The 60,948-nt window shown below is 41.1% G+C and overlaps 1 protein-coding gene across 1 annotated transcript; it reads left to right on the forward strand.

Annotated features, from left to right (window-relative positions):
• The first annotated feature begins 5,030 nt into the window (after nt 1-5,030).
• Nucleotides 5,031-60,267, forward strand: LOC132820131 (sestrin-3-like). Its single transcript, XM_060832070.1, has 10 exons — nt 5,031-5,191; nt 42,928-42,993; nt 44,852-45,052; nt 48,612-48,794; nt 49,578-49,811; nt 51,855-51,999; nt 54,185-54,303; nt 56,126-56,316; nt 57,729-57,873; nt 59,652-60,267. The coding sequence occupies exons 1-10, from the start codon at nt 5,099-5,101 to the stop codon at nt 59,739-59,741; spliced, it is 1,467 nt and encodes a 488-aa protein (XP_060688053.1). The 5' UTR covers nt 5,031-5,098; the 3' UTR covers nt 59,742-60,267.
• The last annotated feature ends 681 nt before the right edge of the window (nt 60,268-60,948 follow it).

Genomic DNA, 60,948 nt, shown 5'->3' on the forward strand with positions numbered 1-60,948 from the left:
GTTAGGAAAACAACTTGCCTCATTTTGTACAGCTGCTAGCCCTGGCTCAGAAGATATGGTTTTAAGTCCACTCCAGACAGGACTTAAGCATGTAATCAAGGTTGACACCTCAGTGCAGCACTCAGGGAGTTTTTCAGTGTGGGAGTTTGTTTTCTTTACATGAAATGACAATCCTAATTCTGGTTGTGCCAATAGTTAATGCAGATGTGAAAGATCTCACCATCATCATTATGTTACAAGCAGAAGTTCTCCTGCTGAGGCATTTTCCCCTTGACCAATCACAAATGAATTAGTCCTTCATTTCATTGCAGTTTATGGCATCTTTTTGAGAGCAAGGTGATTGTCATATTTGTCTGCCAAATGAGAAACACAATATTTCAAATGATTTAATTGCATCCAAAGTTAGTTTATGTGTTTCTTTATAAGATTGACTTTCAGCAGCTGAGGAATTAGTTTATGCCTTAATGAAATTGCATAAAATAATATCATAAAGGTAATCTTGACTTCAGACAAGAGCATAAAATGCAAGCTGCTGGCTTAGCCACATTTAAAAATCTCTGCTGACTTTCACTTACACTGTAGTTTTTACCAAGGTAATTTTTTGTTGTTACTTTCTCAATCTTTTTGCTGTTCCTTTTCAATTCTTCTGAAGCCGTTGACTTCTTACAATCCAGAGTTCGTGCCCAGCTTGCTTTGACCATTTCTCATGATCTATCCCAGTTAAGTGTATAATATTCATCTATAAAAGCACAGTTAACCCATTCCTATTCTAAACTAATAGCTCCACAGGGAGCAAGGGGGCCATGTTCATGCCCTGAGTCAGAAAGTTGTGCATTTAAGTTTCACTCAGGAGACTTACACTTTTATCTATGCTGATGCCTCAGTGCAGCGCAGAAGGACTGTCTTTCACTTTTTCAGGAAGATATGATTGATCCCATGACCATCAATCTGGCTTGTTTGAGATAGACTTCAGTAAAGCCTTTGACAAGGTCTTACATGGCACTCTAGTTGCATAGCTCATGGAATTTGGAACAATTTGGCAAACTCCATCCAGAATTGGCTTAATGGTGGGAAGCAGAGGTGATGGTCAAATGGTGTTTTTGTAACTGGAAGCCTGTGTCCAATACTTTTGGTGACCACAGTATTTGGTATTGGATCCCAAGCTGTTTGTTGTTACATTAATGATCTAGACATGAACGTGGAAGATGTAAGACAATGAGACATAACAGCAGAGTAGACCTTTCAACAATCAAATCTGCTCTGCCATTCAATGAGATCAATTCTACTCTCCTGCCTTTTTTCCATAACCCTTGATTCTCTTATTGATTAAAAATTTGTCTGTATCAGCCTTGAATGTATTTAATGACCCAACCTTGACAGTCCTCTGCGATTAAATATTCCACAGATTCAGATGTTCCTCCTCATCTCTGCATTGAATGTGCAATCCCTTATACTGAAATTGCGCTCTCTGATCCTCGCCTCTCCCACATGAGGAAACAAGCTCTTTGCATCTACCCTGTCAAGTCCCTCAATATCTTGTGTGTTTCAATTAAGTCTCCTCCCCATGTGCCAAATTCTAATGAGTACAGGTTCAATCTACTCAATCTCTCCTCAAAGGCAGTCCCTCCATAACTGGTAAGAGCTTTTCTCTGGACTGCCTCCAATGCTAATATGTCTTTCCTTACTTAATGATTCTAAAACTATTCACAGTATAGTATGAACAAGGCCTTGCTACCTTTATACTCAATTCCCTTCAAAATAAAGTCCATTTCCACTCCTTATTACCCAATGAACTTGGATGCTTGCTTTCTGCATGAGGATTCCTAAATCCCTGTTCTGTAGCTTTCTGCAGTCTTTCTCAATTTAAGTCATATTCAGCTCCTATATTCTTCCTGCCAAAGCTCATAGCCTCACATTTTCCCACATTATATTCTTTCTGCCAAGTTTTTGCCTACTTGCTTAAACTGTCTATATCTCTCTGATGACTCTTTGTATCATCCTCACCATTGCCTTAACACCTACTTTTCATGTCACCTACAAACTAGGCTATTGTTCAATCGCATTCCTTATCCAAGTCATTAATATTAATATAAATAATTTTGACCGCAGCACTGATCCTGTGACACTCTCCTAAATACGTTGGCATCTTGAAACTGTACCCCATATCCCAACTCCCTCTGACAGTCAGTAAATTTGCAGATGACACAAAAATTGGTGGTGAAGTAAATATCAAGAAGGAAAGATTTGTACAACATAATGATATAGATAGGCTGGTCAAATGGTTTGAAAGATGGCAAAGTTAATTTAATCTTGAAAAATGTGAGGTGATACATTTTAGGAGGATTAACAAGGCAAGGAGAGTACACGACTGGTAGATTCTAGGATGTACAGAGGATCAGGGGACATTAGTGGTGCATATCTTTATATATCCTTGAAGACAGCAGGACAGGTAGCTAGGATAGTTAAGAATGCATATGGGATACTTGCCTTTATTAGTCAAGGCATTGAATACAAGAGCAAGGAGGTTATGATGAAATTGTGTGTAACTTTAGTTAGGTTATATATGGAGGGCTGTTTGCAGTTCTGGTCTCCACACTATAGATGTGATTGCACTAGACAGAATTCAGAGGAGCTTCACCAGGAGGTTGCTTGTACTGGAGAAATTCAGTTATGAAGAGACACTAGATAGGCTGGGGTTGTTTTTCACAGAGCAGAGAATTTTGAGGTGGGACCCAATCAAGTTGCACAGAGTTATGTGGTGCATAGATAGAGTAGATAGGGAGAAATGTTTCCCCTTTAAGATTCTGACTTTATGTCAGAGAAAGTGGATCAAAAGTTGTGGGGAGAAAGCAGGGCAATGGGGTTGAGAAACATATCAGACATGAACGAATGGCAAAGTGGACTTGATGAGCTAAAAAGCCTAATTCTGCTCCAATATCTTGTGGTTTATGGTCTATAGTCTTTGGAGGCATAGATTTATGATAAAGAGCAAGACATTTAGCAAGGATTTGAGGATTTTTTTTCACTAAGTGGGTGATGAGTATCTGAAACTCACTACCTAAAAGAGTAGTAGAGGCGGGAACTTTCAAGATACTTAAGTATTTAGTTGAGCACTTGAAATGCCCCAGCAAATGAGGCATATGCCAAGTGCTGGAAAATGTTATTAGGAAAGAAGATACTAGATGTACCAAATGATTGGAAAACTGCAATCATTGAGCCTTCATTAGTTCTGGAGAAAAGTTCTGTTTAGTCAAAATGTTAACTCTGCTTTTTCTCCACCAATGCTGCCAAATCCTTTGAGTTTCCCATCAATTTCTGGTTCTGAGTGGAGATAAGGGATTCTTTTTCAAGTTGGCAATCTGTGACCAGTAGGGTTTGAATAGGATCTGTTTACAACTGTTTGCAATATACGTTCATAACTTGAAGGAAGGTAAGGAATTCTATAGACAAATTTGAAGATGACGCAAAACTAGGTGGAAAGACAGATTGTGAGATGGATGCAAACAGGTTAGAGAGAGAAATCAATGGGTTAAGTAAGTGAGCAGAAAGCTGGCAAATGGAGTTGGATAATGTGGAAAAATGAGAAGTTGTTCGTTTTGGAAGATGGAACTAAAGAAAATATTGGGGCATGGGGGTACTTGTGCACAAAACACTGAAAGCTAGCACACGAGTGCAGCCGGTAATTAGGAAAGCCACGGAGTGTTGGCTCTCATTTCAAGATGAATTGTGTACAGGAGTAGCAAAATCTTGCTGCAACTGTAGAAAGTGCTGGTGAGATTACATTCTGGAGCAGTTTTAGTCCCCTTATTTAACAAAATATATTATTTAATGGGAGGCAGTTCAGAGAATATTCACTAGGATGATCCTTGGTATGAAGGTATTGTTGTATGGGAATAAGTTAGGCATGTTGGAACTCATTGGAATTTAGCAGAATGTGTGGTAAATCTCATTAAAACATAATGAAAGGATTCTCAAGGGGTTTGACAAGATAAATGTGATTTTTTTTCTCTCTCATTGGAGAGTCTAGGATTAGAGAGAATAGTCTGAGAATAAAGGGGTGTCAATGTAAGAAGATGTGGAGGAATTTCTTCTCCAGGAGGGTTATGAATCTTTGCCACATGGAGTGGTGGGGCAGAGATCTGTATATTTAAGGTTATGATAGATTATTCATCGGTAGGGAAATCTAGGGGTACGGGAAAGGGCAGTAAAGTGAACGTGAAGAGAGTTAGATCAGACATGATCCTATTGAATGGGCGAGCAGGCTCGTAGGGCTGAGTATCCTGCGGCTGCTACTATTTCTTATACTTGATGACCCTTGTGGACATGATCAGTCGAAGGATCTCTTATGCTGCTGTTATGACTTCATGACATCGTGAAAGATGCTCTGCAAATGCAAGTCTTTCTCTCAAACCTGCACTTCAAAATTGCTGGGATGCTTTAAACACCAATTTATTTTTTTGCAGCAGTTCTTTGTTGCATCATATAGTCACACATCGGCGAACAAGTAAGCTTTGCAAACTATGCTTTTATAGCAGGTACTGCCTCTTCCAGCAGCTTGGCGTATCGAGAGGTACCAGAGCAAGGCTCTTCTCCCCACCATGATAAATATGTTTTTTCTCTCTCTTTTCCCCCTCGATCCTGCTGCAACTTGATCACAGCCATTCGATTCTCATGAAACCCTCATCGCTGATTGGGCCGCCGGTCTCCAGCTGCCTGCGCCCCCATTGGACGGCCGTCCGCCTTCCTCTTGGATACAGAGGCGACCCCGCTGATTGGCTGTCGGTGACGCGCGCGGAGCCGGGCGTGCTCTGATTGGTCGCGGTGGGCGGGGCCGGGCGACGCAGGCCACACCCGCGAGGGGTGGGAGCGGGCGGTGATTGGCTCGCGGCCGCTTTGAGTGACAGCTCGGTGCCTCCACCCCCCCAAGGAGATTGTGTCCTGACTTGTTGGGGAGGAAGAGACCGGCTTTGCGGGACAAAGCCCAGTCTGCAGCCAGAGGGAGGGAGGGAGGGAGAGAGAGAGAGGCGGGGGGGAAAGGAAGGAGAGGGAAACAGAGTGAGGAGGTCAGCAACATCGGGAAAAGCTCAATGCAAAGAAAATGATCATCAGCATCAGTGAAGAAAACGACAGGAACCCAGAGAACATGGCAGCGGGGGAATATTTAAACCGCTGTCAGAGGATCTCCAGACAGGTAACCGTGCAAAAAAGACCCCTGTATAGATGTGAACAAAAGGAATAGAGGAGACAGAGAGAGAAATGACTCACTGTACATTTAAATAACCCAATATCTTTCAGATTAGGGTCAGTGACAGGCTGGCGACTAGCCACCTCTCACATTCCAGTCTGATCTATTTTATTACATTTTTTAAAATAAAAAATCTCGACTGTTCTTGCAGATCTTTCATTTGCACTGTCGAGTCCGGCGACTTGCAGATAGGGTTCATTGAAACTTATTTTGTCCAGTTGCATTGGCGTTAGTTTTCGTTTTTCCTCTTTTCTTGCTCCTTAATTCCCAAGTTAGACATTTGTCTTCCTCGTAATGCAGTGTTTCTTATTACCGACCTTCCTCCCCCTCCCCTTTCTCTAAAAGAAATCGTGTTTGTGAATCTCAGTCGTACCGATACAATGAAAAAATGTTGCAATTTCCTCTGAGTCGGTAATTCCATTGAATTATGAGATGAAGGTTTGTTGCAGGAAATTGAAAACTTTGCAAGAAAATGATTTTCTTAACAAGGTATTGTAACTGTTTTTTTCTCTTACCTCTTCCAACTCTCCCCCCACCCCCCCCAACACACACACCTTCTAGTCGGCATTGTTACAAATTTGCAAAATCTTTCCTCGATTGCACTTCTCCAATTAAAGGTGTGATTGCAAAACGTAAAAATAGTAATTCTAAAATTACAGCACTGCAAATTCCACTGCATCGAAGTGTTAACTACTCCTCCGAGATAGCAAACATGTCTAATGTGTTGCTTATTTTAAATGTTCCAATTCCATTTTAGTTCATGGATACGATCCCTGTTGTATTGCAGTCGTCCTATATGAATCGATTAAAAGACAATCTGTTTGCATCATCTTTCCGTTTTTTTCCTCTCCTTTTACATCTTTTTTGTCTTGCTGTAAAGAAAGCATTTGGCCAACATCGATGCCAATCAAAGTTGTTTTTCTCTTTCAGCCTTGCCCGCAGTATGCGTTCATCCAGGGCAGGGGGAGCTCTGAGAGAGATTTGCTTGTTTACATCATTGCTGGAATTATTCCAGACCCTTTTGTGATTTCATTTAAAGCTGCAGATCTCCCCTTTCAACCTGCCAAATTCTGCAGTTCACCCACTAACATGCTTGTGCATTCAGATTGATGTGTTAAGACAGACAAATAGATTTATTGTTGCAATACAATTGCATTTTTTTTTGCAAAAGAGGAAAAATTCCTGGAATGAAATTTAGGCTGGAGAGCAGTGACATCAGTGAGACAAAGCCTTTTTTTTCTCTCAATTTGTAATCAGACTGGGGAGAAAACAAAATCACCAGTGGCAATTTAACTTAAATGCATTGGTGTCTGTAGTGTTTTATCAATATTTGGCATTCTGCAATTGCTTCTCCATATTTCTTGTTCAATTTCTCATCCTTTGTGTTCTCTTTGATTTATCCGTAATTTTTCCTGTCCATTGAATCCAGAGTTTAAGAAATACATTGGACTGGTTTCTTATTGAGTTAAACCTCTGACATTTGGTATTGAATCCATTACATTTTTTTGAGTTACTGTTTCTGTGTTTTAATTAAAGGCCTGGTGCAGAAATATTAGGAATTTGGGCTGGAACAAAGCTGTTGTAGAGTGCTGAAGTCTTGTGCCTGTTTACCAACTGATGCTGATTACGATTGCCACCAGCCTTGCTTTAGTCTTGACAGTTCAGTTTATGAGCTGACTAGTCCAATTTCTAAACTGGAAACAGGATGTCTAAAAATCTGTCCTTGTAAAAACATCAATTTCCCACTTACTTATTTTTCTTCGAACTTGGGAGTATTAATTATTAAGGTCACCAAAGTTTCCAAGGAAGTTTCATCATAATAGCCACCATTCTACTATCTCTCAATCAGTTCTGGACTGCAAGCTTTTCATAATCATAGTCGTGCTTTCAGGTTTCTAGATTTTGATAATTTCAAAACGATGAAAAAACCAGAGGGGAAATCAGATTCTATAATGATGGGTGGGCATTACAGACCTGGACCCATTGCAATAAGTCTGGGGTTTGAACAGTGTTGATTCTGTTTGGAGATCAGGTTGTGAAATCGATAGGAATATGACTTTCTCTGGATGAACTGTTGTAATTAATGGAAGCAGCTTATGCACGCCTTAGCCATCAACAGAACAGCATCACTCTTGTTTTTGACTGTCCTTTCAGAAAATCTTCATCATTCTCCACTGACCTATACCAGTAAGTATCTTTTAGGGAACAAATTCAGTGCCCGGTTTTCTTTTAAAGGTGCTGACTCATTCTGGCCTATGTTTCATGGGCTCTTGAACTATCCAGTACCTCATGCAAATGAGTATTCTTCGTGTGTGAGTTTTGATACTACTAACAGGGTTTTTACATGATGGATCTCCTCATAAGCAATCCCAGTTTAGTCCTTGTCCTGCATTCACATACTCTGTGTAAACATTCCAGCAGCATACCTGTGAATGTGAATGGGGAGCATGAAATCCGGATAATTTCTCACTGTGCCTAGCTTAATGGCACTTCCTGAGAACTGTTACAGCCATGCCAACTGAGATCCTCTAACTCAATACAAGAAGAGAACCAAATCTTGGAATTCACAGACGTATGTGGCTTAGCTGTACAATTGGCACATCATTTGTACACCAAGCTATTGTGAGGCCTTTGGCACCAGCATCATCATCATCATCATCACTATGACCATGATCTGAGGGATTACATCACAGAACCCTTTTGTATTCCAGGCTATGCCTACAGTCAATATGATTCTCAAATCTAAATAATTTAATTATGCATTATTATTTGTCAAATGAGAATATGAATAGGTTTTCTAAATGTTTTGGTTGGGCTCTTCCAGGTCTTCTGGCATTAATCTTGCCAAAGTAGTAAGGAAATACTGATCAAATATAGCTAATACCAAACTGTTAGCGTGGAGCAACACATTACTTAATCATAATTACCACTTATGTTCAAGGCAATGCATTAGAAATGTACAAAGTGGAGGCTAGATTCTGTACTGAGAGATTTAGAGGACTGTAGTGTCAAAAGTTAGTGGGATGAATGGCTTATTCTTATTCAATACTTTTCTTACTTGTTCTAGTATAAAACATGCATTTGACAGTTATTAAAATAATGTAAACAACTCGATGACTAGGAGTGACCCATGAAAGTCAGAAATTGATCCCCATCGAAGGTGTGCTATGGAAACTGCTATGAGAAAGCAAATGTGCAGCCATGTTGTGTGGGAGAGAAGCGACTGTGTATGAGTAATGGAATAAAAAGGGAAAAACAGCTTCTTTTAAAACAATACCCAGTCAAAGTAGATCAAATCAAATTAATTCAAATCAGGATGTATAAATACAAAGTCATCTCAATGACCTTCAAAACAAGCCTTTATGAAAAATGGTGGAAATACTTCATGAGTGCTTGAGTGGAGTGTTGGGAAGAACTGATTCTGGTGAAGAAAGATGAGGCAGTGATGGGCAAGAGAACACCACTTAACCAGTACAGCTTCCAATTCTGGTAAGTTTTCTTATAAATTATTCTACCATGTAGTTCACTATCCAAAATATGCAATTATGTGTAGTTCAGGTTACCATGATTTGAGAAATAGTCAGGATAGGATGGAAATATATTTATAATAGTTGTCAACATTTGTCTCTCTTTCATGGCACTTGATTATGTAAAAAAGAGAGGTGTGCAAGATTTCAAACTTTTTAAAAAATTAACTTGACTCTTAAATCCCAGTCAGATTGCATATTCATTAGTCATAAGTTCGTATCAACAGAGATCATCTACATTACAGAACTCATTCACTCAGAGTACTGTGAACGTTTTGACTGTTGTGTGGAGTCTGTGCTAACCCCATTGCTGCATTACCTAATTACATTACTTTATAAATGCTTGCAAATTGGCAAGGAGACAACTAGCTGAACAGAACAAGCTTTGGATGGTCTCTTGACAGCGCCAGCCTGCATTAGGTGGCCTAATTTGTCCAGCTGACAAACACCATCATTCAGAACCCCTTGAAGTCCACTGATGGTCAGTGTGCCTGGACTGTAGAGGAACTTCTGAATTCAAGTTTGGATGATGTACAACTCCATGTAAGCCATCTTTGTATTCACATCCCTCCTTCCAGTGGTGTTTATCGTGTAATTTACAACAATGATTACTCATGACAAAGTTGGCCACCAACTTCTTAATGTTACATAAAGTATTCTGTTCTAACTGATTTATATTGTTCATTGAAGTCATTAAATAAATTATTGTCACTGGTAGGTTTGGCCTACTTAGTTAGAAAACAGTATATCAAACCAAACTGGAAATGCACTGTTGGGATGAAGGATGCAAAGCAGAAAATAAGTACTCTAGGGATATCCTTTCAGCTATATTATCTGTTGGAAAAGATTATTAATTCTCTCTTTTCCAGCTCCCTCAAAAGCATAACAGATAAATGCATTTCTAGGTGGAGTTGTCAGTAACTTAGCTCAGAGTCGAAAAGTGTGGCACTGGAAAAGCACAGCAGGTCAGGCAGCATCCGAGGAGCAGGAGAATCGACGTTTCAGGCATATGTCCAAAACATAGAATCTCCTGCTCCTTGGATGCTGCTTGACCTGCTGTGCTTTTCCAACACCACACTTTTTGACTCTGAGTCTCCAGCATCTGCAGCCCTCACTTTCTCCTAGTGACATAGCTCAGCAAGTCCCAGGCCAAGTTCTCAGTCTCTGTTCATGATAGGCACAGAAATGATCCTCCATACCTCAGTGTTGGTGAAGAAAATAGATGTTATTCATTGGCCCCTGATGAGTTGTGACTGCAACATCCTCCAATAATCTGACAGCGTCCTAATGTTGAATCTAAACTCAGGAATGAAGAATTGCCATTTTGGGTGATAGCCAAGAAGGCAGTTAAAAGAATTAGCACCTTCAGGACAGTGGAGAAGGGGTGCAGATGCCAGGGAAGGAATCTTTCTCCAGCAAGGAAGTCCTTGTATTGTAACTGACCAAAAGAAAACATGTACAAAGTAATTGTTGAAAAGAGAGCCATATTACAAAAGGAGAAATCAGTATGCTCCATCAGTACAAATTCAATAATGTCAAATTTCGTAACAATCACAGTGATATATACGACAGGAGAAAAAGGGGTGTTGAAATGCCTCCTGTTAGATATTCTTTTGTGATTTGGCTGTATTTACTGAATAACCCTGAGTGTGCTAATCATTATACTGACAACTAATTTAAGATAATCAGTTGAGCCCATTGTGTCACTTATTTACACTTGCTAGAAGCAACATAGTGTAATCTACTGAGTCTGATTCTTTATGATTAAAAGGAATATATTCAAACACTGCACCTTTTTGGAATTACATGGAAATGCGGAGAGCTTGTATTTCCCTGTTGGTTTCTTCTTGACTTGCCAACCGATCAGTAAAGCTTTTTCTCCTGCAGTATAGTCCATTGGGATTGTTTGAAATTTGCCATTTTTACATTTGTCCTCGCGATTGCAAGGGGAAATGGTTGAGCAATATATATTTATTTTCAGCAATGTGCGGAGTATTATTTGGTTGATTATCCCAAATCCTTTGGCTGATTTTGAGAAAAGTCTGTATTGCCATGTTCCTGTCTCCTTTATGTTGGTGTTAAAACACAAGTCTAATTGGGACTGTTTTTCAGCTGGTTATTGAGGGTGTATCTGGATTAGGAAGAATGGCCGTTTTGTCAATATCACCCCAGTTGGGTAGTCATTGGTCAAACTGCTCATCAAATTACATAAAAGATTTTGAATCCAGATGGACATCTTCGGGGTCATTACAAGTATTTTTTCCCCTACCTTGCCTTGCTTAGTCTCGTCAAAGTCACGACTTTTTAAAAGAAAAATCTATGATTTATGAAGTTCTGATTTTGGTTTCTGAAGTGTTTTCACTAATGTGTTGTGTCTTTGACGTGGTTGTTCGTTTCCTGACTATACATCGAAGTTGTCTCACTGGAATAGTGAGTTTATATGGGAAAACTGAGCAATCTGGCAGCATTTGTGTAGAGAAAATATTTTGGGTCCAATGACCCTTCTTCAGACCCATTCTGAAGAAAGCTCACTGGACCCGAAACACTAGCTATGCTTTCTCTCCACTGGTGCTTCCAGATCTGGTGAGTTCTGTCAGCAATTTTTTTTTGTTTTGGATTTCCAGTATCTGCAATTCTTTAGTTTATTTTTGATTAGTTTAAATGTTTGGCCATGTACAGTGCACATCTAAATTATATAGTATTTCATAAAGCCCTATGATGACCCTTCCACAATAGTTTTTGAAATGTTTATCTCTATTCTACTTTCAAATAGCTTTTATAGTTGTATTATTGTTTGTCAGTGAATCCAAATCATTTTGTAAATCTCAGCCATTTTATAGACATTGAACATATTTTAAGTCTGGTTTATCTAATGTTGGTCTAACGAGGGGAATATTACATCCAATCGTTGCCTGATGTGCTGAGTACTTCCAGTTCCACTTCTGCCTGTTAACGCATGGGGTTAAAAAAAACTGCAAAAAGAAATGGCAGTTTGCCTTATCTTGAGTAAAATCTGCTGCTTAATCACTGACCTAGCCACTGTTCAGGAATCTGTTAACTGCTTAATTCAGTGCATGCTGTAAGTAGTGTGCACCAAAATAGCAGTATTGGCACTGAAGCAAATTGAATGCATTGTTAGGGTTTTGAAACACTGTAATTAATCCGTGTTTCCGAATTCTCAGAAATTGGTTAGTGGAAATAATTTGATGTAGTGACAAATTTTCACTCCCAAGATGCCTTTTGTAAATGGGGTCTATTACAGTCTCCCACTTTAAGTCTACCAAGAGACTTGGTTAGCGGAGACCCCCAGTAGTTCAGAACAGGTACTTCCCTGACTACCTTCTCTGACTATTTGTCATGCTATAAATGCAGATCTATTGCTCCTCGGATGCTGCCTGACCTGCTGTGCTTTTCCAGCACCACTCTGATCTAAACTCTGGTTTCCAGCATCTGCAGTCCTCACTTTTGCCTGAAATAAATGCAGATCTGTCAACCTCACAAATATAAACGAACATCCCTGATATGTTTGGATGATTATCCTGGTAAATTTGCAGGAATGGTTTGTCATTTGCACAGGACAGCTGAACACAAGTGTACCTTTGACTGCCATTCTGCTTTGACCCTCGCTGCTGGTAATTCCAAAGCCAGTCTGTAAGCTGGAGAGTTACTCAGGCCCCTTAACCTTGGCAGGAGAATCAAAAATAAAGTACCGCAGCCTCCAGCTGTCTGACGTTAAAGAAACATAAAGAAGTAGGCCAGGGGCAGCATCTATGGAGAGAATGTTTCTGGCTTATGACATTTCATCAGAATCCCTTAACCTGGGCTCTTTTACATTCAGCCAGCTGCCTGGTCTTCAAAATATTCTTCAGGGATCCTTCCTGCTTGCAGCAAGTCCTACCTAGAGCTCAATCATAAAATTGATACAGTGTGGAAAGAGGCCATTCAACCCATCAAATCCACACCACTCCTCCAATGAGCATCGCACCCAGACCCAGTTCCCCACCCAATCCAAGTAACCCACATTAACCATGGCTAATCCTCTAACTTGCACATACCAGTGCACTTTAGCATGGTCAATTCACCTGACCTGCACATCTCTGGACTGTGGGAGGAAACCAGAGCACCCAGAGGAAACCCACACAGGCACAGGGAGAATGTGCATACTCCACACAGACAGTCGCCTGAAAGTAGAATTGAACCCAAGTACCTGGCACTGGAAGGCAGCAGTGCTAACCACTGAGCCACCATGGCACCCACGGCACCTTTCCTGGCACACTTGCATCTGCCCTGTGTAAGAAAATGCACATATCTGGGTAGTAAATTACTAAGTCAGGAGCTCTGTTATATTTAATAACTGAACTGCCTCAAGCCTCATAGGTTCCAGAATGACATTAGTGAGCCAGTTATGATTTTGACAGCATTTCTTCAGTTTCCATTGTCCTGTTTCTTCATACCACGTTTGCACATTAACTGGATTTGTTAAACTTACTGCAACAAATTGTGAAATTAAGACTTGAACTCACAGCCTCTAGATTGTCAGACTATACCCAAATACTACACTCTTGTTAAACTCCTGAAAGCCATTTGGTGAAGGACAAAACCAGTACCAATCTTCACTTGATTTGATTTATTCAGATAATAGTTCAAGGAAAAATCCTCTGTGCTTGACTCATACTTGCTATTAGTAAGTGTTTCTCCAAGGACCTTGAATAAAACTATGGAAGACTGGTCTGTATAAACCCTTCATTGCTTGCTTCTAGTAGAAGAGTCTCTTTATGATCTTTTGAAATAACTAATAAAACAAAAGAACCAAATTGGACTAATATATTCAAGTTAAAAGATGAACATGTTTTAAAGGTATACTATGACAAAAAATCAACTGTTGAAAGGAAATTTAAGGTTAATTGGTGTTTTGGGTGCAGGTAATGCACTCGAGCACTGTGCGCCCTCCCCTCAGTGGTCACTATGTCCCAATTGAGTCAGTGGGAATCACACTCCCTGTCTAAGGATATCCAGGTGGAGAAATAACCATGGAGAAGGAGTAGAGAGTTGGATATAATGACCTTTATATGTGCTCAAGCAACCATCTAATCATTGTGCTTAACCTCGATTGATACGATTAACAACTCTCATTGCTAAATGACTAAATGATTTGACTTATGTTTATCTAAATGCTATGTCAGTTCACCACTTGATAATTAGATGAAATAAGAATGTTTTCATGAATTTTGTAATGGGAAACAATTGAAATATGTAAACAAAGTGCAATGGTGTACAGATTACATGTCATGGTGAGATTGGACTTGATGGTGTTGGATCTGGCTCTAGGCTGACATGATCAAAGTTGGGTTTCAAATCTTTTAGCTGGAGGTTACTGAATAAGGACATGAAAATAGGAACTGAACATGCCTTTAACTTTACCCCCTTTAAAGTTGTAGAGAAGTTTTAAAATGAGGCAATAGGTGGAGAGAACAAAATATTCGCAGTGAGGAAGGGAGTGATGACAGTAATTCTGAAAGATTGGAAGTGGTACTACATAAGAGAAAGACAATTCATAGTATTGAAAAATTTTGAGGATGAGGAATTGAGCGGATATTGGGATACATGGACCAAGTCATTCAGTTGGTTTTGGTCTTCCCATTTAAGGAAGAATATATTTGTTTTGGCTGGAGTGCTGTTGGGATGGAGAGTCCAGCAAAATGTAGACAGGCAGAAGGCTCTGTATGTGAAAGGATGTAAAGAAAAGCTTGGAGAAACCATGGTAGTAGCCTGATCATGTGGAGGATGCAATTAGAGAGTTGAACTATGTGCGTAACCTGATGCAGGGATGAAATTGAGGGAGACTAGCACGTCAGTGAGAAATTAAAGGATGGATCCAATTGAGGGTTGAAATGATCACGGTTGAGGAATCAATTGGTTAAAAAGATGGTTGAACAAGTCAGTGCAATTTCAGGGCAGTGCTAGGAGCCCGAAGCGAAGTAATTGAAATGGATGAGCAGAATCTAGCAGGAAATGTACGATGTGCAGGACATGAAGAGGGATTAGACTGAGTCATCAAAATGGTTGGCATGTCAGAGCAAATCATTACAGATCCTTCCACTCTTCTGTAAACTGGTACCTGATAAGTTACGAGAAATCTGAGGTTCTGGATGAAGCTACTGGAAAATAGCAAGGCTAATGCCACTTTATTATGGTCAAGAGGACAGTGCAATACATTACCATAATTTGTAGTGAATTACTTTCCAGATCATTTAAGAAGAACTGCTTTTGCACGTTGATCATGTATATAAAAGTTCAAATACCAGTTGTCTCGCAGTCAACCAATTGCAGTCCTTTGGAACGTGAGGGTGATTGACAGGGTCCAGTTGATTATAAAGTGGCAAATTTAACACTGGAAAGTAGGAATTAATGTAGGTTTGTGTGGCAGACTTGGTCTGAGCAATACCAGGACATCATCCAAGATTTCATTAATGATTGATACCTAGTCTGATCCATTGTCTTGTCCTGGAGGGGTGATGATACCTCCAAGTCACCTGCAGGTAACTTGAAAGTCAATGTCTTAATGGGTAATGTTGTTTAAATGGATGAGCACCGTGAAGCTTACTGGTTTTCTGTGCTAGATTTAGCTAAGTAAACCAGAAAAATCCCTAAATTCATTACAACTTGAACCAACCTGCACTTGAGTACTCTACTGTACCTTTTCCAACAATATTTGCATTTCTTTGCTTGGAAAGCACTTTAAGATTGCTGACGATTGTGAGAAGCGCTATTTTTTTTTTCTCTTTGACTCTGTACTTGGGTTAATAGGATGTTTCTGGGCCATAAGTGCATTCTAAATTAGGCAAGTAGGATCTAGTTGTAGCTGCCTTTCTCTCCTTCTCTCTCTGTCCCTCTCTCTCGGTAAAAAATTTAAATAGCCTCGATTTTCACGTGTACCTGCAGGACAAAAAAATCTCACCAGAGAAATCTCAGTCAATCAACCAGAAAAAGAAAGTTAAGTGTAAGGCATGAAATCAAAAGTGAAGCCATTTGACCAGTGAGGTCCATTCTCTTGAAACCACATATAATCAAACTATCCACCCATTTAATCTGCTACAGGAGAAATTTCTGTATAAATGCAATGCAGACTAACACTGTAGCACAAGGCTTCGATAACATTGCTTGAATGTTTTACAGTCTTGTGAAACATGTATAATGTTTCCCGAAATTACAACTGTGTCTACATTTCAAAAGTAATTCATTGGCTGCAAATTACTTTCGGATGTTCAAAGGTCATGAATGATACTCTATAAATGCCAGAACTTTCTTGTGTTATTCTGCATGTAAGCCCTGATCGTCAGTACAGCAATCTCTGTGCAGTGTACAGTAAACACAGGGCAGAATGTAATTCTTTTCCCCAATGCCATGTTTGATGGTGTGTAAGGCTTTTGACCAGGTGGAAGGTGATGGTTGTCGTCCCCACCACCCTCCTGCTTCCACCTCAGTGATGGTTGTGGAAGGAAGGTCACGTACAGCTAATTGAATTCTTTCAGTAGTCAGTTAATATCCACAGAGTCCTCAGCGTTAACAATTGGGTAAGCTCAGTGTATAGGAGAACCCAACAAGCAGACACACACAAATGCACATCCCCTTCAAGTATCTAATGAATGCTATATATTTTAAAGAGATTGCAATGTTTCAGTCTGAATAACATTTATGACCCACTTGGTCTTTGATTTTGTACATTTTTGGACTTCTTCAACACATTTTGTCAAACTGCCATCTTCGTCAAGTTTAATGGAAAGTTTCTCACTGCGAGACTTCATCAATTTTCTAGTATCATTCCCGACACGCCTTAAGGCACCCCTCTTATCCCGTGCTCATTCAGTTTCCCCCACTCGCCATTGCTGGAAGCTCTTACCACTGCCAGCATATACCAGGAGACACCATTATCCCTTATGTGGATGCCATCTTGGAATTCCAGCCATGCACCAGTCAAGTGTTGGCAAACGGGAATTTGCCTTTCACTGTCAACATAGCAACTCAGCAGCTGCAAACCAATGCTGCTCATGTACAAAGGTGGCGTAGCTTACACTTCCTTGCACATATATAAATACACGTCCCTATACTTATTGCTGTTTAAGCACCAAGCCGTACAACTTACCTGCCATTACCCATAACCCAGCTGACATACTTCTCTAAGTCACTGTTACTCTCTCTGTAAATCCCTGCTGTCTGAGTTCTCTCAGTGTGGGCCCATCACTGTCAGACATCTTGAATTGCTTCAAAACTTTCATTTTTGTTAACAAAATCAAACAAACAGGAGTTATGCTTGCCTCTTGGAACAAAAAGCTGCTTGCATGTATATCAAGCACCAATAGTTTTACAGACAATGAGTAATCCTTGCACTCAGCTGTTATCCACAAGAGTCGGATGTGATTGAAGTCCTGATTGGCTTGGAGCACCTGATGTTGCTGCGCTGTGAATGAACAAGGTGATGTTTCCCCTGGTGAAAAGCCTCACCCTCAGAAGACTGTTCCCGCTCTCATGGTTTGTCAGTGTCCATTACTCATCTGTACTCTGCTTGCTCCAGCTGTTTAGAACACAACCTGCTAGGTTTATGCAGATTCACACCTTCAGCGGGCCTATCATCTGCTCCACCACCATGTTGCATGTTGCTGGTATATTGATGCAATGACACCTTTTTGTTGTTGCACCGAGAGGGCCATTTCACAACACGTGGTATAGTCTATCAGAGCCTTCACCTGGAGGGGATGCAGCAATGTTACTGAATCCCATTGCTTCAGGCTGCAGCACTAACCTCATCACAGGGAAATGAGAGGAAGCGGTTTGATCTGATATGAATGACATTGGTCACTTGGTGCATTTGTGGATGGGTGATCGAGAGATCCCACACAGGGCACCTTGGAAGGAAGCAGTCACATACAAATTCAATGTAGCTGCCACCAGGATAGGATGACCACCAATCCCACTCCTTCAAGTCACAGTTCCTGTGGTATAGTTCTGTGACAGCATCACAAAATGTCCAAAGCCAGTGCTGTCACTGAGCCTTTTTCATCTGGAGGAAAAGGCACCAAGGCTGAAAAACTCTGGCCCTTCTGTGTACATCCTGAGGTCTCTTTCAGCTGTGTCCTCTACACGTGGATGCACTGGAGGCTGCTACTGGTACTGAGCTTGCTGATTCATCGATTTCTCCTCCATTTCTTGCACCACAGCAACAGCGATGACAACTCATAATGAACCTGTGTGGGGAGAAAAAGAAGCAGAATAGGTGACTATTAACTTGAGGAGTCAGCATTCACACCAAATACAAAAGAAAGCTTTACCTACTCCTCTATACAATGTGACATGGACCATTCAGACGAAGGGTCAATGGGATGATTCATCATGGCATTCTGCCAGTTCAGGTTGAGAGGGAATCAGTTCTGTGCCCCTGCTCACTAGGGAGATCTTGCATTTGCTTTATGCTTTGTGGCCACAGGTGCCCCTTTTAAGATCGTCTGAGGTAAAGTCTGCTTCCCTGTGATGTCTGCCTTCAGTTTGCAATGACCTGTAAGACAGTCAACATTGCACGTGCTGGTTGCAAGCACCCCGCACACAATTGTACACTAACTGTATTTCACATGCACAATAATATCATTCCAAACAGTGACAACTTGCAGCCTATAAGTGTTTGATTGAAACAGTTACCCCCTGAGGGGCTTGCCATCAATCAAAAGTGGAACCTGTAGTTTTCATCAACAAACAGCCACTGACTCTGCCAATTCCAGGCATGGTCACCGCTAATTTCCATTGGTAGGTCGCAGCAGATGGTGGAAGGCACTGCAGGTCACTCTTGACAACATGAGGACTAAGTTCGGTCTGGTCATCGGCACCTCAGGCCTTGAATCTCTATGTCCCTTCCAACTAACACTGCCTGGGCAGTTCATCTCCACTGAATGCCTATATGTTCCCACACCCCAACCTTGAACTGCAACTTTAATGCTCAGCACTACCCCCAAGGCCCATTCATTCCTAGTGTCAGGCTGCACGGCACTACCCCACTCTTCCCCCATTGAGGCAGTGATGATGGTGACTCGCAGCACCCCCATTCCCACCCCCCACCCCCAACCCAGGGTCCTAAGAGCTCTGATGCACTACCTGATTTCACCTCCCCCCCCCCCCCCCCCCCCCAACCCAAACACCTACACTGCATTTACACGTTCCACATCTCAGGTTGCTGCCTTCAATTCCAGATTTGAGTCCCACACCTCACTACAGTGACCTCCGATACCTATACCTGAAATCCATTCTGCTGACCACCAGACAGTGCTCCAACTCCTAGACTGATAATTGTGCAGACCCCTGACTGATCTCCATGCATATCCCCTATTGATGATGGACTAACCCCCTGACCAGTTGCACTAAACCTGCAGGACCATCTATGGTTCATTCCATGGATTGTAGTGAAGTGGAACCTCCAATTCTCCGAGTGAATGTCTGAGTATGCCCAAGCCTCAGGACTGGTCAAGGATGCTGATTGGGTGTGCAGACACTGTACCTGGAAAACTCCCTGAGACCTTGGTGCTGGGTATCCATAATGGAAATTCAGATGAGCAAACAGTGAGCTGGAGTTGCCAGCTCTGGGAATTCTCAGGATCGTGTAGCAACGTGTAGAAAGGAGAGTGCATATTAGCAGAGATACATATTGTCACATATATTTATGTATAGGAATAGAGTGAAAAGTTTTACAGTATCACCTGTTATGGCACCATCTTAGGTGCAAGTTGCTAGGTACAAATCTTAGATACAAAAGAAGAGTAAAAAAGGAAAGCAGTTGCATTACTTTACAGTGTTGAAAGAATAAGTTCAAAATAAGGCATAGTTAAAGGATTGAAATTACAGTCATTTTTTAAAAAATTCAAGTAAATGTTACATTGCAGTGGCTGTGTGCAGGGGCTTCCACACATGGTCTGACCACCGGCACCAGAGCCCAGTCCAACAAATGTCCCCACTCCTCTCCAAGCCTCCAGTCTGCTCCAAGCTGAGTTTTCTCCGGGCCTGTTCACCGCCCCCCTACCCCCACCTCACCAAGCACTGCTCCAAGAACAGGTGGAGCAGAGGAGCTGCAGCTGGAGCCTCTTTATCTGCCGCCATCTTGGCAAAATGAGGCAAGAAACGAGAATATTAGTGAGGCAATGTTGAATGGTAGCCAGAGTCATAATGATAATTGCCTGCAGTGGGCTTTTCACTGCTCACTAGCAAGAATCTCTTCTCGACACCCTGACCAGAATTGCAAAATCGACTTGTAGCTCACAACATTGAGGAAGGCTTCTCTTGATTTCTAACGGGATTGCTCCCAAATTTCACACCATTCCCCATGCTGTTCAGGGTCTGCGAACATTCTGCCCATTGTTATTTTAACATTTTTGAACCATTTACACCATGAGAAAACTTGGACTTTGTGTGACAGTCTGAATTTATTATCTCAAAATGCTTCCAGCCTCGTCACTACAACTGATAAACCTGTAACCATCAATAATTTACCTGGTGTTTCACAACTAACATATGTACTCTTCAGACATAATCCAAACTGGAAGAACACCAGGGGTGCAGAGAAAGTACAGAGTTAACTAATGAAGGCGTTGGCTTCAGGGTCAGTAAACACGTCCCATGTAATATCTGGATATTCTGGTATTCACATGGACAGTGTAAGATTTCAGTCAGCAGATCACACTGAATATAGCATCAAAGTGAGTAGACTGTGTCTGATGCAATTCTTAAAACCAGGCATGTTTCCTTGTTGTGCTATCGCTGATCTTGCATTTTTGAGTATCAACGAGGGGATGAGTTCATTTTCCACAGCCACGGAAGGCAGTGAAATGTTCCTGTGCACCATAAGTGTGTTTCTGAGCTATATTTCTTTCTCAAGTTTCAGTTTGGAACAGGTAGCAATAAAACAAAAGTGTAGATCAATTATTCACAGAACTTCTGTTTGCGGAAGAAATGTGGGCAGGTGCTGGAGAAAGGCTTGAGTAGTGAAGAAAATCTGCCCTGAATTGGTGCTTTCTTCTGATGACACTGCTTTGTTGCCAGATGACTGTGTTGCTCGGGGGAATTGTGAGCTGGAAAATGCCACGCTAGTTAAACCTTTCAGTGCTCACATTGGTTGGAATCCCTGAGTGCCTGAACAGCAATGAGGAGAAAAGGTGCAGCTCAAACATACAACTACTCAGACTTCAGAATGCCTATTGTTATTTGTCCGTTGTGTAGTCCATTGTAGACTGGCTAAGAGAGATTAAACAAACAATCGAAACAAAAGAAGTTGGGTTATTTTACAAACATAAGACTTTTGGATACAAGAGGAAAAAGCTGCTTGAGTTAAAGTCATGTTGGTTCAATAGTTAATGTACAATATCCTCTGTAATGATCTCTGTCCAGTCCATTTAATTTCCTGAGGGAAGGCAATTCCTCCAGATATCTATTTAAACTTACCCTTTAAGGAACAATGTAGAGTGTAATATATGTGTAACTCGAGCAGCTGGTAATGTATCATGTACAGAGGAACCTTGATTATCTGAAGGACATGGTGGGGAGTGTTTCGTGTTTCGATTGGTTAATCAAATGCTGGATAATCGAATGCCGGATAACATAGTTTAGCCGAACATCCGTACCTTGTGACCTTGCTGGATAATCCGAAATTTGGATAATCAAATGCTGGATAATCAAGGTTCCTCTGTAGTCTTTGATCATTTCTGTCTGCATTGATCCTGTCAACTGTTAGATGTGTTCTGAAACAATCTTTATCAGATGACATTCAAATAAACTAATCAACGTAGTATCAGCTGTATTAACTGAGATCCTGTGCAATGATCATTCTTCTGTGGGCAAGAATATTTCTCTCTCGCTTTAGTTGAGGATTTTAAATTTTATGTTGATGTATTTGAATGCAGCGCTCAGCATTCAGATGTTTACTGCTCTGAACTACATGAAATCTGGTGTAAATCACGAGAGGTTGTATCTCACCAAAGGAATGACCTCAGTTGAACTGAAAGCGAGCAAGTCTATCCTAAAATATCATCATTAAAGTGGAAATATCTGACTTCAATGTCTATATTGTTGTAATTGCAGGAAGTTAGTTCATTCAGATCTTGGATCAAACTATTCCTGAGCTATCATTATTAGCAACTGGGGAAAAGAGGGAACATTTCTGTTCCATAGTTGCTCCAGTACAGTTTATTACAATGTGTTCATGAATGGAACTTTTTAACTTACTTTTATTTACCTCTAAAATGTTGCCAATGAAGTTTTAAATGTCTTAAAGATAGAAGAGGAAAGACTGTTTGTGTAATTTTTTTAATGACTATGGACATTGCAAAGCACTTTAAATAGATGCAGCATTATTTAAAGAAATCACTGTTGTAGTGGATGGAACATAGCAGCCAGTTCATGCACAGCAACCTCCCACAATCAGTGTGAGAGTGATTTGAGAACCTATGTTTTGGATGTTGGTTGAGCGATAAATAATAGCTAAAAGACTTGGAATAATTATCCTGCTCCTTTTCAAAGTAGTGCCTTAGAATCTCTCTTTTTATCTATTCTGAGAGGTCACGTGGTCCTTGGTTTATTATCTTAACCCTTTAGTACTCTGGCACTTCTATCTAACGCTCTGCTTCTGACTCAGAGATAATAGGATAGAGGAACAGGTTACTTGGTCTTTCAAGACTACTTCATCATTCAATACGATCGTGGCTGATCATCCAGCTCAGGAGTCTATTCCCACTTTCTCCTTCCATCCTTTAATCCCTGTAGTCCCAAGAACTATATCAACATCTTTTTTGAAAGTCTTCAGTGTTTTGGCTTCAATGGTTTCCTGTGGTGGAGAATTCCACAGGCTCACCATTCTTGGGTGAAGATGTTTCTCGTCATCTGTCTCCTTATCCTTAGACCGTATCTCCTGGATCTGGGCTCCCTGCATCTGTCCTGTCTAATTCAGTTAGAATTCTATAGGTTTCTTTGAAATCCCCCCCAGCCCCTCACAATTCTTCTAAACTCTAACAAATACAATCCTGACTGATATAGTATTTCCCTGTATGTTGGTCCCGCCATCTCAGGATTCAGTCTGGTAAACCTTCTTTGGGCTCTCTTCATAGCCAGAACATCCTTCCTCTGATAAGGAGACCAAAACTGCACATAATTCGCTGGTGTGGTCTTCCCAAGGCCCTGTACAGTTGCAGCAGGAAACCCTGCTCTTGGACTCGAATCCTCTCAAGGCCAACATACGAGTTTACCTCTTGATTGCCTGCTGCGTCTGCAGGCATACTTTCAGTGACTGGTGCATGAGTTACCAACAGAGCCATGGCCTCAATCAGATTGCCTTTGATGATTGCAGGCTATTCATTATCGTGTAGAATAGCTGAGCATATTCTTCTTCTCCCAGTTCTACATGGACATCACCCAGGGGAGTTGCTAGACTGGCTGCAGCTTGAATGCTGAACTGTGTACTAGCAGGGGGTTGGTCAGTAACATACTAGCCTCCAAATCCCCAAATTTACAGGGCTTCGGCATAAAATCAAGGCTTATGCTATTGCGCCATGCTAAGGGAGCACTCTACTGCAGGAAGCTCTATTCGTCAGACGAGACTTAAACTGAGGCCTCATTGGCTCGCTCGGGTAAATATAATATGGCATTATTTCAGAGAAGAGCAGCTGTGTTGTCCCTGGTATCACTGCCAATATTAATGCCTCAATCAACATCACACAAAAAAACTCTGGCTATATTTGTTATTCATGGGAGTTTGCTCAGTCCATAATGGCTGCCACTATTTCTGTGTTGCCACAGTGATTACACCTCAAAATGTAGTTCATGGACTATAAAGTGCTTTGATGCATTCAGTGGTCATTTAAAAAACTCAAATCTTCCTTTTATTTCTTTGCCTGGCTGATTTTCTGCTGTATGCTGTCCAAGCGCATTGAAACCAATTGTAGCCCCGGGAGGAGGCACAAATCTCTGGGATTTTCTGGACAGTGAACTTATTCGTCAGGCCATTGGGGAGCCTGACTTCATATTCTTCAAGAATCTCCAGGGAAGTGATGGTTTACAGCAAGAATGATTGAACAATTTACAGCAGCAATTGATAGCAGTATTCTCACACCAATGCAGCCGTCAGTTTTAGCAGGACAGCACTGCCCTTTGGCAATGTAACATTACAGTCTCTGGAGCAAGGATTTTGTGGGGGTGCAGAGCATAGGCAGTGCACATATAAACAGTACGCCTGAGATGCAGACCTCTTGACACCATCACTCAAAAATTTGGTTCTGTTGCAAGTCAGTCTCAGCCATCCAGATGAATACCACAAGTGGATCTTTGTGCGTGACTCCTGCACGTCGAGTGATGTAGCCTGGTAGTCTGTCCCTTGCTGAACCGTCCTTGCCACAGCATACAGTTTGTGGAAGGGTGCAGTTTGTTGCTACACCATTTCTCCGGGTCATTTTGAGCTCCCAATAGTCCACAAAGGAAACAGTTCCCCTAGTCGCAGCTGTTTTTCTGTCTATCAATGACACTCTGAGCTGATGATCAGGACTCTCTACTTCACTGTAAATAATACCATTCAATCAGTCAAGATAGAATCAGGAGAATTTAAATTCTAATGCTTTCTAGTAAAATTGGTGCCAAGCAAACAACTCTCAAACAGGAAAAAAAACTTCCCACCTCATTTTCTTTATTGATTCTTGGTCCAATCATTCCCCTTCCCTTGACTGGCATGGTGTCTCAGTGGTTAGCGCTGCTGCCTCACAGTGCCATGGTTGATTCCACTCTCGGGTGACTGTCTGTCTGTGTGGAGTTTGCATATTCTTCCCATACCTTCTTGAGTTTCCTCCAGATGCTTTGGTTTCTTGGCACAGTCCGAGGAAGTACAGGTTGTTTGGCCATGCTAAAATGCCCATAGTGTTCAGGGATGTAGAGGCTAGATGGATTAGTTATGGGAAAATCTTACAGGGATAGTGTAGGTCATTGGGTCAGGGTGGGATGCTCTTCGGAGGGTTGGTGTAAAATTGACGGGCCGAATGGCCTGCTTCCACGCTGTAGGGATTCTATGATTCTTCCACACTTTGCAGTTTGCATCCTTGGCATCTCCTTGAAGTGGAACTTATACTCCTTGGCCCTCCCATTACCTAGTTCTTTTTCCGTCCATGTACAGTACAAAGAACTCTTGATAGTTGTTGGGAGGGGAACTGTGACCTTCTAGAGAGCTCAGTAGCTGATTACAGCCCATCCCATTGAAACCATCTCTTGATAGGAGTCACAGAAGGCTTCCTGTTCTGTAATCGGTGCCAACTTTTAAAGGGTATTTCCTTTTGTACAAAAGCATTTGCTTGTTTTATTTTGTTGGGATCTGCAATCGCACTACAATACTATTGAGAATTAACCTTTTTTGCCTTATTTTAATTAATTGTGTCCCCATGGGAACTGCACCATAGCAGTGCTAGTTATGATTTGTAATCAGAAATCTGCATTTGATGGAAAGTAAATACTGTAGAAGGATTAAAGGCACATTATTACCCCCAACCTACAAGTGCCTGTGGGGTAGCTCTGGGAGAGTTGGTGAAAAACCAGCACTAAAACCCACTCTGAAGTCATCTTCTAACCAAATTCTTCAAATCCACCTGCTTGGATCTGAAAATGATCTGTTTGTTTACTTTTTTTTGTGTTGCAAATGAATTTGTTTGGAAATGGTCCAGTTTCCACACCCGAGAGAACATGTTCACTTTTCAGCAGGGATTGAATGGAACAGGAACTTTCTTGCAACGCTTTTCCTTTTGCCATCCCTTGCACATCAGATAAAGGCATCTTTTTCCCAATGCGACTCCTGATTGGGTGGACTCTGATTCCACCGACTGCGAAATGATATCTGTATGTTTCTCATTCACGAGTCCTGTGGCAGATGACAGACTGACTGTGGAACGTGTTGTAGCAAAGCCAAGTATGTCCACAGTGTGAGGTGTTGCATTTTGGTAAAGCAATCTAGGGCAGGACTTATACAGTTAAATGGAGAGCCTTGGAGAGTGTTGCCCATCAAAGGGACTGAGGGTGCAAGTGCATGGCTCCTTGAAAGTGGGGTTGCAGGTAGACAGGGTGGTGAAGAAGGTGTGTGGCACGCTTGCCTTCACTGGTCATGACTTTGAGTGTAGGAGTTCGGATGTCATGTTACGGCTGTACAGGACACTGTTGAGACCACTTCTGGAATATTGTGTTCAGTTCTGGTCTCCCTCCTTTAGGAAAGATGTCATTAAACTTGAAAAATTTTTAGGAAAGGACTCACAAGGATGTGGATGGGAGGGTTTGAACCATAGGAGAGGCTGAATATGCTGGGGCTTCTCTCCCAGGTGTGCCGGAGGCTGAGTGGTGACCTGAGAGGTTTATAAAATCATGTCGGGCATGGATAGGGTGAATGGCCAAGGTCTTTTTCCCAGGGTCGAGGAGTCCAAAACTGGAGGGCATAGGTTGAAGGTGAGCGGGGAAAGATTTAAAAAGGACCAGAGAGCAGGTTTTTCCCAAGAGGGTGGTGGTGTTGAACAAGCTGCCAGTGGAGGTGGTGGGGCTGGTACAATTACAACATTTAAAAGGCATCTGGGTAGGTACATGAATAGGAAGGGTTTAGAGGGATGTGGGCCAAATGCTGGCAAATGGGACTAGATTAATTTAAGATATCTGGTCAGACTGGACAAGTTGGACCAAAGGGTCTGTTTCCATGCTGTGTGACTCTGTGTGCATTCAGGTGCACGCATGTTCTGTCTTTCTAGCTAGAGTAAGTGAAATGGGAAGCTAGGCTGATTTTTCTCATCCTTAGACCATTAGCGCCAAAGCTACGAACTATTTGGCTGAGGTCACCCAGCTCATCTCAGACACGAATTGAAGGGGAGTTGAATGCCATAAATTACTGAGGAAATTTGGATAAAAATGCTGATGACCTTTGTAAGGACTTGTCAAGAAGAAGGCACTTGCAATTTCCTGGCTCAGGATTTATCATAGAAGGGACAATGTTTTAGGAGGCACTTGTGAAAATGTCCCTCCCTGTGGTCCAAACGTTCTAGGTTCAAATCCTACCTGTGTCGTAATATGTCTTTGGACATTATATTGTCCATCTTGCTAGACTGTTATTCCAGCAACATAGGTAATGGGTTCTGGGGACCCGGGTTCAAATTCTGCCATGGCAGATGGTAGAATTTGAATTCAGTAAAAATCTGGAATTAAAAACCTATCTGGTTCACCATACCCATCAGGGAAGGAAACTGCCCTACCTGGTCTGGCCTAGATGCGAATCCAGACCTGCTACAACATGGTTGACTCTTAACTGTCCTCTGGGCAATTAGGGATGGGTAATACATGCTGGCCTAGCCAGTGATACCCTCATCCTGTGAATGAATTTAAAAAATGCTGAACACATCATTTTAAAAATACAAAGAAGGGGCAGTACTGAAGTGGAGCAATGCCAACAGGTAATATAGTTTGTCACTTTATCCGTTTTAAAGCAATACAATAGGATATGGATGTTACTAATGAAGCCATTTCTCATTCCTAAGTTTCCTTGAGAAACTCGAATCTCTGCTGTCTATCTGGTGAAGATAATCTTGGGTATTCCCTCCAAGAATGTTTCCCACTGGGAATGCAACTTGTGGAAGTACCTGATTATTCCTGAACCTTTGCTTTTTTTTATAAATTGCAGTTGGCTATCACATTATGAATGGATAACCATGAGGTTTCCTTTATGAATGACAATGAGGAGGATAGTACAAGACTTCAAGAGAATGCCAGTAGACTGGTGAAATGGGAGGATTAATCTTTAACACAGAAGTGTCAGCTGATTTATTTGGACAAAGAGAATGAAAAGGAGGACATGTAAAATAAATGGGACAGTTGTAAAGAGGGGGAGGCAATGGTATAATCACTGGACTGTTGATCCAGAGTCCCAGATAATGTTCCAGGGACCCAGGTTCGAATCCCACCACAGCAGATGGTGGAATTTGAATTCAATAAATATCTGGAATTAGGGATCTAGTAACTACAATCAATCCATTGGTAATAGTCGGAAAACCCATCTGGTTCACTAATATCCTTTAGGGAAGGAAGTCTGCCGACCTTATCTAGTCTGGCCTACATGTGACTCCAGACCCACAGCAACGTGGTTGACTCTCAGCTGCCCTCTGGGCAATTAGTGATGGGCAATAAATGCTGCCTAGCCAACGACTCCTCACCCTGTTACAAAATAAAGGAAAAAAAGAGGATGCAAGAACAGTGACTTGAGATGCAAGTACACAAATCTTTGACAGTCTGAAAAGACTTGTGAAGGCATATGGGATCCTTAGCTTTACAAATAGAAACAAATTCAGCAGCTGCTGACTCTTTTATAAGGTCTCAGTGGAGTACTATACAGTGTTCAATTCAGGGCACTACAATTAAGGAAGGATGTCAAAGCCTTAGAGAGTGTGCAGTGGACATTTGCTGGAATGGGCCTTGGAACATGTCATTATAGTTACATGAAATTAAGATTGTTTTCTTTTTCATAAGGGTTGTACAGCATGGAAACAGACCCTTCGGTCCAACTCATCCATTGCCAATCACGCCAATCAATTAATCTAGTCTCCTTTGCCAGCATTTGGTCCATATCTCTCAAAGCCCTTCCAATTCATCTACTCATCCAGATGCCTTTTAAAGATTGTAAAAGTTAATAGAGGATTTGGTAGAGGAATTCAAACTCATTGAAAGTTTTGGTGGGGCAAGCAGGGAGGAATTGTTTCCAGTGGTGGTAAGGTCAGTAAGCTGATGGGTTTACTGACAGAAGAATAAGACCTGATTTTGTCAGAGAGGAGGAGGCATGATCATATGGCGTGTTTCTTCTGGCCTGTAATGAGCTGCCTGAAAGCATACGGGAAGCAGACTTACTCCCTGTCAAAAGGAAATTGGATAAATACTACATTCAAAAAGGAAATAAAGTGACAACTTGTGAGGAAAGAACAAGGAACTAATGGGATAGTTTATTATTAAAGAACTGGTGTGGCCACAATGGGACTAATGGGGTTCCTTGTTCGTGGCATTGGTCAGAAAGGTACTCCACATGCCCACCTGGTGGTCAGAAACTGAAATTACGTTGTGACTAGAAAATAGCAAAGTTGTGTAGATAGTGCACCTTTCCTTGTTTCATCCTAAATAATCCTCTCTTTCCTTCTCCCTCATATCCCTGTCTAACTTCTCCTTAAATGCATCTATACTATTCACTTCAGTCACTTCATGAGGAAATAAGTTTCACATTCTCATCACTCTTTGTGTAAAGACATTTCTTGTGAATTCGCTTTTGGGTTTCTTGATGGTCCCCATAACAGAAAACATTCTTCCACTGCCCACTCTATAAGAACTTCTCATAATTTTAAATCTACCTCTTAGATCATCCCTTATCATTTTTTTTCCAAGGAACTTTTTAAAAAGAACCTGTCTAACTGTTCTTTCCTGAAAAGGATACCCATGAATTTCTTATCACTCTTGTCTCTGCACCCTCTCCAGTATGTTATATCCTTCTTATAATATTGTGATCAGTATTGCTGTCTTACGTGCAGTCTAGCCAAGACACGATAAATGTTTAGCACAACTTCCTCTTTTCAATTCTATCTCTCTGGAAATTATTTCTCATTGAACTGCATCTGCCACATATCTGCCAAGACCTGCAGTCTTTCACCAATATTGAATCAAAATGTCAACATTCTAATCTGAAGTACAAATATTTATGTATTTTGTATGAAATAAATACAATCTGCCTTAATATGGATCCACCTCCACTCAATCCAACTTTCCAGTGTAAGAATTTTCTTTTTATCCCTACTCATTTAGTTCTGTTTTTGAACCACCTCTATATAAATCTGGCTACATCTCCTTTAATGTTGTATCACACTGCCATACTTGGTTGCTGTCTATTGGAGGGACATGGGCACTGGGCTAAGTGCCCACACGACACTGCTCTGTGTCATTCATCAGTTAGGTGCTTGAATAAACTGTGATTTTAAGACAGGTGATGACCCAACAATCTGATAGTATGACAGAATCAAAGCCATTGTCTATAATGCTGAATCTCTGATCATCTCACAATGCAGAAACCACTTGAAAAAGAATTTCGCACTCTTCCAAGTCATTACCAAGAACAATTGAATTTGTGAAACATTAAAGTAGGAAATCCAGATTTTATGGGACTGCTGTGGAAAAGGTTAATTTTCCCCTAGCTTTCACTTTTTGTTTTCATGATCCTAGATAAGGCTGGGGGGATTCAGTTAAGTCTGGCCTAATGTGTGAGGCATTGTGGTACTGTCCATATCTCTGGAAAGAGGCCTAAGTTCAAGTCCCAACTCTGCTGCTCTACCATCTCTGATTAAAAAAAACTACAAAAATGTGTACAGGCCCTTTTATTATGATCCAAGGCTGCAAGTTTTACTTTTTAATCCATTTGAGGTTGGAATCTACAGGTAAAGAAATAACAACAAGCTCCTTTAAGAGAATTGTGAAAAAAGTTATTTATTTACTAGTTATCTCCAGATAGTTGGTTAAAAGTTATTGATGACCAGTGGGAGTTTCATTTGGGGCCACTCTGAAGGATAGGATGGTTGGGTAATCCAATACATTATCAGCCCAAGTCAGTGACGGACGAGGCTTCCCATGGGTGAGCAGCTGTTATGTCTGTCAGTGGTACAGTCACTAGGTGGAGGTGGTCACATTTCAGTGCTGACATGGATCGGCAATCATTGAATAAGATATCATGGGTCTGTTAACCCACTCTTCATTGCATTTATGCCCCTTTTTATCACCGTAAACAATCAGCAGCTCATTAAACTATCAGGTAGTGTCCCAAATCAGTAACACATCTGTTTGAAAGTAAGGGTTAAATTTGGTCATACATCTGGAGATACAGTCACTTCAAAACTGCATTCAGGCAGTTCATGCTGCCTAAGGTTTACTGAATCAAATTTATTGACCAAATAGAAACTACCACAAAACAATTTTGAAGATTTGGTCCCAACAATGTTTATCTTAAGCCCTCTGCCGTCCTACTTGTGAGAATTCTCCCAGTTGTTTGAAGAGACAGTGCTTTTCATTCTTCTGAGGTCAAAGGTCTTTGAGCCAGGCACACCTCAGTGAGACCGTGTCCAAGCCTTGATCTCCGCTGAGTTATCTTTTCTCATTCAGGGCAACAAAGGAGGCTTCACCACCAGCTGTAGTTTGGTGAGATTTGGGTTCAGATGGCCATGGTTTCTGCATGGTAACCCTACTGGAAGATGCTTCCTTACAGATGCCACCTGAGAATACAAACAGGCTCAGCTGTGTCTGGTATACTCCCAGGGCTTGCTGACAAAGTTCACCCATGACTTCTCTTTAACACCAGAATTCTTCATATTCACACTGTATTGTGTGTAGGGAAAAATAAGTAGAATGCTCTGCGAGAAGGTCAAATAAGAAGTAAGTAGAAAAGATGATTGAAGTGAAGGCACCACTGAGGAGGGGTTGTTTTAAAAGCCTCTGAAGGAAACAAGAACAATAGCAAGTTTCGAAGTTTAGGCAAACCTTTGCTTCCTGAATGTGTTTTTTTTGTGTAGCATTTAGTTCCATGAAGTGACGAATATCTGTAAAAAAGATTTACCTCCTGAGATCCAACCTAGTTATGTGTTTGCGTAATTTATATTCACATGTTGAAGTCCTCTCTCATCAAACTAACTCAAATAGCATATCCGCGTAGACCAAATCAAATCATTTCACTACGTAAAGACCCCAATCAAATCTCCATAAAGTCTGTCCTTCAGTTTTAAAAAAAACTCTTCAAGCCTATTCAGGCAATCAAAGACCTTTTGAGGCTGGCTGATCCTTTTCTACATTGCCTACAACATGAACAGGACATATGTGCTGACTGAGATCTAACCACAGCTTTATGCACAGCAAAGGGTATCTTCACTTCTGTTGTTCTTACTTTCAAAAATGTATCACCTCATTCTCCTCCACGTTCAACTTTATACAAATGAACTTCAAACCATATACCAGTATTTCAGACTAGTCTACCTGTGATCTCCCACAATATTGCATTATTTTAATACTCTGTTCTTAAGTCCATGTCATTTTGCTTCATCAAACTGTGTTCATATTACAACATTATATCTCTAAATGCGAATTCTTTCCTTCCATCCTCACAATCACACTGGGGAGGACAAAATGACTTGAAATGGGGGCCAGCCACTCAGTAGCACTACTGTCAACTTGATCCATCTTATGGCATTCTGAGCCCATTGTTGTAGGAGTTCGTTCTTTACAGCCTGCACATATTGTTTTATTTTGCCTTTCTGTGCGATCTGTTGTTGCAGATTAGCTTCTGATGAATTATCACGACGTGTATAAACTGGGTAAGGTAATGCATTTCTTTGTGGAGATGGTTTCAGTCTTGTTTTACCATGAGCTGGATTTCACTCACCTTCTAGGTAAGGGATAAGAGGTCTGGGTCGGGAAGCAGAAAGTAAGAGGAAGGTAAATAAAGATAAATCAGTGAGGAAAGTGGTGGACTGCTCTCTCTTCAGAGGCCAATCAGGCCATTTAAGTGGCCATTTAAGAGCCTCTTGTGGCCACTAATAGTATTCTACCACGGTGGGTGGGCCCTGTGCCAATGAAGAGACTGCCTGAGAAATTCTTGGTCCTAATTGGGCATTCAGGGCAATGGCTGCTGCCTTGGCAACCCTCCTACCCCATTGCTGGGGGCTGCTTGACTGGCTCTGGTGCCCCAAGACCCCACTTAGCTTAGTTGGGAGCAATGACCTGCTCCCATTGTGTCCTGCCTATTATGTGCATTCCCAACAGTGGCCTCTGGTCGTTATGGCGCTGCTGAACAGAAAGCTCTCTTGATTGGTCTTGGAGATGGGCTCTGGCTCTTTAAGGGGACGGAAGCTCCATTGGTAACTAATTAATTCCTGGATAGTTTTGAAAAATATGGCAACAGATCCCACCCCCAGCCAAAATAGTTGCCTAACCTTTGCTTTTGCACTTGCTGCCTTAACAGAATTTCAGCCTTCATGTCTGTTTTAAAGCTAGGAACTTATGGAAAAAAAGTGATTTAAATGTAATGTACGTGTTGCTGCAAAGTTATCAAGAAAAGCAAAAACCAAAATAGAAACTGTGCAGTAGGGAGAAATGGCTGCTTTCATAGATAAAGGAATGAAAGAACATTTTCAAATTCAGAAAAAAAGTCTTCTGTTGGTTACAGCAAGAATAATGTGAAGTTTTATCATCATTTTCACAATTGAAACATTGGAGTATTAAAATAGGTCAACATTGACATCAAGCTTTGGTTTAACTTCAGAATCTAACATAGTAGTGCCCCCTCTTCTATAGCAGCCACTCATTTAAACGTGACAGAGAATATGTCACGTTTACATCCTCCAATACTCTCCCTCTCATTTTTTTGTGTGGTAATATCAGTGTTGTACCAAAACAGCATATCCTAGAAATTGCTATGTCTCAAATGGTACACACTGTTTTTCTTTAAAAGATGTCAATCACCCGCAAAGAGGGAGAAGCTGAGTGTTTCAAAATGGCAGTTCTGGTCTTGAGCTGGACACAAAAAGTGGCTGCAGTTCTTCTTTCAGATAAGAGCTTAAGCTGAGGTCCGCTATGTCAGATGAATGCTGAAGATCTTATGACACTATTTTGAAGAGCAGGCACATTATCACTATATCCAGGCCAAACTCAATTCTTTAACCGGCCTCATTAAATAGATTATCTAGTAATTAAAACACTGCTGTTTGTGGAATTTGCTGTGCACAAATTAGCTGCTGTGTTTCCTAAACTACAGCAGTGACTCCCTGTCAGAAGTGCTTCATTGGTTGCAAACCAGTTTTGGGGTGACCTGAGGCCTATCTAAAGGTGCTATCTAAATTCAGGTCTTTTCATGTTAGCAAGGTCGTTGCAGAAAAAGAGAATTATGTTTAAACTGTGCTGGTTTAACCACTGGACATCACTTTATAGATAGCAGAGTACTTTCGAAATGTAGTCACTCCTGGAATGTAGGAAATAGGGCAGGAAGTAAAAAGCAAGATTTCACAAATAGCCATATGGTAATAACCAGATAATCTCATCTTTTTGTATGTGTGAGACAATGATTGAGAGATAAATATTGGCCAGGGCACCAGAGATAACTTAACTGTTATTTAAAACAGGGCCATGTTATTTTTAATGGTCACATTAAACAGGCAAATGTGGCCTCACTTTAATGTCTTATGCAAAAGTCAGTACTTTCTCACTACATTGTTATGGATTGTCAGCCATGTTTCTTGTTTGCATTCATGGGGCCTGGAACCAAGACCTTCATGATTCAGAGGCAAAATCTCTACCAAATATAACCACATCAGGTACTCTCAAGGAGCCATTGATCAGTCATGCAAAGAGGTCAGGCTAGCTTATCAGCTAAAAATATCTCAACTGTCGACTAGTGAGCAATGCCATGGAAAACATTCATGTGAAGAATCGATTATAACTCGGATAGGTTTCTGCTGTAATTTGATTTGAAGAATTTAGATGACATAAATATCAGATGATGCATTCCTAAGAGTAAATGATGTTTCCTCATTTGGGTCGGTCCAGAACTAGGTAGCATTGGTTTATAATTAGGAGTCGTCCTTCCAGGACAGAGACAAGGAAATTTTTCTGAGTGTTGTGTGGCTTTGGAACTGTGCCTTAGAAGGCAGTGGAGGTAAGGTCATAGAATACTTTGAAGACAGAGACATATTCTTGTCAGGCAAGCTAATCAAGGGATAGAATTGGAAACACTAAATAAAATCAGCCATAATCTTATCGAATCGCAGAACAGCATCGAGGGGATGAATGGTCTGCTGGTGCTCATATTTTGTATATTTGTATGAAATACAGACCAGAATCTAATCAAGGTGTTTTGATGCTTTTAGTAAATTAAAGCTTGGTGTTATGTTTTGTGGGAAGCTAATGAAAGGAATATGGGGAAAAGTAGCCCTGAAGCTTGAGTTACCTCGTTTGTACGGCTGCAGTTTCTGAAACCTAGCCACTACTTTATGCTCTGGTCTGGGGTTGGGATTCCTAAGTGGAAATTAGCTTCCTATTTCTGATGAACCAATTCACATGAATAAAGATTTTATGCAATCTGGTGCTGCCCATAATATAACTGGAGGAAACATCCATTCACTCCATTTAAGCAGGACATGTACCGATATGCAAGATGCTCTGCAGAAGTTCACCAAGTCTCCTTCGATTGCACCTTCTAACCCATGACCACTCCCACTTAAAAGGACAAGGGCAGTAGGTACATAGGAACACCACCAGCACCTGCAATTTGCCCTCCATGCCACACATCATTCCGGCTTGGAAATATATCGCTGTTCCTTCAGTATCACTGGGTCAAAATCTTGGAACTGTCTCCTTGACAGCTCTGAAGGTGTCCCTATGTGGGATTATGACGAAACGCCTCTAAGTCAAAATCCCACCGCTGCCACCAAATGTTAGGTTCTTTTCCCAAGATTTCGCACACGAGATACAGTTCACACACACTAACTTCTGCGAACAGTTAAAGTTTATTAAAGCTTGTCCAAGCTAGATGACCCCCTTTGGAACTCTTCGCAGGCAGGCGAAGTCGGGTCAACGTGAGGCCCTGAACAACGAAAACACATCCTCTTTATACAGGTCAGTTAGTCTTGCCTACAGATGCTTTGGCCACTCCCCCACAGTCACATGCCACTCAAGACAACTCCCAGTTACTCACAGTCACATGTTACCCACAGTACAGTGGCAGGATGGGATCATCCTCAGAAATAATGCTAATGCCCAAATCCTGGGGAATCGTTATGCAGATGATTTTCTGACTCAGTGATTCCTCAAGACAATGCATGTGCGACATACCTCTGACCAGAAAGCATTACTGGATGCAAGAGATTGAATTAGAGTTTAACTTGACAATAGCAGGGGAGTATTAGCAAATTACTGTCTAGATGAAGTATAAATTACAATGGATAGTCATCCACATTCCTTCATGATTGTCGTACCCACCCAAAGACAGTGCAGTTTAACCCTTTAATATTACTTTGATGTCCAAAGAGATATTTCCATTTCATCTTTTAACATCAAACCTCCATCAAATGGCCATCGGTGGTTGAAGAAGACAGCTCAAAACCACCTTCTCCATTGGGGATAAACACTAACTGCTAGTATAGCCAGTGGTGGCCATGTCCCTGAATGAATACAAACAATAGACATTGAGCAGAACCAAACCCCCCCCCCCCCCCCCCCCATCAACTCCATTATCCTTCGATGGCACCCATTACTGCTGTGCTTTTCATTAATGTAGCTGCAGGAATAGGAAAGAAAAACAAATTAATCTCAAAATTCTGCTGAAGGATAACACCTTCATCAGAAGTACATTTTTACAGATGTTGAAGTGTGTGATGTGAGTCTGTCCTTCACCAATGAGGTATATTTGCACAGAAAAACATCCGGGTGGATGGTCCAGAGTAGAACCTTACCTTTAAGGAAACTTAAGGAGCCTTGAGAACTGAAAGGATGACTAAGACCTGTCCCTGGTGGTGTGAACAAGTTTGGCTAGTGCTTCTTCAAATAGAAATGTCTTGCAAAAACTAAACAAGGTACTAATCAGAGCACAACTGGAATACAGTGAATAGTCTTGGTGTTCTTATCTAAGGAAAGATATACTGGTATTGAGCCAGTTCAGGCAAGATATGCCAGATTTATTTCCAGGTATGGAAGGATTTTGTAACGAAGGGAGGTTAAGAAGGTTGATCTTGCACCTTTTTGGAAGTTAGAAGAATGAGGGTGATCTTAATGAAACATGCAAGATTCTAGGGGACTTGCTTCTCCTTGTGGGAGAGGGTAGGACTACAGGGCATAATCTCAAAGTGAGGTTTCACCAGCCAAGCCAGATGAAGAGGAATTTCTTCTTGGACAGTAGTGAGTCAGTGAAATTCTTTATCACAGAGGCTGGTCATTAAGTATGCTCAAGGCTAAAATAGGCAGATTTTTAATTACTGAGGAAATCGAGAGCTATGAAGAAAAGGCAGGAAAGTGTAGCTGAGAAATATCAGATCAGTCACAGTCTCATTGAATATTGGAGCAGACTCAATGGGCTGAATCTGTTCATATGTCTTAGGACCTCTTTGTGTTCTATCAACTGGGCACAGAGACCACCTTCTAGAAAGTTTGTGATCTGAAGTTAAATTGTACCTGTTGGGCTTTCTTCAAGAGGGACTACATATATGTTTCATTAAGTATTGCATCAGAAAATGACGTTGTGATTCCAGCAAAATCTAACGTGAAATTTTCATACTGTGCCACTGAACTGTAACAATAGCATCTGCTTGTGATTTGGACCAGCCATGAATGTCTTTTTGCATGTGTTGAATAAACCTCCTTGGCAGATTGAGTTTGCCAGTAGGTGAGAGAAGTTTTTAGTTAAGATGCTAAGCTGCTTTCATTTTGCAGAATATTGAACATACAGAGAAACAGTTAATTACACAATTTAATTGGTAAAACTTTATGCAATAAATAGAAATAATAAATGTGAGCCACTACCTCACTTTTCCAGCTTGTTTGACTTGAAACTGGCTTTCTAAGTCACCTCTCCTACGTTTAACACTTCACTGTATGTTTCCAACAAAACTTTCTCAGGCTGCTCCCATCTGGGCTTTTTTATTATAGAATCCATATTTACCCCATTTAGTCAATACCGATCCTCTGAAGAACACCCCCCCCCCCCCCCCCCCCCACCCCACCCCACCGCCCCATCTCCACAACCACCAATCCTGCATATACCTGGACAATACAAGGCAATTGAGCATGGCCAATCCATCTCACCTGCAAATCTTTGGATTGTTGAAGGGAACAGGAGCACCTGGTGGAAGCCCACACAGACACTGGGAGAACATAGAAATAGTCACCCAAGACTGAAATTGAACCCAGGTCTGGCAGCAATGCTAACCACCGTGCCACCTATGTCCCTGCAGAAAGTTGGGACCTGTTTCCTGATCTCTGGGACTGGCCAGAACGATTGCTAATCAAGATTATTACCACACCTCTTTTTGTGTAAAGCTCAGTCAGGGTTAACTGGCTCAGAAACTATCATCCTGCTTCTTATTCAGAAGATGCAAGGGATCAGTCCTACAGCAGGAACTACATCATCAAGGCTCACATTTGAGCATGCCAATGAGTGAAGGCCTTGCTGTTAAGAGTATTGTCTTTCACCTCAGCCAGAATCCCCGAACTGATACAGTGCAGAAGGAAGCGATTGTGCCTGCACTGGATCTCGCATGTGTTGAATAAAACCTCCTCGGCAGATTTAAGTTTGTAACTGTGTGCCAATCGCTTGGCCTTTCCCTGTAACCCTGCTCATTGCTTCAATTTAATAAATATCTGATGCCCTCTTGTCTGCCTTAGCTGAACCTGCCTCCATCACAGTTACAGGCAGTGGATTCTGGACCCTAACTACTCACTGCTTAAAAGAAGTTTTTTTTGTCTTGCCTCGCCTCTGCTTTATTTGCATATCATTTGAAAATTGTGCCTTCTGGTCCTCGCTCTGTTAATGAGAGGGAACAATTTCTCCCGATCCACTCTGTCCATACTCCTCGTAGTTTTGAAAACATCAATCAAATCTCCTCTTAGCCTTCTCCTCAGCAAGAAAAGTAGTCCCAATTTTTCCAAACACTCCTCATAATTAAAGTGTTTCATCATGGAACCATTAGCGCAAGGATCCATATGCTGTCTCAGGTTGATGAAAATGATCCCATAGAACTATTCAGAGAAGGACAGGGAGTTCTCCTTGCAAATATTTCTCCCTCAGCTGGGATAATTTAAAAGAAGTAAATTAATCTGCCATTTTTCATTTAACTATCTAAATATGGGACCGTGTTATGTACAAGATTACAACATTGTGTGTTCTTCAATAGTGATTGTAGAGTACTTTGAGACATCTTAAGGTTGTAAAAGGTACTGTATAGATGCAAGTTCTTTATTTGACAAGCAATAACATTCCATTCGCCTTTCTGTTCGCCCACAGTATGAATATTTATTGGGAGCCCTTGGGATGAGATAACAATTTCCCTATTGTTTCCGTTAGTCCTCTGATAATGCTGTTAGTGTCCAACTTCAGTACACATCTGGAAAGTTTCTGTGGCCCTCCTTAAACAGTGGAAATCCACTTTTGTTTTGCAAAACCCAATTTTTTTTTAGCATATCCTTTGAATGGGATGATGCTTTGGAAAGAAACAAATCGTGAAATTAGACCGTGTGTTTCAAGCGTGGGAGAATGTGTTCCACATCTTGCAGCCAGATCGAAATATCAGGGTGGGGGAGGTCAGAAGGAAGCACTGCATAAGAATTTACTTTGTGGAGGAAGGAGTTTGAAAACAGTGTATGGTTTTCTATGTTCTTGGTGGGAAAGAAGGAGTTAACTTTTCTTCCTCTATGACATGTGAAAGTTTTAATATTTAAAGAAAACTCCTCAATAGAGGAACCCGAGACCAGCTTCCTCTCAAACTGTTAAAGGAGTGTTAGGAAACTGCCAGCTGCAGTCTGAAAACTTGGTTCCAGGCCAAGGTGATGAACTGTTTAATGCTGACATGGGCTATATTTCATCATCCAGCATTGCTCTTTGTGAAGTACCTTATTGTACTGTCGTATTAAGTAAACATTGCTTCAGTGAGACTAGACCACCATAACATTATGACGTTGGTATCAGCTTTTCAACCAGTTGCATTGGATTGGACACTTGTGAAAGAAGTTTTGCAGCGGAATTTTGAACAACGCTTTTCTAAATTTATTCTCTGTAGAAAGTTTCCGTGCTTATTAAGTAGGGGATGTCAGTGCTGGGGAAATGGAACACTTTGCCATTTCATGCACCTTAGAACTTAGGCACCTGCTTGTGTCAGTTATAGTACACTTCAGATGTAGCAGGAACGAAGCATTGAACCTCAAGAGTAACTCCTACTCAAGCTTCTGCCATGAGATTGCTAATGTGTCAAAGTACAGATTGTTTTATTCTGAAGTCTTGTTGGCTTGGACTGCTGGGATAAAGGTCTGCACTTCATACTGAGGAAAGGCCTCTAATGGAACCCGTAGTGTACATGGGCATGAGCCCACAGCAGAAAACTACCCGCCAAATGATACAAAATTAACAGCTTTACTTTGACTTCAGAGATGGTTGATGTGGGAAGATGAAAAACTAGTCACAGTGCTGTCGTGTGATTTACATTTCTGTGGCTAGAAATAAGGTACTGTATTTTGGGTCAGAGATTTGAACCTGACCTGAATTAGACCATATTTTTCAGACTGTACATGGGGACCAATTTGGTGGGTGGGCAGGCAGGGTATGCACATACAGTTGGAAATGTGATGCCTACCACATTGGTAAGGACAAAGGAGAGGTGTTCTTTATCCATTTTCCAACTTTATTGCCATCATTTTCCACAACATTGAGACATCTTGTTGAAGGTACTTCTGCATCTAATTGTGATGAAACTGACTAGAAAGTCAATGTTGCTGAAGTTGGGTTCTTGAAATTTAAAAATTGTTCCATTACTCAACAATTTATTGGGGAATATGGTTGGGAGTTTGTGTAAGGAGGGTGAATTAAAAGCTAGTTGAGGATATATTGGAGTGGAATAGGGATTCTGAGTGTGTCATGGCTACATTAAGTGCTGTTTCAGTCAGGCCAAGTGTCAATAGTTTTTGTGCAAAATGGTCATTTATGTAAGTTTGCATTAAAAACCAGGGACTTCAGAGTCTGAAGTCATGCATTAACATGGTGGATCTTGTAGCATTTATAGACATAAACAAGTATGGTATATTTAATTGTTAGATTCATACTGTAAATTATTTTCAAAGCGTTCTTCTCGTGGCCAACTTGTTAGAGCAGTGCTTTCCAAACTTGTTCCCACTGTGACTCCATTTCAAGGCTCAAGAACTGCTGTGACCTCTCAGTGAGAGCAAAGGCCTGTTAGAGTGGGAATGTGGCTGTTGTAACTTTATCCAAATCCACAGCACCCATTACTGCCTCTCATGAGCACAACTCTCTGAACCATAACCCCAATTGGCGAACCTCCTGTTTGGGAAGCCTTGCCTTCCAGCCTTCACTGGAGTTTATCAAAACTGTGTTGATACTTTTGAGGCAGTTGTTGTGCATGCTTTCAGTGGATATAATACAGGCAGCAAGCACTTGAAAACTACACCAAACTTCTTCAAAATGTTGCCCTGATGTTTTCCAATGTGTGTTGATATTTGACCTTTGACCATTAATAATCAACTTGTGACCATCACTTCTTGTCACTTTCTTTGACTTCATTGTATTGTTTGATTTCCCTCTTTCTCTGTAACACTACTTGCATATTTACAACTGTTTTTTTCCATTTTTCTCTCTACCTTTCATTTTTCTTTTTCTAGCCTTGAATATCAATCCCTCATTCCGTTGTTTCCTGCCTTCCTAAGAGACCATAAGACTGCAAGGTATGGGTACAGGACAAGACTATTCTGCAGCTTGAGCCTGTTCTGCCATTCAATAGGGATGTGGCTAATCCAATGTTCCCTCATATCCACTTGCCTGCCCTTTCCTGTAGCCCTTGATTTCCCATACTGATCGGAATCTATCTCATCCCATTTTCTGTTTGCCTTCTTTCTCTTCATGTTTTCCTACACCGATACTTATTTCTCTCTAACTCTGTCTCTCTGCTTCTCAGTGTTTTGTTTTCCCCTGTTCTCTGCCTTTGTTTCTCCCTCTGCTACTATTGTTTGATCTCTCGGCTTGTATGTTTTTTTTTCTCTGACTTTTGTGCTTCTCTGCCCAGCCACACCGTCATGTAATGTGATAAATGAAATTCAGAATACACAGATTATCACTTCAATGTTGTGTTGACACGACCTAGATATGAGCAGTACTGCTGTTCCACATTTCACTTCACAGGCACATATTTGAAGAACCTTACACTATGAGATGGACGTGCATTTCTGTGTTCTGGGTTATATGAAACCCCCTCATCAGTCTTGTGTTTACTGTATAGCTTCTTGTTGCCAGAATATTTGCAGCTTTGCCTGCTGCACAGTTGTTAGACTGATTGATTTGTTTACAGGCGCTGCCTCCTATAGGGATAAGGTTCCAGAGTAGATGACCACCCATCAGTACATCATTCTTATTGTTAATTAAAACTGACCCTTCGTGATTTGGCAATGGTTTATTTGTCATGAAGGGTATTATTATAGAACCTGATCCTGTCATCATGAATCTAACAAACTGCATTTATATAGCATCTTTAGTGTAGTGAAATGTCCTAAGTTACTTCACAGCAGTGTAATGAATCAAACCACAAAAAGATATTAGGATAGGTGGCCAAATATTTGGTGGAAGAGGTAGGTTTTAAGGATGACTTTTCTTTGTTTTTGAGTTCTCATGCCTCTCCTGGTTTTGTCCCTGTTTTATCTTAAGTTTGTGTGGTGGAAGCGTATAAGTTGAATTTCTGTAATAAGATGCCCCTTTAAACCGATTCTCATTGAAAGCAAACAATTCAAAATCCATCTACAAGCAGTGAGGTCCCAGTCAGTGTTTTCAGAGATATCGATTCCATGTAACGTCTCCTGGGACCTTTGCGTGTCTCTTGCAAAATTCCTAATTTTTAAAAAATGTTTAATGTTTGCAAGTTAGTGCTGAATTGGACTTTACTCTCTCTTGCTTCAAAGTCTCCCCATCTCACCACGGTGAGTTCCCCACTTTACAACATCCACACGCTGCTAAAATCATATCTGCCTGGTGCTTTAACTAAACCAGCCCCAGCATCTGTAAACCTTTCAACTCTCATTTGTCTCTCTTTCCTCCCAGAGTTTCAAAGGGGTTTAAAGCCAAACTTGGCTTTGTGATGGTTACTTGCTAACTTACCTCCCCCTGTTCCTTGTTCTTTACACAACGTTAATGTTGTGTCTGTTGGACCTTGAAGTTTCAACCAAGTCTGTAAATATACGCCAATAAGATGCAAGAGCGAATCAACCGAGACTTCCCTAGATGTAAGAGGCAATTGAAAGGTAATTGAATCATACATCAATCCATTGTAGCCTTTAGTAATGTGTCTTCTTCTGATTCTCTTCCAGGAGCGGGCAGGCAGGGTCGCTAGACCTTGTACCAATGGACAAAATCCATTGATACCAGAGCATGAGGTATTGTTCGAATTAATTCCGTTTGCTAGAAATACGTTTTGGAAATGAGCCAGTTGAATGTAAAAAAAAAAAGGTTGCATGGGTTCATTTAAAGTCATAGAGATGTACAGCATGGAAACAGACCCTTCGGTCCAACCCGTCCATGCCGACCAGATATCCCAACCCAATCTAGTCCCACCTGCCAGCACCCGGCCCATATCCCTCCAAACCCTTCCTATTCATAACCCATCCAAATGCCTCTTAAATGTTGTAATTGTACCAGCCTCCATCACTTCCTCTGGCAGTTCATTCCATTCACGTATCGCCCTCTTTGTGGAAAAAGTTGCCCCTTAGGTCTCTTTTATATCTTTCCCCTCTCACCCTAAACCTAAGCTCTCTATTTCTGCCACACCGCAGGGAAAAGACTTTGCCTATTTACCCTATCCATGCCCCTCATGATTTTATAAACCTCTATAAGGTCACCCCTCAACCTCTGACACACCAGAGAAAACAGCCCCAGCCTGTGCAGCCTCTCCCTATAGCTCAAATCCTCCAGCCCTGGCAACATCCTTGTAAATCTTTTCTGAATCCTTTCAAGTTTCACAAGATCTTTCCGATAAGAAGGAGACCAGAATTGCACGCAATATTCCAACAGTGGCCTAACCAACACCCACAACATGACCTCCCAACCTCTGTATCAATACTCTGACCAATAAAAGAAAGCATACCAAACACTTTCACTATCCTATCTACCTGCAACTCCACTTTCAAGGAGCTGTGAACTTGCACTCCAAGGTCTTTTTGTTCAGCAACAATCCCTAGGACCTTACCATTAAGTGTATACTTAAGGATGCACGCTATACCTCACTGACTAGAGTGTATCATGGGAAAACCTTGTGGGCCTGTAATGTTCCTTTACTCTTAACACCGTCACATACCCACTGATTAGACTGTGATTATAACATTGAGTCCATAACAATGTACCTGTTTCATTCCTTCCAGTTACCTCTGATTCCCTTCCACAAGGGCAGCTTAATACGGAGGGACAGTTCCCCAGAGGACATCTGCCCACCTATATCTTGACCACCGTCATATTGCACATGTGAATTGAGATGAATTGCACTGTGTGCTCAGACAGAGGGACACAGTGGCAACCCCTGTCAACCCAGTTCTATCATCCTGAGGTCCAGTAGGTCACCAGTTAAAAATCAGCAATAGGACTCCTGCCTGATTAATTTTCCAACTCCCAAGATCAATTGCAAATACAATGACCCATATTGCTATCCCAGCCTAGAAACAACCTGGGGCTTTTATAGTTTGCTTAGCTCAGTTTACTCTTGAGAAGTTTTGAAAAGAGGTTTCTAGAGCAGTCAGTTATTTGCAAGATTTTAAATTTCTTCTCCGAGCGCTTCTTTGATTGTAGGCATTTTTTATTTATATTTCAGCGGGATCTGACATGGACATTAACCAAGAGTAAATGCATGGTCTTCCTCTTAGATAATTTTGCCTGTGCTACTTTACAACTAGTTGTCAGGATAGTGACAACAAAATAAGTGACTGTTCTTTCCAACTCCTCCCAGCCCTGGGGAAGTAACTGTTTCTCCAGTTGGTGCTTTCCACAAGTGTTGGTACCTATACTCGCTCAGCAGGCAAAACTAACCAGTCATCTGTGACATGGGGATGATGGCAGAGTGGGGGTGGGGTACTTAAAAACCTGAATTCACATGTGTTTCCACACTTGAGAGCAGGATACTTTACATGGAGCTACAGGAGGAACCTTTTAGTTTAATAAACTTAATAGCTAGCCAACGTCTTTTGAGGAAAATGGATTTTAAGGAATTTGACTGACGTTTCTGTTTTGTGTTGCTTTTAATATCAGATCAACAAGATGGGCGCAGACAATGAGCGGACTCACCTGCTGTTTGTGAAAGCGCTGGGCAGTAGGAGCTGTCTGGACGGAGTCGTGCAACTCATGGGATGCCACCCTCAGTACTTGGAGTCATTCCTGAAAACCCAACACTACCTGCTGCATATGGATGGACCTCTTCCCTTCCACTACAGACACTACATCGCCATCATGGTAATGTCACTGTGCCTTTTCTGCCAGCCTTTAGAAATATGGCTTTAATCCAAGGGGCGCAGCACAACAAGTTTCAGCTTTTGACCTTGCCACGCAGGAGAGAAGGGTGTTCAGGAAAGCTGCCACTTGTGAGGCATGTCTCCCCACCATAGCTTTTTTGGTAAAACAAACAAGGACAGGACTTCGTTGTTGAAAATGTGTTGCTGGTTAAAGCACAGCAGGTTAGGCAGCATCCAAGGAATAGGAAATTCGACGTTTCGGGCATAAGCCCTTCATCAGGAATGAAGGACAGGACTTCTACATTTAATGGTAGGGCCCTGGCTGGTATTGTAAAACAGAGACTTAAGGGTTCAGGTACATAAGTCTTTGAAATTTGTGTACAGGTAGAGAAGATAGTTAAGAAGTGTTTAGATTAGAGTGGCGCTGGAAAAGCACAGCAGGTCAGGCAGCATCCGAGGATGGTTAAAAAGGCAGTTAGCTTGCCTTCATTGCTCAGACCTTTTGAGTAAAATAGTTGAAATGTCATGTTGAGGTGTACAGGATGTTGGTGAGGCCTGTGCAAGAGTCTGTATAGAGTCCTGTTATAGAAAGGATATTATTAAACTGGAGAGGATTCAGAAAATATTTACCAGGATGGAGAGTTTGAGCTATAAGGAGAGACTGGATAGGCTGGGACTTTTTGCACTGGAGTGTATGAGGTTGAAGGGTGACTTTGTGGAGGTTTATAAAATCATGAGTGGCATAAATAAGATGACTAGCAAAGGTCTTTTCCCTGGGGTGGGGGAGTTCAAAACGAGGGGCATGTTTTTAAGTTGAGAGGAGAAAGATTTGAAAAGGACATGAGGGGTAACTTTTTTTTACACAGTGATTAGAGTGAACTGCCAGAGGAAGTGGTGGATACAGGTACAGTTACACCATTTAAAAGGTATTTGGATAAGTACATGAATAGGAACAATTTGGATGGATATGAGCCAAACGCAGGCAGGTGGGTGAGATAGTTTAGTTTGGGAACATGGTCAGGTCAGTGTGAACTAGCTGCTCCTTGGATGCTGCCTGAACTGCTGTGCTCTTCCAGCACCACTAATCCAGAATCTGGTTTCCAGCATCTGTAGTCATTGTTTTTATCTAGTTGAACAGAAGGGTCTATTTGCATACTGTATGAGTCTGACCCTATAGCTATTGTTAGAGTAAATTGCCTGTTCAGCTTAACTGTCACTGACGCTCATGGACACTTGGAAAGGCAGCATGCCACCCTTCATTGGAAGCGAACCTATCTTAAGGAGGATAAGACTGAGGGTTTATGATATGCTTTCACCTTTTTTGACATTTTGCCACATTATATCTGCACATATTCAACCTGTAATACTCAGCAGGAACAGCTCATGCATTTATACAGCTATCCCTAATATAGTTAAATATCTCTGGGCACTTCACAGATTTATTTCCAAACATAGTTTCACTCTAAGATCTTTGGTCAGGTGAGTAAAAAACGGGTTGTTGTTCCTGGATTTCCAGACGGGAGAGAGGAGGAGGCTTAGTGATGTGCTTCAAAAGCCTGTGACGTCTGGCATTTGTCAGTGATGGCGTAATTAAAATTGAGGAAAAGCAAGAGACCAGTTTTGGAGGAACACCAATTTCTAAGAGGGTAATAGGAATGGAAGAGATATGGAAATTGGAAAAGGGCAAGGACAAGATTAGATTAGGTTCCCTATAGTGTGGAAACAAGCCCTTCGGCCCAACTGTCCACACCGACCCTCTGAAGAGTAACCCGCCCAGACCCATTTCCCTCTGACTAATGCGCCTAACACTATGGGCAATTTACCTGACCTGCACATCTTTGAACTGTGGGAGGAAACCTGGAGGAAAGACACAAGGAGAATGTGCAAACTCCACACAGTCACCCAAGGCTGGAATTGAACCTGGGACCCTGGCGCTGTGAGGCAGCAGTACTAACCATGCTGCCCCCAAAGGAAGTATCTGAACACAAAAATAAGAATTCTGAGGTTTAGGAATCCTCTATAGGTGTTTGTTGCGCTATAGCAGACAATTCTCTCAATCATCTCCAAGACAAAAATGGACCTTTCAAAACAGGATGCTCACTGAAGCAGCAACGTGTCCTTGTGATTATCTGGTCATGACATGCATCAGCTCCTGTCTGAGCTGGAGTAGAACAATAATCCAGTGCAGCAAAGTGCACTTACACTTGCTTAATCAAATCAAGACCACCATTTGCTATCTTTGTCACAGACCTTTCATTGAATTCTTGTGTCCATGTCTCTCTGTCTGAATTCCCTGAAAAGTGGAACTGCTAGATGTTAGCTGCACAAATCATTGCAGACTGAACACCACACTAAAGTGACAATATCTTTCTGTAGCCTTTATTTTTGCTTTAAGGGGTTTAAGGGAATTTTTGTCTGTGCTATTTCCTTCTATCCTGCACATCGCATTCATGCAACCTCCAGGCTAAGAGGGGCTTTTTTCTTCATTTAGGGAAATCTTTGTCACTTCTAATTAATATTTTGATTATTTTCATTAAAGTGTGCTTATGGACTGCAGTGGATTAAAGTAACAGTTTGCCGGAGCTAAATGAATGAGAGACATTACAACCATCTCCATGATAATGATCATGAGGGAGGATTGAACACTTCACTAAAACTGGGACATGTCTTCCCCCATTTTTTTGTGCCAGCTCCCTTTTTATGTTCATTTCAGTAGCTTAACCCAGCCAGCTTTGTGTTGGTAACTGAAATGACAAGTAATCTCTGTTGATGACTACACCTACACTATCAACTCCTTTGTGAAGTTAACCTCAGTAGCCTCACTTCAGTCAGCCTTAGCAAAATCTCCACGGATATTAATTCAGCTCCTGAATTCTCCATTTTTACAAAATGCACATAGTATTTTTTTTTGTATTCAATCTAATTGTTTAAAAGGCTTGGTGTGAATGCCTCTCATCATTCATTTTTAAATTAATTTTGTCTTTGCTTTAAAGATAGAAAACTTGACTAAATTCCAGGAGTTACATGATCTCAAACTAAATGCTGTCTGTTCCATTGCGTAGAGTCATATGGATGTACAGCATGGAAACAGATCCTTCAGTCCAACCCATCCATGCCGTGTAAAGAAGTTGTTGAGTATAGTATCTGTTACAACTTTGTTCTTTCATTCTTCTGTGACATGGTCAGTGCTGTTTGAGAATCAGAGTTCCTCAGGATTTAATCTCATCCTACCCTGAGTTCAGTTACTCTTGCTGGAGTTCCATTTGGTGATGCCAGCAACCTTCAGATAGTTCACACAAGTGGTTGGGGAACCAAACGAAGTTCAAATATCTTTTGATCAAAAGCTCACCTACAATGCCATTGAAAAATCAAGCAGATTAGAGGGACTAAATGGCCTATTCCTACTTCTATTCATTGCACTTCTTTTGCCTTAGTAGCATCTAATGTAGTGCAATAACCCGAAGAGGAATGTTGTTCAGTTTGACTTCAGAGTCTAATTTTGAATTTTTTTTGCTAAACCTTTCTCTCTCTCTCTCTCCCTCTCACACACACCATTCTAGGCGGCAGCTCGACACCAGTCCTCTTACTTGGTGGAAGTTCACATTAATCAGTTTTTGCAGGTGGGTGGTGACCCACAGTGGTTGCAGGGGCTTGACTGTATCCCTCAGAGACTGAGGAACCTCAATGAGATCAACAAGATCCTGGCACACAGGCCCTGGCTCATCACCAAGCAACACATTGAGGTGAGGTACATCCTTCTGTGAACCCTACATACCATCTGGCTGAATTACCGTTCAACCACATCCTAAATGTTTGGATTTCCCCAGTGACATGCTAATTTTGACACGAATAAAGTGGTAAACTTAAAACAGCAAAGACATTTTGATCGGGTTTTTATTATTTCAGTTCAGTTTTGTTTTGTTTTCATTGAGTCATTCAATGCAGAAAAGAGACTGTTCGACCCATTGAGTCTCTGCTGGCTCTTTGAAAGAGCTGTCCAGTCAGACCCACAACACCGCTCTTTTCCAAAACCTTGCTCGTTTGTTGTTATTTTCAAGTTTAGTTCCCTTTTAAAAGTTATGAATGAATCTGCATCTGCCCTGCTTTCAAGCAGTGCATTCAATACCAAATGTACAACTCTATAAGAAACAAAACACCTCATTTCTCTGATTTTTGTTTTTCCCGGTTATTGTTTGAGATTGTGTCCTCTGGTTGCTGAATCTCATACTCGTGAAAACTGTTTCTTCGTTCCCACTCTGTCGAAACCCCCGACATGTAGGGAGGACCAACCAAACGTTTCGGTCCAAAGCAGATCTGATCAAAAATCTATGCTGAAATGTCTCTTACCAAGCCTTTTTGGGTCAGTTCAGAATAATGTTAGCGTAGGGCTGGGAGTTGATCCCTCCAAAGGCACAAAGGAACAGAAGAAGTATGCAATGAAATACATAAAGCAAGGGAAGCAATCAAATCAAAATATTGTTATTCACCAACTTCTTTTTAAAACTCTGCATTTTCTATCCACTTAGAATTTGCTGAAAACTGGAGAGCATTGCTGGTCACTGGCAGAGCTGGTGCATGGCGTTGTGCTGCTGGCTCATTACCACTCGCTGGCGAGTTTTGTATTTGGCTGTGGAATAAGTGCTGAGGGAGGACATGAGGGTGGCCATGTCTTAAGGCCATCATCAATTAACAATCAAGGAGACACAACGAATGGAAATGGTAACATCCCGGACCCATCACTGGCGCATCGCAGGCGAAGGGTAAGCAATGTCTCGGTGGTGAGGAAATGTGTATTTGGCGGGCCAGTGGAGTGGTAGTGTTAGGCTGTACAGTGAGCTACCATACTGTTACAGAGAGTCCTGGTTAACTTCATACAAGAAGATACTCTGATACAATAGTGAATTGCAGTTATATCCCTTTAAAGTAGAGGACCATTTCAGAAGCACTTTTTTTTTTAAAAGTGGACTTTGATTAAACCATGAGCTTTGTGTAAGGGAGTGGTTGTATGAATAATATTTTACAAAGTCATTGAGCTCCTTCTGGCTTAAGTGGATGGGGCCACCTTCTTTCACTGCTAGTGCAGTAGCTAATTGTCAGTGCATGCTTGAACCATTTTGAGAAATTGAGTTACATTCATTGGTGTATGCATATCTGGATGGAAAGCAGCAATAATCCCAAACAGAACAATTATATTGTTGTTCTCTGGATACTGACTTTTGCTAGAGTAAATTTCCAATGGTATCACATCCAAATGATCAACAGTGCATGTAAAAAGGGCTGTACATTAATGTTGAGTGACTTTAATCTTCATATGGAGTGGGGAAAGTCAAATTGGCAGAGGAAGCCATGAGAAAGAATTCCTAATGTATTCAAGATAATTTCCTAGGCCAACCATGGATCAAATCTTTTGGATTTGGCAATGCTTAGAGGCAGGTTTAATAAATTATCTCAGAGTAAAAGAGAAAATGGTGATTTTCAAATTGAATGTTAAATTCTACTTTGTTAAAGAGACAAACTTGGGTCAAAGACAACTGAGAAACTTAAATAAGGGCAATAACAATTAGAATGACAGCAGAGCTAATTAGAGTGGATTGAGAAAGGGGTTAGCAGTGAAGACAGTGGAGGAGCAACAACAGGTGATTAAATAAATAGTTCACGGCTCAGAACAGATATTTTCCACAGAGAAAGAAAGAAGGGGATAGACCTAGTTTAAAACTAGTGTCCTACTGAAAGAAAAAAATACGATACAACGAAGATTGGTGGCAAGCCAGATGACTGGGCAAGTTTTAAAAACAACAGATGACAAAAAAACTAATACAGAGAGAGTAAATAAATTCTGAGGATAAACTTGTAAGTAATACCAAGACAGGCAGTAAGAGCTTCTTTAAATATATAAAAAGGAGGAGAAAAGCCAAAGTGAAATAGATCCCTTGGAGAGCAAGGCTAGGGAAATCATAATGGGGAATCTGGAAATGACAGTGGAGTTCAGGAAATACTTTGCATCAGTCCTCATGATAAAAGACACTAATAGCATTCCAAAAATACTAAGTAATCAAGGGGCCACAAAAAAAAGGTGAGGAATTAAGGACCATTACTATCACAAGAGAAAAAGTGCTGGGGCAATAAATGGGGTTAAGAGCTATTAAGTCCCCTAGACCTGATGAGATGCAACAGACTGGTAATAATCTTGCAAGAATCCTTAGATTCTGGAGAAGTCCCGAAGGATTGGAAAATTGCTGAAATCTCCTGGTTCGAAGGTAGAGACACTATGATAGTGCCGCAAGCATCCTGCCCCATTTATTATGTATATAAACTCATTTATTCTCAACACTTGGAAGATTAAACCCAGATTAGTACTTTGGATTGAATCTACATAAATTAATGATTCAATTCAAGGGAAAAATGTAAATATTGGTTAGTTTGTGGGAATTGGGAAGTAGGAAAATAAAATACTTTGTTTCCTGGCTTTGGTAGCTGGACTTGCTGCATGTCTAGTGGGGTTTTGTAGCTCAGTACCATCCGAGTTTAGAGGGATTTGAAAATTCTGGTTTCTCTTTTGTCAAGTTATTAGGGGAGAGTTGGATTCTGAGTGTCTTAATCTCCCTGCATAAGGAGGACTTCAATTCAGATAGGTGTGAATCAAGTGGGATATTGTTGGAGGAGGGCCAATGAAAGACCAAGACCAATAAAAACCCAAGATACTCAGCCGATCTGGGAGCATCTGTGGAGAACGAAATGGAATGAACATTTCAGAGCGATGATCTTCTATCCAGTGCTAAGCCATTTTGTTTTGATTTCTTCAGTCAGTGGACTATTCCAGTGATTCCGAATATTTGGCAGACAGGATTCAGAAATTTCAAGCTGAGAAAGAGAATGAAGAAGAGATGCTGCGGGATGAAATATGGATGGGACTAGAGACAGAAAAAGACACAAGTCCACCAACCAGAGGTAAGCAGGATTTCCTTCAACTGGCTTTTTAGTTATATAATTAAAGCTTCGGTTTAGCTCAGTTGGTTGGTTGATCGATTTGCAAAGCAGCATGATACCGATAAGTGGGTTCATTTCCCATCACCGGCTGAGATGACCATGAAAGATTCTCCTTCTCAGCATGTGTGTGTGTGTATACAATACAAAATTTAAAATTAATTATTTAATTCACTCTGGTTTATATTTCATTCAGACAATAGTTTCCTACCTCAAAGTATGTGTACCTGCCAAAAGTTGTCTCCATAAGGATAAGGCGTTCCTTTTTGACATATGCATTCCTTACATGATGTGAAATGATTGGTATGGAATGCAAAAATGACTTAAAGCCAGAGTACAGGATCACAAAATGGTGGTATCTACAAGCACTCTCTGTGAATGGGCTTCATACCTCAATCCCTCTGAAGCTGTTATAATAGAAGGGTTAAAAAATTACACAACACCAGATTGGAAACACACTAGCTTCAGAGCACTGCTCCTTCTTCAGGTGATTGTGGAGGACACAATTGTAAGACACAGAATTTATAACAAACATTTAGTCTGATGTAACTGAAATTATACATTGAAAAATACCTTGATTGTCTGTTGAGTCTTTCATCTGCTCAAATACCATGATAGTTTCACTTCTTTCATGTGTAAATCACAAAACCTTTTTTCAAAAGTTGCATCCTCAAGTTAACTGTAACAATTGGTGTTTGCTAGACAATATGTTGAAGGTGTTATCCCCCTGTGTTCTCTGTCTCTGCCATAATGTTTAGATTGATTCTAATCTAAAAAGTGAGGTAACTGAGTTTTACATATATTCATGCAATTTTTAAGCAAGGTACAATGTAACTCGGCAAGTACAAATGCACCCCACAAACGTATATGTATATGTGTCCATATGGGTCTTTGTGTGTGTGTGTGCGTGTGTGCCTGTCTGTTTTGGGAGTTGAGTGTGAGAGAGAGTGTATATATGTGTGTGCATGAGTGTAAAGTGGTCTAAGTCTCAAGGATGCATGTGAGAGAGTGTGTGTGGGAGTGTGTGCTCATGGGAGTGGTGTGTGTGTATATAGTGCAATGGTGGTCACCTGTAGTGTGCAATGAACCCAAGGTCCTGTACATACACGCAGGCACTCCTTGACACACACATAAACACGGACACGCACGCAGACACTCACACACACCCTTACAGACACACACACACTCACACATACATTCTCTGAGACTTAGACCACTCTACGCTTACGCACACACATATACACTCCTCTCACAGACACACACAAACCCCCCCACCCCAGATACATGCACCCCCTCACAGATTTAAGACACTCTACACTCACATACACACACGTATACACTCTCTCTCACACTCACAACCTCCCAAAACAGATAGACAGACAGACAGAAACACACACACACAAAGACCCACATGGACACATATACATATACGTTTGTGGGGTGAATTTGTACTTGCAGAGTTACACTGTACCTTGCTCAAAAACTGTATGAATTCATGTAAAACTCAGTTACCTCACTTTTTAGATTAGAATCAATCTAAACATCATGGCAGAGACAGAGAACACAGGGGGCTAACACCTTCAACATATTGTCTAGCAAACACCAATTGTTACAGTTAACTTGAGAATGCAACTTTTGAAAAAAGGTTTTGTGATTTACACATGAAAGAAGTGAAACTATCATGGTATTCAAACAGATGAAAGACTCAACAGACAATCAAGGTATTTTTCAATGTATAATTTCAGTTACATCAGACTAAACGTTTGTTATAAATTCTGTGTCTTACAATTGTGTCCTCCACAATCACCTGAAGGAGTGGTGCTCCGAAAGCTAGTGTGCTTCCAATTAAACCTGTTGGACTATAACCTGGTGTTGTGATTTTTTAACTTTTGAACACTCCAGTCCAACACCGGCATCTCTAAATCATAACAGAAGGGGGTATCCATGGGAGAAATGTGATGGAGCAGCCCAGCAATGTCACATAAGCATTCAATGCATGAGCAGGGATGGCAAAAGCCTTGGGACAAGTGACACTGTTACTCATTTCCAGAATTAGTGGAAAACCAAAATGTAACGAAAGGGAGCGGGTTGTTCCTTTATGATGAGTTTTAATCTCCTCTCTCTGACATTTTAACCTTTGATTACACAGCTCTGGAGGATAAACCTGTCACAATGCCTGACTTGTCCTGTTATGTAGAAGACCCTGAGTTTGGTTACCCTGAGTTCGCCAGAAGAAGTGGAGAGCAGCTACCTGTTTTCCGGGCTCAGGTACAATCTCTTCAGTAGAATGTGGCAAAAGGATGTGTGTATGTTCAGATGTGGGTACCCATGTGGGAAACCTGAAATTAAAGCAACCTGCACCGTGGGGAGACAGAGGCATTCTTAAAATTAAGCTGGTAAGAGGAGAAATTCTCTTGTCCAGCCTTAACATTGAGGCTGCCTTAGTCAACCTCTGCTGCAGAATTGCAATTATGTCTGATTTACAAAGTTGAGAGGGAGAGATGTCAGAGAGATCTGACACTGAAGTTAGCTCAGTTCATTTCTGTGCTTGCTTATATTTTGTTCTTCACTTGTTATACTTCCCCAATGATCAACATGAGCTGGTAGAATGGGATAGTCTCAGGGACTGATTAACACAATAGTTTGGTTACTGGATCTGAGGGTCAAAACCAAGACCATGGCAGGAGGAGGAGGCAACCTTAACCCTGACCTGGTCACGGACTGGAGTCATACCTGGTATTTAGGAAGATAGTTGTTGGAGGTCAATCATCTTAGCTCCAGGATATCTCTGCAGGAGTTCCTCAGGGTCATGTCCTAGGCCCAATCATCTTCAGCTGCATCACCCTCCATATGATTGCACAACCTTCAGCACCATTTGCGACTCCTCAGATATTGAGTGCAGCAGGAGCTGGACAGTACTCAGGCTTGGGCTTACAGGTGGCGGTAACATCTGTGTGCACAAATGCCAAACGATGACCATCTCCAATAAGAGAAAATCTAACCACCTCACCCTGAAATTCAGTGGTTTTAGCATCACTGAATCCCCCACTATCAACATCCTCTGGCTTACCATTGGCCAGAAACTAAACTGGCCTCGCCACATAAACACAGTGGCAACAAGAGCAGTTCAGAGGTTAGGTACACTGTGACAGATAACTGAATCCCCAAAATGTCCATAAGGAAAAAAAGCACAACTCAGGGGTGTGATGGAAGACTGTCCACTTGCCTGGATGTGTGCAACTCCAATAACTCTCAAGAAGTTAAACACCATACAGGACAAAGCAGTCTGCTTGATTGGCATCACATCCACAGGCATCCATTCCAGCCACTACAGATGCTTAATAGTAGCTGTGTATACTATCTACAAGATGCACTGTAGAAATTCAGAAACTCGGGCTTTGTACCCTGCTCGCTTTCCCATCTTTATTTCAATGGCATTATCTATTTAGTTGGCCAATCCTAGTTAAAGTAATTAAAGTCTCAGCACTGATCCTTCCATCAGTCCATGTGTTAGATTATTTTCAGCATGAGGGAGATCTATTTATCTTCATCCCATGTTTCCTGCTTGAGAGCCAATCCTTGATCCACCCCAGTATATCTCGCCTAACACCCTGACCTCGTATGGTGAACATTTATGTGACTAACTTTAACTAAAGCCATCTATTTCAAGCATAGGATTCAGATTTGCTAAAATTGTCAATGTCAATGACCTGGTTTGATGATAATGTGTTGCATAATTAAAAAAGAAACCCGTGTTCTAGCTATGACTCTTAGTTGCTTACGAAAGAAAACAAATTCCGACATTGGTGTAGAGCTGACATTGACAATGAGGGAAGGATATCTCAAAATAAGACTCAGCTAGGTGTTGACGTATAACAACCACAGTGTAGCAACGAATGCTCATGACTTGAGTTTATCATGGAGATGTTATACTGAGGGCATTTCGTGCAATGAGAAAGCATGTTTAAAAGCTTGGTGATGAAAAGTAACCAATCTCATTCCCTTTGTCCCTCCCCTTAGCCCCCCTTTTTGTCAGCTAGACTCAATGAACGGTTAAAAAGACTGGCTGCATTTCCTGTTTCCTCTACAGGACTATTCCTGGGAAGACCATGGCTTCTCACTCGTGAACCGGCTGTATTCAGACATTGGTCACCTTCTGGACGAAAAGTTCCGCACTGTGTACAGCCTGAAGAACGGCAACATGGCCAAACAGCGGGGCTGCGACTTCTCAGCACTCAATAGGGGCATTTGGAACTACATCCATTGCATGTTTGGTATTAGGTAACTCTGACTCATTTATACAACACTTTTCAATAAAAAGGTGTACGTTTATCAGGAAAGTTTAAAAACTCTCTGTGAAACTAAAGAAAGAAATCCTTTTGGTGCATTTGAAAAATAAGCCAGAACATTTTCTTAATATTGATTTTAAAATCACAGTAGATTTCTTTGATCATAGGGTGGCACAATGGCCTAGTGGTTAAGGGGCGGCACGGTGGCTCAGTGCTTAGCACTGCTGCCTCACAGCACCAGGGACCCAGGTTTACTTCCAGCCTTGGGTGACTGTCTATGTGGAGTTTACCCTGTGTCTATATGGGTTTCCTCCCACAGTCCAAAGATGTGCAGGTTTAGTGCATTGACCGTGCTATAATTACCCTGTACTGGCCAGGGATGTTCAGATTAAAATTGATTAGCCATGCTAAATGCAGGATTAGTGTAGTGGTTGGATCTGGGTAGTTTTGCTCCTTGGAGATTTTGTGCAGACTTGATCAACTGAATGGTCTTTTTTACACTGTAGGGATTCTATGATTCATTCTCTTTATGTGATCACAATTCATAAAAGTGTAATTAGCTGAAATATTTTCTCTTTTCAAAATCCTGATGCACAGTGGAATACATTTCACAAGTGTTAGCCCCTTTCCCACCAGCCATTCTTTGCAAGTAATCTTCAGCATCCATATGATTATTACAGTTGCATAGTGATAGTCACTCAATTCTTAGCAGAGTCAAGAATCATGTTTGATTACCCACTTTGCCATCTGTGTATCATAGTTCTACAGATTTGAGACCACCCTTTAAAATAGAGAAAGGACCAAACTCAAAACTTTCATGCCTAGGCTTAGTACCACACCCAGGGTGGGAATTTATCCCTAGTCCACTATGGACCTTGGTTATGCAGTCACTGTTTAAACTCCATTGATAAACTCCTGCAAAGGAGTTGAGAGCACTATAATGGTTACAACACAGAAGGAGGCCATTTGGCCTTCTGTATTTGTACTGGTATTCTCATTGTCTTGCCTTCTCCCCAGTATCCTGCATATTTTTCCCTTCACAGAATAATCAAGTTCCTTAGAGCGCCTTGATTAAACCTGTACCCATTACACATTTTCAGGCAGAACACTTAAGATTCTAACTGTTCATTACATGAAAACCTTTTTCCTTGTCCGTCATTTCTCCTTTTGCCAATTACCATAAATCTGTACCATCTTTTTCTTTCATGAATAGGAGCGCAGTTCTTCCTTACCTGCTCTACCCAGGCCCCGTATGAATTTAAATATTTCTATCAAATCTAACAAAACTAATAAAACACTATAGTGCAGCAGAAAAACAACTGTGTCATTATAAATCCAGAAATACAGATGCATTGGAGATTATTGACTGTAATCACTGAAAAGGTTTTCTCTTCCAATTAATAGGTACGATGATTATGATTATGGTGAGGTGAATCTTTTCTTGGAGAGGAACCTGAAGGTTTACTTAAAGACTGTGACTTGCTACCCAGAAAAAACAAAGCCTCAGATGTTTGAGAGATACTGGAGGCAGTTTAAATATTCAGAAAAGGTAAGTATGAATGCAGAAAAGCAGTGTGTAACAAATACTCAACAGGGTAACAAAGAGAATGGAACCTCTAATTAATTAGTAATTTAGTAATTAATTGTTAAATCCCATAGCTACACATATCACTGCATTCGTTCAGATTTCAATATTAGTGCAGCACGTTTCAGCTTCAGATCATCACGCTCTTTATATGTGACTGAAGATGTAATATATGTACTCACATGGACTATGATTGGACACCATTCTGCTGGTGTGGGAGATGTATATATTTTCTAGTTCATTCTCAGGATGTGGGTTTTGCTGGTAAGGTCACTTTTAATGCCCATTCATGGTTGCCCTCAGAAGGTGGTGCTGGACCTTTATTTTTTGAACCTTGGTTATGGAGTTTATATAACTGCAAGGCTTGCTAGACGATTTTGTTTTTTATGGATGCTAGCTTTCTATTTCCAGATTTTCCCTTTAATTCAAGTTTTCAGAAAACTATGCTGGGAGTTAAAATCACACCCACTATTCAACTATAACCATTTCTATCCACATATGTGCCTGTGTAACATAGAAAGATTTACATCACATCAAATTTACAGTTAGGATACAGGCCATTAGGCTCAGCTGGTTTCTGCCAACACTTATGCTTCAAATGAGATTCCTTTAACTTCTTTTTATCTCAGCATATCTTATTCCTATGTACTTATCCATATTCTCCCCTAAAATGCATCCACTCTATCTGCAACATCTACTCGTTGTAATAGCAAGCTATTTGGGGAAATAAAGTTTCAAATGAATTCCTTGCAAATTATACTTTCAGACCTGAGTTTTGATTTCACCCACAAGTTGAAATATTTTCTCAATGTCTACCCTATCAAACCCTTTCATAATATAAAAAACCTCTATCAAATTTCACCTTAGCTTTCTCTTTGCTAGGGCGAAGAGCTGCAAGCTGATCAGTGTTTTTATCAGAAATTTGTAATAGTAAATTGAATGCAAGTTATGAATCACATTGAGTAAAAAGTGAGTTCTGCAGATGCTGGAGATCAGAGCTGAAAATGTGTTGCTGGTTAAAGCACAGCAGATCAGGCTGCTATTCATTCCTGATGAAGGGCTTATGCCCGAAACATCGAATTTCCTGTTTCTTGGATGCTGCCTGACATGCTACGCTTTAACCAGCAACACATGAATCACATTGATCCCAGTACCAATCCCTCTGGAAGACTACTGCCTGCTTTTTACAGTCTTGGACCAGCATTACTCATTAATTGTTGGACGCAACAAGCAGTGATTTCGCTCATGTACAAATCCAGCAAGTTCTGAAAGATGATGGGATAGCTAAGGGTGAGATGTTGTTTGGGTAAATCAAGTTCTAGAGATTCACAAGTCATAGCATAACTCTTAATCCACTGAATCTGCTGGCTGATTGCAGAGGGTGTTTTTACAATATCATTTTTTCAATGTTTTCTAGTCCAATAACTATACAATAGTTACAACAGCAAACCATAACTCAACACCAGGAAGGGAAGAAAGGTTTATGGTTTGAGTTGGGATTGGCAGAAAGTCAACAGAACCCCACCAGTTCTACTGAGCAGTTTATACTTTTTGTCGTGTCTTTTTTTTAAGCTGCTGACTGCCCTGCTGTGCTGCCTTGTATACTGCAAATTGAAAGTAAAATCCAAGTGTGGTGGTACTTTTCAATTCAGTGACCAACTGTTTTTGACTTGAGACTCTCTGCCTCAAGTGAGAAGCTATTACATTGCTACTTAGACTTGTTTGTCTCTCTCTCTCTCTAGGTTCGTGTGAATCTGTTGATCCTGGAAGCTCGGATGCAGGCAGAGCTTCTCTATGCACTGCATGCAATAACCCACTATATGATCTCTTAAGAAGATCATAAAGAAGGATCTCCTCACCTGCAGAGGACTTTTTTTTTAAAAAAGTAAAGACTGAACATAAGCTTAAAGACTTGAACGTCTTCTTGGATGGAGGCATCGTAGGGCAGCTGGTACCATGCCGTAGTGTCTGCGGCAGTTAATGTGCAATTATTGACAGTGACACAATCGAGCATTGTGACTGTGTGTACAGAGAATGATGTAATTTCACAAAAGTGTTTCATGCCTCAACACCAAGTATTCACTTGAGGATTTTCAACCTCTCGACAAGTTTTCAGAAGTCAAAAGGCTATCACATCAGTGGTTTGCGTAACTACCATCAACGTACGGAATATTTTCAAGCCTTGATGTTGGGACAGATGAGCCCCCTTTTTTTTGGAAAAGAAAGACTTATTTTTGCTATGAATAGTAATAACAGATACTATGTTTGACACGTGTTGAGTCTGTTTCATATTGGAATGGCGTTTCCAAATCCTTGCCATATTACTTTTGGTTTTATGACTTATCCAAAGCCTTGTGTGCGTGTGTGTGTGGGTGGGTGGGGAGGGGGGAGATTAACTGTGCCAATGAGCTGTGAATTTCGTAAGTCTTGGGTGACTGAATAGGCGAGGAGAGGAAGGACAGTGAGCCAAAAAGACTCAACATTTCTTGAGCTTGCCCAAAAAAGGCACCAATGAATCATGTGAATTTTCTTCCCTATCCTAGTGAGTGGTTACAGAAGGATACACTGCCGTAATGCAGTGTGCCAACTAAGCATGGTTGACTTACCTAATCCTACTGAACATTCAGTGACAGGATCCTGAATATGCTGGCCAATGGTTGGGGACAAAAATGCACCTCTTATGGGTCTCAGACAGGTCTCAAACTTGGCATGAGCATGGAAGCTGTTGGATTGGTCACCCTAACTTAACTGGAGTTGGATCACTGTTGAACTGTACTTTATTTAATTATTTTTAACATGTTATCCAGTAACAGTGTTACATTTGCAGGAAGGAGAACAAAATGAGAAAACAAAGTATATCATTTGTAATTGGCTTGTACAATTCCAACTGTAGCTGGTGCTCACTCTGCATGTAATGTGGTCCTTGCCACTACAAGCGACAGCAGGAAAACCATTATTTTCCATTTACTGTCAGATGGAGAAACATGGGACATGCCAGCATCTTATGGGAGTAGTCGCTGTGTCAAACTACAATTTGAT

The sequence above is a fragment of the Hemiscyllium ocellatum genome, chromosome 11 (genome assembly GCF_020745735.1).
Source record: "Hemiscyllium ocellatum isolate sHemOce1 chromosome 11, sHemOce1.pat.X.cur, whole genome shotgun sequence".
NCBI lineage: Eukaryota > Metazoa > Chordata > Chondrichthyes > Orectolobiformes > Hemiscylliidae > Hemiscyllium > Hemiscyllium ocellatum.

What these genes read in the sequence shown, in the direction of transcription:
- LOC132820131 (XM_060832070.1), top strand. Translation starts at nt 5,099, where the DNA reads ATGATCATCAGCATCAGTGAAGAAAACGACAGGAACCCAGAGAACATG. An exon ending in TCACCAAGCAACACATTGAG is followed by an intron (nt 48,795 to 49,577) that starts GTGAGGTACATC and finishes CTATCCACTTAG; the next exon opens with AATTTGCTGAAAACTGGAGA. An exon ending in CATTGCATGTTTGGTATTAG is followed by an intron (nt 56,317 to 57,728) that starts GTAACTCTGACT and finishes TCCAATTAATAG; the next exon opens with GTACGATGATTATGATTATG.